The sequence below is a fragment of the Platalea leucorodia genome, assembly GCF_965183815.1.
Source record: "Platalea leucorodia genome assembly, chromosome: 22".
NCBI classification, from domain to species: domain Eukaryota; kingdom Metazoa; phylum Chordata; class Aves; order Pelecaniformes; family Threskiornithidae; genus Platalea; species Platalea leucorodia.
In genome coordinates this window covers 446,996-517,894 of record NC_138844.1, presented here as the reverse complement: position 1 = coordinate 517,894, position 70,899 = coordinate 446,996, and the positions used below count along the sequence as shown (strand labels likewise).

Sequence of the window (70,899 nt, the reverse complement as noted above, 5' to 3'; positions counted from 1 at the left end):
TAATGCTTACTCCTGCTACTGCATAAGTAAATGAGAGTATATGAATCCTGAAGTAATAGAGTTAGAAGGCTCAGATTGCATTTGCAACTGCCTGTGAAGCTCTAAGATCTAGACAGGGTCACAATGTGCCACTGAAACCTGTAAGGAGATAACTGCAACCAAGGTCAAAGGGGTTCTTGCAAAAGTTTCCTGGGTCGTGTGAATTATGGCGGTGGAGAAGGATACAAACCGACATTAGGAAAAGGAACCTTGCTGGCGATCAAGCCAGGTAGGTAGTAAATGGTGAAACATTTGTGAGAAAACTTGGACTGAAAGGCAGTGGCCCTAACTCCATGGCACAGTGAACAGGAATTTTAGGTGATGTTACAGATGGAAAAACACAGATTGTTCCTAGTATTGCCCCGAAAGCTGTAATACACAATTGTAACCAGTGGATGAATGAACATTTTTTAAATTTGATTTCTCTTTTTCTGATCCTGATAATTTTCTAGTAGATTTCTTTGGTATTTTGATGGTGAGTTAAATCAGTGTGCTTCATCATTGCTCCCTTAAGTTATTCCCTGCTCTGGAATGTCTGTTGACCTGGTTGTTGGTATGCGTTGGAAAATCTGTCTACATTTTTGTAGAGGTTGACACTAGTGTGCCAATCAGGTGAAACTCGCATTTGGAACTGGGACCCAACTTCTTGTTACCCCAAGTAAGTTTGAACTTTCTGTTCCATATTAACACCAGGATTGACAAATCATTTGTTCATTGGGTAGATGGACTGGGGACTTTCATGGAAGCATGTTCCAGCTTCTTTTTGGCTTCTCTTGACAAAAAACAGTTGGAATAGAGATGCTGTCTTGGAATCCAAGGAGTGCTTGGCTATGGTGTGGCAGTGACTCACTGCAGGAACGAACGGCTAGAAAAGATGGTAATGTTCCCACAGGTTTAATAGTCACGGCATGGTGCAGTCACACATAGAGTGCTGCAAGCAGTTCACAGATGGCTGAATGCTACATAAAATGTTTAGGACTTTTACAGAGTTTGTGGTTGTTAAAGTTTTCAGACTTGATTTTTGCATCTTTAATATCTGGAGGTTATTCTGAGTAATGGCTTAGAGACTGGATTTTCTAATTCTTAGTCTAAGAGAATATATCATGATTTTTCGGTTTTAAAATCCAAAAGTAAAGTGCCCTTCCTTATTTGTAAAAACTGATGTTACAGTGTGAGCAGTCAGGAACTAGAAAAATTGTATTTGGAAGGGGAATGAAACTTTTTGTGATGCATGGTAACTCTCTTTCCTTTCCTCAGTTATATTTTAAAATGCTTTAGAAACCTGAAAAGATGGAATGAAATTTCAAATATCTTTGTGCGTCATCCTCTGGTAGACAGATTTCCCACATATTTTGGATGAGGAGCCATTGGAATATGCAGCTGGTAGGCAGGAATTTATTGCAAAGGCTTCTCATTGAGTGAGAAATTGAAAGATACAGTAAATCTGTGTTTGGAAGAGGGACTAGATTTAAAGTCAACCCAGGTGAGTAAGATTTGGAGGACAGGCTATGAAGGTGGGAGCAGTGCCCATGGTTTAGTGTTTCTGAATAGGTCTACCTTTATGGAGAATGAACATGAACTCTAGATGAAGAGCAGACGGAGGAGCAAAGGCTGAAAGAAAATGAACCCAGGATTATTTCTCAACAGGGTGCTTGTGAAAATGGAGCAGGGAGACTGGGAATAGTGGGAAATGAGATAACATTATCAATGTCTTAGGTTAATGATGTTGGCATATCATTAACACTAACTTTTGAGTCCTGTCAGACAGTAATAGTGTTTTGCCTTAGATTGAGGGGAAAAAAAAAATCAGAGATACCTCTGGGTTCATGTTTAAGTCTTAGTTTCACACTGCATTGTGAAGAAATTTCCCAGGTGACTTAGACTATAGTATTTGCAATGATTCAGACTGGGGTGCGTGGGATACTAGGGCTAGGAGAGTAATTTTTGGAAATGGCACAAGGCTCTGATCCCAAATAAGTTATCTAATAAATGTACCCATTAAATAGACTGATCAGGAAAGGACATCATTTGGGTGTGAAATAGATATTTACATCTGAGGCAATTCCACAAATGTAGGATCAAAAGTTCTTCTGACTTTTTGATATCAACATAAAAATGATCTTCCACCTGTTTTTAGAAAGGGATATTAGGTTGATTCTTTTGAATGTTGTTTTTTTTTTTTTTTCTTACTCGTTAAACAAATGCAATTTTTTTGGCTGGTGCTACATGAATAGTTAATCTCTAATTCAGAAAGTTTCTTTTTTTTGAGTTGAAATTATTTGAATTGAGGGTTGGACTAGATGACCTTCGAAGGTCCCTTCCAACCCAAACCATTCTATGATTCTATGATTTTTTTTCTAGAAACTAAATCTCTGGCATATAAAATTGAAAACTTTTTCTAGCAATTAAAACCCATTCTAATTCTGGAAGGAAAAGCATGCAAATGTATTTTGCAAAAATCACAGAGATTCTCAGGAGGTTCATGAGCAGCCACTTCAAGTCTTTTTGTTTCCAGATAATTGTTGCATAGATGGGTTAAGCCATCTCATTCACCTGTGAGCTTTAAAGACTGGATTAGATAAGCAGAATTGCTCCTTCTGAACCCAAAAATCTTTCCTTAACATTATTGAAAGGAGTAGCAGAGGAGATCATAGTAAATCTCTCCCACAATTTAGGTGATGCATGAATAAATCTATACATGAACTCAAATAGGGTATTGCTTCCTAATATGAAATTTAAGAAAACTTCATTTCAACTTTTCCTTAATGTGAACACATTCTATAAGCCCAGGATTTATTCTGTTTTGGTACTAGAGAACTATTTAGTCCATTGAATATTTGATTTCTCCTCACATACTGGGTATCTTCCTCTATTAATTAAGCTTTAGTTTTGGTTCAGCTAGAAATCTTCCGCTTTAAAGGTTTGTGAGAAAGATCTTGGATGGTTTTAGTAGTTTGACTTCCTCAAGTGTAATTACAGAGGCAATGATAAACATATTTTTTGGGATGGAGACCACAATTATGCCTGAATCTTGTCAGTGAAACAGCATATTCACATCTGCAAATACTGAACCTCTGCACAGAGTCTTTGTACTTTGGATGACTTGGCTGATGCTGGACTAGGACCTGGCTTCTTTTATCTGAGTGCCTCCAGACATGAGCACTGGAAGTGAAGAGAAGGGTTCAGGTACTAAATGTGGACACCTAATCTTGCTGTAGACATCCTAGCATCCATGCAGGGCTGGCAGATTTCACAAAGGACCTCTGGTAGACCTTTTGGAACCTCCATTGGAGAACAGCCAGCAAACATCACTAAAGTGCTTGTTAAATCACTGGAGTTGCTCCTCTGGGGTCAAGATTAGCCCGTATGAGTGTGTGAGGGGGTATATATTTCCTCTGAATTGGGCGATAGCTCCAGGTTGACTCTAGCTGTGGAATATCATGTCTCAGGCTGAGGAATGGTAAGAGGATCAAAGACCTCCATCACACCAATTCCAGTCTGACCAGAGATTCAGAGAGTTTGCTTTGGAGGGAATGGAGAATAAGATAAACCTCTGTATAATACAAGCTGTGTGTTAAACCAGTACAGGATTTCTACTGCAGCTTGTTCAGAAAAAAAGGCATGGGTCTCAGTCTGATGTCGGAACAGGCTTCTGTTGCTCTCTCCCTGAAATCAGCCTCTGGAGTTGGCTTTCTCTGGTCAGGAATAGCATTCCAACAGCTCCTGTTCTTCCACCTGGAAGATATCCTTCATTAAAGATGAAATTAGGCAGGGTGGACAGCTCAAGAGTATCATGATTTACTTCTCAATCTCACCTTCAAATACAGGTCATAAATATCAGTACAGTATCTCCAACACATCCGCCAACTCATTAAGACAGAATAACAGGAAACATAGGTCACAGCGCTGTGGTTATAATAGCTGATATTTACCAAGACTGCTATCTGCAAACTTTCATAACAGTGTGCAAATATGCAAAGGAACTTATCGGAAAAAGACTCTAGTACCAGAACAAAGCCAGCAGCCTCTCTGAGCAAGAATGAGAAATGAGTGTTTTGCAAAACAGGTGCTGCTGAAGCTGCCTGCAAAAAACAGACCTTATTTTTTTATCTGCTCAAGATAAAAGCATTGCACAGATTGAAAGGGAGAAAAACACCCTAATTTGGAGAGAAGTGGATATGTAGCTCTTCAGAAAGCATAGTACTCATTAGGAGAGAGAAGCAGAACAGCTTGATCAATTCTTCCTCTTCCCTTTCATATCCATGTACTCCCTGACAATGATGTATCCTCGTTCATCTGTATTTTATACAGGGATCTACCACCAAGCTTCTTATCTGCTCCTGTCTTCCTCTACCTAACAAATGATCACTGGAATGTATTTCCAAAACAATAACTGGAAGTATGGGAGGTGGGGAGTGGGGCTGAGGGAGTCAGAACATACATTAGACCATATTCTGTGTAGTTGTGAAGGAGACAGTCTCATCAGGTTTTTCAAAGCCAGGGCAAAGCTGGGATAGGTGAACTGCAATTCAGGAGAAGGGCCACAGAATGAATCATTAGGCTTTGTGGATTAGTTTTTTTCTGAGATCATACTAATAAAGAAGTATGGCTATTTCTCTAAGGTGCTGACAACTGGCAATTGAACAGATGAAAAGCATTTATCTCAGTGACAGAACTAGGGTCTGCACTTGCATAAGGTTTTGAGATAGTTTCTAAAAGCCAAGATTTAGTCCAAACTTCTCCCATGGGAAGAAACTAAAACTTCTTCATCTGGGAGTTAAGCTGTCTTTAGTATTTCTACAACATTTATCAGTGTGGTGTGTGAACAGGGATGAAGCAAATATTAATCTAAACTCTCAGCCGTACAGGATAACACTTTGTCAGTTTATAAATGTGAACTGAAGCTCCAGTTCAAACCTATCATCGTGAAGTGCAATGGAAAATGCAGCCAGAGGGTTGCTGAGAGCCCCAAATCTGCATCTTGGCCACAGTATGTCTTTAATGATATTTCATCTGTTCATCATTAGAGTACTGCAATGCCCATACATTTTACTACTACGCATGAACAAAGATATAGGAAAGCACCTTCTTAAAGAATCAGACTTCAAGAGCCAGACAAGATGAAATGTGTGCTTAGAGTACAAGTTCACAAAGCTAAATGCACAAAAAAGATTTTAACCACAGGTAGTGTTTTGATATGTGTGGAAAATCCTAGTCTGACTTGCTAGCAGAATTTGAAGCAAGAAAACAGAAATAAACCCCAGGTGTCTTATATCTGCAGCCTTTAGTTCCCCAAACCCCTCTTCTGCAAGGTAAAATTTAGTAAAAAAATCTTGCACTGTACTGTCAGGTGGTGGAACATAATGAAACATTTGTTTGTTTCATCTTTCTTTCCCTAAACACAACCATGTGTTCCTACTCTGCAGTGGCTTTCCTAGCTTTCTCCTATAGGAACACAAGTAACTAGACTGGTGGTAAATGTGGACTTGGTAGTTTATCCACTGTCCCTCAGGACAGGTGGAGGAGGTGGGATTTTGAATGTCAGTGGTGGATTTGACTACACATTTGCAGAAAAGGCAGAACGCCCCTGGGCTGCTCAGTTCTCTCCACACAACTTCTCACAGGAATCATGGAAAAACCTCCATACCTGAGTGTCTGTATGTTAGGACTGAAGAAACTATGACTGTGTACTCTCATCTAATGTCTCATCTCTTCTCCATTTTCAGATGTTACTCTACCATCTCCTTCAGTCTACAGGCTGATCTCTAAAGATGATGAGGATTTGGAAATGTGCCTCATCACAGATTACTCCCCTGGAAATCTTAAGCCGGGTGATAATCATACAAGTGCTGTTGTGGAGGTGGCAACATCCAAGGACAAACAGGAAGCAAGCTACCTATCAACTTACTGGGCCAAGAAAGATGAAATGCGGTGTCATGCAGATCACGATGGCTTTGGAGAACTGAAGGGCGACGATCCTGAAAGTGGTAATGGCATTGTTGGATGTGTGTACATGGCTAGAGGTACTTTGGTGTCTGTGCTATTAGTATGAGCAGGACTTGTTCACATCTCCCAACCCTGCAAGCAGTGCTGAATTATGCTCCCAAACTCCAGAGGAATGTTGCCTTCTTGCCTCTGTTTTCTTTTGCCTTCCTCCTTGGTGGAAACAAGACTAAGGATCAGTAGACTAGCACAGTCACAGCAGAGAGATCTTAAAATCACACTGTGGGAGATATAAAGCCTGAAATTCCTTTGTCTGATGGGACACTAAAGTTTAATTAGATCATATTTTATGCTTGCCCTGAAAACAGCAGAAATGAGCGTTTATGGGAGGGTTTACTGGCCAGAAACTCTAATCCAGCCCTTCTAAGTAGAGATATCTTTGTAAACTTCTGAAGAAGTGCATTTCTGTTATTAATTAAATTTATTGTTACTGTCTGCAGGTGCCAGCACTGTCTGTGTTACAGGAGTGTCTCCACACTTCAGGACAGGTATGTACACAGCATTTTAGGAGTAAAGCTTGGCCTGATTAAAGGAAATGTCTTCCGAGTTGTTGCTAATGTTCCCTGTTGGCAGAATTCCTGTTGGAGCAAAAAGCTCAGACTAGAAATTTCTAAAAGGGCCCCACAGGCTTTAAACATCAAGGCTGTAAGTCATTGGGTTAATGTCGTCTTCCAGATCTGAGCTGGTAATTTTATGTGACCAGTGTAGCCAGTGCCTACATGCTCTTGCTAGACTAGCCAAAAAGCTACTCCCCATCACATAATGATTTAAGGTACTGATATGAGTCAGCCTTACTGGATGTCTGTCTGCATTTCAGACTTCAAAAGAGTTGTTTTTACTTTTGGGTGCAGAAACACCTAATGAACCAAAAGATAAGCAGGTGGTTTCTGCAGTGTGTGCTCAGAAGCAAGGTTGCACTAAAGACACGGCACATCTAAGCAAGCTTTGCTTCAGCTCTTGGCTGTGGCAGTATACTAGCCAGTGCTGGAGCCCAAGCAATTGTTGTTCCTGCTAGTTCAAAGGAGCTGAGCCTGCCCCTGCACTTGTCCTGTTTGCAGAATAGCTGTACTTTTGCAAACATGCAGCCTTGCTGAAAGGAAACCAGTTAGCCAAATGTTTCCAAAACACTACTTCAGAAAAATACTCAACAGTAAACTTGGCTGATTCGATCAGCCATTTCAGGGGTTTTCAAAGATAAACATAAAATTACTTTCTGATGACAGCTCCCTGCCTCCCTGATATAGATCAATGTATTTTCAAATGAAAATGGCTTTGTAACTTTAGATTAATACAAACTCCAAACAGACTTCATGTTCTTTGAATAAAATTTAACTTGTTTTCCCCCTGCCCATCTTAAAAAAAATTAGGTAAAGGAAGGAGGGACACCTCCAGCATCCTGGGTTCATAATACACTGTATTTAAAAACAGCTAGATGGTTGGCAGACTTGCATATTGGATAATTAAGTGGTTAAGGAATGAAAACCCGGCCCTCAAAACACCAACTGGAAGCAAGTATAGTCTCTCGGTGAGACAGTCCTGCTCACTGTCTCGTTAGCTATCCTGCTAGCTGACTCAACCACACAAAGTGGAACAGCTTCATTAAGAAGTGCTTTTAAGTCTGTCTGGAAGCGAGGAATGTCTCAGTGCTCTTGTGACTTTCATTCTCTGTTACTTTTATAGATGAAAACCTGAACATGCTGTCTTTATCACAGCTGGGCCTGAAAATAATTTTAATGAAAGGAATAATTTTTAATGTGCTGATGACGATGCTTATGTGGAAAAAAAAGTGAGTACTCATGGAGGGTGCTAATGTCTCTGACAGAAAACATCTGGATCAGTTCATTAGCTATGAATGTTCCTTCTCTCTGTAATAACTGTTTATGCAGTCTATCTGTACACCTTTTGCCTACCAACAGTAAAATTCCTCCACTCCTTTGGCCATATCATTGTTTTCATCCACCCCTCAAATCGATTTACTTTTCCTTATCCACATGCAAATTTAACTTTTTTCTTCTTTCAAGACATCTCTCCCTTCTATTTCTACAGCCATCCCTTCCCTTGTCTGCATTCATCCATCAGATCCATCCCCTGACCAATCTCCAGCTGGGAAAGTTTGATGTTTATTGACTTTAGGACCTCAAACGTAATATAATAGTTTCGGCCCAGTGTCTTTCTCCTCTTTCTATTGCCTAGACACTTCAGGTTTACAGTTGTATAGTTGCGACTGTATCTCAAATAATGATTTAACACACCTTTATTTTTGTTACAGCAATGAAAGTAACCAGATGGTGCAGCCCTGAAGCACCAAAAAAAATCTGCTGAGGAATCTTTACCAGAGCGTCATGTGCAGGAGGGAAGACAGGCATTCCTGTTGCAAGGGATATCACTTCCTGTTTCTGTATATCACGCCAGCCACTATCGTCTCTATTGCTTTATTTGCATTGTTATAAAGCTACTCAAAAATAAGCTTAAAATTTTCAGCATTCTGCTCCCCCAGGTTCCTGATTCATTTAGCACGACAATGCCTCTTTTTGCATGAAGCATAGTTTGCTACTATAAATTGCCAAAGTTCACTATTACTTGCATTAAAATGACACACAATTTCTGCTTGGGGCAGTGTTGTTTGTTGAAAACAGCAAGCTAAATATCACTTGAACGTGACTTTTTCAGATTTTGGTAGCTTTCTGGTATGCATGTCTCAGAGTGCACCCCCACAGACACCATTTCAGTTGCAAATGAAACACTTTGAAAAGCAAAGGGAGACTTATTCAGGGTGCTATGCACCCTGTCCTGCTATCTTTTGCTAGATCAGAGCAAGGTATCTTTTTTTTTTCCCATAAAAGATATGCTGTCAGGTCTCCCAGAAGTCCTGAATTCAGTGAAATTCTCACTTCATTATCACAGAACAAAAGAATGCTTTTTAGTATTTTTTTAAAGTCTATCTGGCCTTAATATTTTCTGAATTCAAACCAGCTTAAGATTTGGCTTTGTGTTTAGTAAAAATACAAACTACTTTTGTTCTTTTTGTTTAGTCTAACAACCTTAGATTTCCCGATTTCTTTTTATGATCATTGCATAAAACCACACTGAAATATTTACCTGTCCATGTGTGCATTCCTTGAAAACAGTGCATACATGTGAAATTCGCACACTGCTAATTCTTGAATTGTACTTGCAACCACACTGATGTCTTGGCATTTCTTTAGGCCTTTGGCTGCTATTAAACAATTCTTATAAAAAATAAGAAACATGTTTGTCTTTCGTATCTGTAGTTTGAGGAACTTGTTTTACTCTTCAGATGAGCTTTAGGAATGAGGCTGGCCTTTGGGGTGACAAGGGAATCGGTGTCTGGACTCTCCTCTTCAGCCTGGTTTGGTCACCAGGCGCTGTTTGCAATAACTGGCTAGATCCACCGTGGGGGGGAATAGCTACAAAGTCCCTTTCCAGGACACCCTTACTGTGTCTGGGTGAGAACGGTGTGGCTGGCTCAGAGGGAGGGGAACAGAGGAGAGCACCTCTCCTCCAAAAGTAGACTCTCTGCTATGTGAAGACAACAGTAAAATACGGCTTGCCCACAGTGAGAGGACTAGTAAGTGGTCCAGGTTCTTGAAGGCAGATGTCTACTGCTATGGGGAACACAGGAGCCCAAAGTGTCCTGCCTCTAAAGGTCCCCCACTCCAAAGTGTCACTGGAGAACATGGTACCTGCTTTGTATTAATGGCACCAACTGACCGGGCTGTGTGTCCAGGTTCAGTCTGTCACTGTCAAGACTGGAAAGGAAATTTTCTCCTTTTGTGACATTGATGTCTCCGCCTTTTTCTGAAGCACCAGAGGGACGGAGAAATGAGAAAGGTACTCTGAAAGAAACACACCTTCCCTGCAAAGCTTGAACCTTGCTTGCACCTCACACCAGTGCCCAAACCGAGTGGCAGGGAAAGCCTCGCCAGACTGGTGGGGGTGATTCCTGCTCACGGGATATTTCTCACCCTGCTGCTGGATTCACAGCCATTGCAAGGAACTCTGTTTTTGGAAAGGTTCATGCTTCAAATGCTTTTAGCCAAAAGCCCTGGTGCTTCATGTGGGAGGGTCCCCGTGTGAAGACCATGCCAGCATCCCTGACAGCGGATCTGACTCCACAGTGCTGAGCAGCAGCACAACAAAGTCTCCCTGGTCTCCTGCCATGCTGCTGCCACCTGACCATTTAGCAGGTGGCCTGTCACAGGGTGACAGAGAGTTACCGATGCCTCCTGCCAAGGAACAACTTCAAACTTTCTGGATCTATTACCCTGATTATTTTATAGTACAGATGTTTAGGGACTCATTCTCTTGTCTCTCCCTTGACACAACAGTCACCCTCATTTCTCTCCAGGTGCAGAAAGCCCACAGCTCTTTAAATGCTAGATTCCAGGCAGCTCTTGAAGTTTACATTTCGATCATGATGAGGTCTGCCACATCACAGGGAAACAGCTTGATGAAGTTGCCTAAATCATATTTGAATTACAAAGTAAGCCATTGCATTTCACAGATTTCCAACAGATTAACCTCATTCCAGAAATGTTCAGGGACCTGGAAGAAAAGTTTCCATGCTCATTTACCTTTAGCACCACTTTTTAAAACTAACATCCGTCTTAAATTTTTTGCATTGCACTTCAAGCCCACTCCTGGCTGCATGGTCAAGGAGGAAGGACAGTGTGCTCCCTCTGTTTCAGCATCTCAGTCTTTTCCAGGTTAAACCACCCCAGTGATAATATTTGCTGAGTGAGGGGATGAGTGTACAGATAAAGTTAAACATTTTGACTAAAGTGACTCTTAGCATGTGATCTGCAAAACACTGAATTTGTAGGTCTAGTTCAAAGATACTTTCAGATATTAGGTTTTCAATCTCCCACCACCACAATGTGCCCCCCTCCCCCCCCCACCACTTTGCGCTTTCTTGTTTATTTCAAGAAAGAAAAACCGCAGTGCAAAGCAAAGGCAGGAAATAACACAGTAGGACAGGACGTGGAAGGGTCTTATGGCCCAGGTGGGGCAGCAAGAGGATGCACCACCAGTTCCATGACGCCACAATCAAGATCTGGGTCATGTTTTGATGCTCTTCTACGCCCTACCGCAGAAACCACTTCCTCTGGAAAGTGGAGCGCAAAACATGTGGTGGGGGGATCTGGGCTGGTATGGCACATGGCAGAGAGGAGGAGAAGTGTGTGGAAAAGAACAGCAGACGTTAGACCACAAGCCAAAGTTGAATGAGGTTAAGGCACCCTCCCTTCCTGCCCCTTCACCGCAGCCTGCTCTTGGGTCTGGGGGGAGTTGTTTTGGGTACAATAGGAAAGATTGAGCTATATATAGTGTAGGCAGGGGAAAGGAGGGGAGAAAATACTTTATAAAGTGTGGTGGGTGGCGGGGAGAGATCTTAGAAGCGTGTAAGATTTCTGAATTTGCCGATAGGTCTTTGCAACCTGTTATAGAGGCAGTGCATCCATGCAGAAAAATCCTTTCACTTCTCCTGACCCAAAAGAGAAGGGAGGAAGATGGGGCAGGTCAGAGAGTCCTCTCATGTTGGCAGGGAAGGCTATGTTGCCATGGGCCATCTCTAGCACCCTCTACCCTATGCCAGCTCCTGCTCCCTAATACCTCCCTATGGGTGGGAGATGAATTTGCATCTTCTCTAGGGGTTTTGCTGGAGAAAATACCCTGTCCACATTTGTCATCTCTCATTAAACTTGGCCCCATACACAAAACAGACTTTCTTCTTGCCCTCTTCTACAGTGTGAATGGAGACCTGAGCATGGTCTTTATAAGGAGCAGAGCTTGAAGATATCTACAGACTTGTTGAAGCTTATTCAGATGTGAGAGTAGCTCCAATAGGACCTGAATCCTGGTGCTGACTTTATGGCAACTAGAGGCATTGCAAGGTGGTAAAAATCAGGAAAGAAAAGAAACCCCAGAGAAACCCCCCAATTTTTCCTTTTCCCCAGGCTCCCATGCAGTTCTTAGAAGTGGCCACAGGAGGGTCGCAGCCTGGAGCTCTCTCTCAAGCCAAACCGTGGGGAGACCGAGTCACACAGACCCACAGGGAGGCACTCGCAGCTTGCAAACAGCAGCAGCCGCAGCGGCAAAGGGGAGACCCTGGGCTGTTCCTCCTCCTGTGAACGTGCTGGCTCTGTCTGCCACCGGCCTGGCTCAGAGAGAGCCCTTCTCATGGGAAGGAAGAGCTTGGTGGCTCATTTATAATGCCCGCATGCTGTCGAGTCCCCTGCCTGCTCCCCAGCAGTACAAAGCCGGTACCATTGTAAACAAACCCAGCTTAATGCCTGGGGCTGGAGAGAGGTGGTGGTGTGAGGGCTGGCATGAATTCTCTGTTCCTACCACAGACCCAGCCAGCATCCTTTGAGACAGTAAAGATCCTGCTCCCTCGTACCTCACTCTGCAGAGCCTATGTTAGGCAAGAGACTTAAGAGCCCCAGGTTTAACACTTTTATGGGTTTAATGGCTGCAGCACAGCTGGAAATGCTGAAAGGAAAAAGGTAATAAACAGGAGCCATAATCCAATGCTGAGAGGTTGAAGCTATCAGACCCCGTATTTTATCTCCTGAGTGCCAGCAGACAAGCATTTATTTGTCACATAGCCTCAACGCACATTTTACCTATCCAGTGTTACAGCTGCAGAGGAAACCAGATAAGCATGAAGCAGGATCAGTACAAGGATGGAGCCTCATGCGTGAAGGTCACCCAGGTAAATTCTGCAGCCAAAGGTGTGGAGGGGCTAGCTGGGGTTAATATCTCATCCTGTGCCCATAATCTGATCACCACAGGGCTCCAATTTTCCGTGAGGACACAGAAGCATTTGACCTCAATGCAGGAGCTCGCTTGGGCTTGAGGAGGCAATGGCCAAGGGCCAAAGCCATTGAGTTTAAGCATTTCACGATGCTTTAGAGGGGAAGGATTTTCAATGAGGTTAAGTCTGAGGGGTGGGCTTCTTCATGGACCCAGAACAGCTCAAGAGCAGCTCTGTCTGAGGCACTGACACAGCTTGGCAGCCCCTTCCAACACCCTTGGGTTTATCAGCACATCAGACTAAAGAAAACAGCCGCCTGAACATGAGCCAGCAGTGTGCTCAGGTGGCCAAGAGGGCCAATGGCATCCTGGCTTGTATGAGGAATAGTGTGGCCAGCAGGACCAGGGAGGTGATAGTGCCCCTGTACTCGGCACTGGTGAGGCCGCACCTCGAGTATTGTGTTCAGTTTTTGGGCCCCTCACAACAAGAATGTCATCGAGGTGCTGGAACGTGGCCAGAGAAGGGCAACGAAGTTGGTGAAGGGTCTAGAGCACAAGTCTTAGGAGGAGCGGCTCAGGGAGCTGGGGTTATCCAGTTTGGAGACCTTATTGCTCTCTACAACTACCTGAAATCAGGTTGTAGCGAGGTTGGGGTCGGTCTCTTCTCCCAAGTAACAAGTGATAGGACAAGAGGAAACGGCCTCAAGCTGCGCCAGGGGAAGTTTAGGTTGGATATTAGGAAAAACTTCTTCACCAAAAGGGTAGTCAGGCATTGGAACAGGCCGCCCAGGGAAGTGGTTGAGTCTCCATCCCTGGAGGTATTTAAAAGAAGGGTCGACGTGGTGCTCGAGGACATGGTTTAATGGTGGACTTGGCACTGTTAGGTTAATGGTTGGACTCGATGATCTTAAGGGTCCTTTCCAACCTTAACGATTCTATGATTCTATGAAAAGCTAACACTGTGGTAGGATGGTTGTATCACTACCAGGCATTAGTCAGCCTCTAAGTCCAGCTGGGACATCCAGCTGTGCCCCACATGCCTTTGAGAGATATGGGAGGGCCTGGGGGAAGGTGGGTACACCTGGGGATGTGCTGGAGGACACCCTCCGCTTCCTTCTGTTCATGACTGCTAACCATAGCCTAATCCAAATTTTCCACAGCTTTGAAGCCTGGGGCACATTGGCAATATACTGTCCATAAGATAAAGAGGCAGGAAACAGGGAGATGAAAAGGGTGGATGACACTTGAGTTTCCATGACGACTTGTTTCCTGCTTCCCTCTGAAACTGGGACACAGAAAAAAAGCCTGCTGGGTAGAAAGGGAGGGAGGGAGGTAAAAACAGGGAGTCGTGCCTGTGAGGGTACTTGGGTGTCAAAAGAACCTCTGTATTTGTCACCAATAGGGAAAAGACTGCAGTATTATAAATGGTTTTATTGACGGGAAAGATTACAGTAACTGTAACAAGGCAGCAGACCCCTCCATAGGACAGTCTGTGGGGAAAAATCTTGAGCCCTGCGTCCCTTTCCTCCACCAAGGAAGTAGGTCTGCTGGGGAACAGCTCTTCCCAATGCCAGGCTTTGGCATCAGAGGTCCAGACCAATTCAAGACCTGGAAAGAAAAAAAGGCAACATGAGCGATGTTTCTGCAAAGGGAGACGAAATACCCCACAAGCTCCAATGAACTTGTGGCCCTTTGCAACAGTAACAGGGCATGTCCTCCACTTTCCAGCACCAAACTTTCCCTGTCCCAAACTCCCTTCTCTCATCTGCTGAGAAACAAGAGGCATGGACACCAGCCACACCATGGCCTCCACACAGGACAACCCTCACAAACAGAGCCCAGGAGTTTCAGCTCCCAAAGCCCCACTTGCAAAGAGGAATGGGGTATTTCTCTCATAAGAGACATGTGGGTAGGTTTCTGTAACACCACTAGTTAAACTGCCTTTTAAAGTATAAAAGCCAAAAAATACACACACGAAACCAGAAAGTCGTAAATCCTAACCCTGTACCAACTTAAGGGGACAACAGCTTAACTGTACTTGGCCAAGATGAAGCTGGGAGCTAGGATTCCTGGATTCACTATTTGTCTAGTTCTCTCCCAACTCTAGAAAAGTACTGAAATTGTGTGAGCTGTGGTTGCCCCTTTTGTGACCCCATGAGTCAGTACCTCACAGTCTCTTCTAGAGCTCAGCCGACAAAATTGATGACGACAAGATGGAGGATGGTGTTGGCAAAGAGGAAATCGGCAAATGCCCGCTCTGGTGAAATGCCCTGGAACTCGCCTTTGTTCTGGGGGTTGATCTGGATCCGGAGGCAAACTGCATGGCAGAGAAAGAATGACAGATTAGGGGTCACAAAAGGAAGTCATGGTGGGAAGCACAATCTTCCTGGGCCAGCCCATCCCAGTCTGGGTCACCATTCCTCCAGGGTACCACAAGAAGAGGCAAGTCTGTCTTTATTATAAGATGAGCAGAACACTGGCAGGGGATTTGCACAGGGCTTTTATGCAATCAGCTCTCCCATAGCCCTATGATATCAGGGGTGGCCAAGTGAGTCCTGAGGGGAACAGGCTTATAACAGGATGGAACTTGTATAGAAATGGGGATATTTCTACATTCTCCATTGGGTGTGTTGGGGAGGGCTGCACACAAAATCTTAAAGGTCTTTTCCAATCTAAATGATTCTATGATACTAAGGTGGTTTTGGGGGGTATTATGGGAGAGCAACACCCTGAAGCAGTCATTGCTAGAGTCTGGGTTTTACCATGGGACTGTTGCTAAAGAAGGACACCAATACAAGACGTGAAAAGGGAGGGCTCCTTGGCTGCCACGGAGAAGCAAGGACATCCCAGGGCTGATAAGGAGCCGGGCTCGGTGGTGCAAACTGGCAGGACCCCGCAGGCTCACAGTCGCATCACGGAGCACCCTGCTGCGGGGCAGGCTGGGCCCGGAGCCTGCAGGCTTCTGGGAGCAGAACTGGGTATTATGGGGGAAAGGGGGGGGTGTTGGAAGCCGCCAGAGGGACTCCCTGGCTGCCGGGGCAGGTTGGAGGGCTACTGTGGGTGACTCCCTTGGGCTGCTGGGGAACGCCTGCGGCTGCTAAGGGAATCCTCTGGTTACTACAAGAGATCTGGGCGTTTCTAAGGCAACTCTCTGACGGCTGGGGGGGCTCTGGGCGGCGCTGGGGGCTCCGCGGCCACTGGGGGAGGCTCGGGCGGTGAAGGGGATTCCAGGGAGAACGCGCGGCGCCGGGGCGGGCGTGACGGGGCACTGACCGCCGAGGATGAAGCTGCCGACGGCGGAGATGAAGCCGCTGAGGAAGGAGTTGAAGGGGAAGGTGCCGACGCCGAGGCAGTAGCCGAACTGGAAGGCCCCGGTGAGCAGCACGTAGAGAAGGTAGGCGTCCAGCACCTTGAGGCGGCTCGGCGTGCCGCTGCCATACTCCGCCAGGAAGCGCCGCACCACCGAGCCCACCGAGCCCGCGGCCCCCGCGCCGGAGCCCGCCGCGCCCGACATGGTCCCTCCGGCCAGGCTGAGGTGGCCGGAAGCAGCCCGCAAGCACTTCCGGGGGGGCGGCTGGGCAGCGCAGGCGCACGCCGAAGGCGCCGCCGGGTCAGCGACTGCTGCGCAGGCGCCGTTCTCTTGCCCGCGAAAGGGCGGACAGGGAGGCGCCGCCGCCGCGGTACGCATGCGCCTGCGCACGTGTCGCGGAGGGCGAGCTGTGGCCCGGGGTCTCAGCTAGCGCATGCGCTGAAGGCTTTATTGAGTGCGCATCCCCGAATCTTTCCAAGAGCCAATGAGAGCCCAGCGACGGCTGTTGCTAGGCATATTAGAGAGCGGCTCCTTCCAAGAGCCAATGAGAGCCCAGAGACGGCTGTTGCTAGGCAGATTAGAGAGCGGCTCCTTCCAAGAGCCAATGAGAGCCCAGCGACGGCTGTTGCTAGGCTGATTAGAGAGCGGCTCCTTCCAAGAGCCAATGAGAGCCCAGAGACGGCTGTTGCTAGGCGGATTAGAGGGCGGCTCCTTCCAAGAGCCAATGAGAGCCCCGCAGCGGCTGTTGCTAGGCTGATTAGAGAGCGGCTCCTTCCAAGAGCCAATGAGAGCCCCGCAGCGGCTGTTGCTAGGCAGATTAGAGAGCGGCTCCTTCCAAGAGCCAATGAGAGCCCCGCGACGGCTGTTGCTAGGCAGATTAGAGAGCGGCTCCCTGAGGCCATGCCGCCGCGCCTGGAAGCCCGTAGCTGGCAGCAGCGGATCCCGTCGGGAGATGCTCTGGCCTGAGGTCGCCTGCGCTGAGTGGGTCCGTGAGGAAAAGCAGCCGCACGAATGGGTTTGCCTTTGTCCGAGGCAGGAATAACGCAGACTCTCTTCCCCAGCATACTTTTTTATGTGCACTACAGGGACTTTATGCCCCTCTACAGTATGTAAAAGTTTTGGCTGGGTGGGGCCAGCTCGATTGGCAGATCCCCTAGTGTTGACTAACAAGGTGCCTTTGCTAAGTGTGGATGCCAATGTTTGAATGTCCCAGCACCCGCTGCTCTCAGTGTAGTCTTTTAAGAGTCCATTGTATTGTTCAATTTTCCTGGAGGCTAGTGAATGATAGGGGATTTGAAATACCCACTCAGCTCCTTGGGGCAGGTGTCTATGAGGCTCTTTCTGAAATGAGTCCCATTGTCTGACTCGATTCTTTCTGGGGTGCCCTGTCGCCATAGGACTTGCTTTTCAAGGCCCAGCAGTGCTCCAGGCAGTGGCATGGGACATGGGATATGTTTCCAGCCATCTGGCGGCTGCTTCCACCATTGTAAGCACATGGCGCTTGCCTTGGCAGGTTTGTGGGACTGTGATATAAGCAGTCTGCCAGGCCTCCCCATATTTATATTTCAGCCAGCGTGCTCTTAAGGGTCTTTACCAACCTTAATGATTCCATGATTCTATGATTCTATGATTTTATGACTCATAGCTTGATGGTATTAGGGTACACCGTGCACAGGTGTCTGCTAGAGCCTTGTACTCCTGTGGGTCTGATGTGCCAGGCCATCGAATCCACACAGCTCAGTAAACCCGGTTGTCCCTTTCCTCCACCTGGCTGGAGGCAGGGCCCCTCTAGTCCTGGTCATAGTATTTGTTACTCACTTATTGTAAATGTGAATCAAAAGTTCCATTATTAAGATCAGAAGTAAAATCAGCCCTTCTACTCTGTCTGGAGAACTGCTCACTGGAAACTGGAGCAGCCATTTTCCTGGAAGAACCACCTTTTGTAATTGTTTTTCCTTGCAACTCACGTATCTTTTCCTCTAGGGTCAAGGTAGATTTTCCATCCCACTTACTCATGTCCTCTCCATGGTCACACAGGTAGAACTGCAGGGTGGCCCATGGTGTGTATCCACTATATCTTCTTTCTTGAACAGAGGGACGCTTAGTCCTAATGGCTGAGATACTGGTGGGGTGTAGAGCTGTACAGGTGGAGAGCAGAACATACCTTCTTTGAGTTGCTGGAACTCCTGAGACAGTTTTTCAGACAGTTTTTCCACAGCTGAAATGCAGGTTTGTAGGGAGGAAGAGAGACTTTCTTTCTATTGTCAGAGTTGTCCACCGTTGGTTCCTCTCCATCTTTCTAGGTCATTACTGCCAATGAGTTTGCATGAGACAATGGTGCGGTCTGTACAAACTTCCGCCACATGGGCCATGTGCACTTGACTTCATCTGAATCTTTGGATAAGTGCTCATTGTTCAGGGCATCATAAGTCACCTCCAGAATGGCTAATTCCCTCAGGTACTGGGTACCTCTCTCCATGGTGGTCATGGTGACATATAACATCTTCCTTGAAGGGATACCTTTCCGTCACACCTGACAGGAGTTGCCTCCAGAGGCTGAGGGCTTGTGCCCATTTTCCAATCTCTTTGTCCATGCCCCCTTCCCTAGAAAGGGATCACAGCTGCTTGGCTTCCCTATCTTCTAATTCCAGGCTACTGGCTCTGGTATCCCAGCATCAGAGGTGACGATGTTCTTGCCTGGATGACAACTGAAATCTTTTTGCATATCTCGCAACTCATTCAGTGATAGGGATCAGGTGCTTGCCATCTCATTTATGGGTTCTGCCTTTTCCTTCTCCTGTTCTTGTGATGGCCCTGGTTCATCTTCATCCCTTACTAAATGGGCTGATTTTCTTGTGTATTTCTTCTTGTGTATAGGGGCGACTGATGCTGGCATGGGTTGGTTCTCTGGTTCAGCTGTGGTGCCTGCTGCCGAGGTTTGAGTAGCTGCAGTGCCGGTAGTGATGGTATTCTTAAATAGTTGTTTATCCCTAAACAAGACCTGAACCACATTCGGGAGACACAGCAATAGGAACATGCTGGTTTGAACATCCCAAAGATATTCAAAATTCTCAAGAGCTGTTGTAACTAGCCTGAAGGAGAAAGGGAAGGTGAAGGAGTGGGGGAAGGTGTCCCCCCTGTCTCCCTCATAGATTGGTTCCCCAAGGAGAAGAGGTAAAAAGTGTAATTATTAATAGTTTCTGAGAGATGGCTCCCAAACTACGGGGATGATGGCAGTGCTGAGTACAATCTCACGACCAATAATTTTATCATACCATAAGCCAGTGTTACACAGCACAGCAAAGTGATAACTAATCCACCTCCCAGAGATGATAAGCAGCACTACAGGGAGTGCATACGGCAAGTAAGGTGTTACATTACACAACTCTGAGAACAAGTACAACTCTGAGAGCAAATAAATCAACGTTGCAACCAGCAACTATTAAACTAATATAATGAATGCTTATCACAAATTTGTTTTAGCACTGTCTGGTCAGATCTGTTGTTATCTTGAACCCTTCATGCCCCACGTTGGGCACCAAAAAGGACTGTTGTGGTTTAACCTGGCAGACAGATAAACACCACACAGCCATTTGCTGACTCCATCCCCCTGTAGTGGGATGGGGGAGAGAATCAGAAAAAAAAAAAAGTGAATTTCTTGGGTTGAGATAAAGACAGTTTAATAGGACAGAAAAGTAAGGGATAATAATAATAATAATAATAATAATATACAAAATAAGCAATGCAGAATGCAGTTGCTCACCACCTGCCAACCGATGCCCAGCCAGTTCCCAAGCAGTGATCGCTGCCCCCTGGCCAACTCCCCCCAGTTTGTATCCTGAGTATGATGTCATCCAGTATGGAGTAGCCCTTTGACCAGTCTGGGTCAGCTGTCCTGCCTGTGACCCCTCCCAGCTTCTCACTGTGAGGGCATGAGAAGCTGAAAAGTCCTTGACTAGTGCAAGCACTATTTAGCAACAACTAAAACATCAGCGTGTTATCAACGTTGTTCTCTTACTAAATCCAAAACACAGCATTATCTAGGAAAAAAAAAATAACTGTATCCCAGCCGAAACCAGGACAGTCACTTGAACTACGTCATAGCATCAATCCTGTAGCCTGAATCTTTGGAGACCTTATCCCTTCTAACTCATGTGCTTGGTCCCTGTGAATGTCTTCTTATCTGACCTTGTGGTAGGGATAGAAATACCCCCAAGAAACAGCACTTGTGTTTATGTGGTAGGGAATGCACCCATCTGGGGGCTGGACAGGGGGAATGTGTACACATTCCCTTCTTTGGTTTCAACTTGTGCAGACTCTTTCCCCTTTGAAGTCCATGTCTGTAAGTGGTGGGGCTGAGCTGGGGTGTTTACAGGTGTCCTGTTCTCTGATTGTGCCTCCAGTGCCTCCTGAAGGAGCCTTGTCCTGTAGAAGAGACCTACATTTCTGAGCTCAGTTTCTGTGGCTAGGAGATGGGATTAACAGCATGATTTTTCTAGGACACAGTCTAGGGGGTTACCTGTCTTCCTTCTACAGCCTCTGGTATCCTCATGTGTTAAAGTCTCACTGGTCATGGAGGAAACTGGGACCTGAGCATTCCCACAGTTTCTCTGCAGTGCCCATAAGGGGACTGGGACCTTTTTCCCTTGGTCAGTTGCCCATTTTTGTGGCATCTCTGCCACATGAGTAATCATTTGCCTGTGTCCTCTCTCTTGTCCAGCACAGAAGGAAAGGTCTGTGTGGGAATGGGTTCCACAGCCATGTCCCTTGCTTCTTCCCCCAGATGCTAGCAACTGCTGCTCTTGTGGAGGTCCTCTGCAATATTCACATCTACAGAGAACCATCAGAACCTGTAGGGTCTCCTCTTCGCCTTACCAAACCCAGACAGCTCTGTAACACCATGTCCTTGGTGAAAATGGTGGCTGCAGTCCTGGGGTAGTTGAACAATTTTGGTGGTGCTCAGGATTGCTGAGCCCCGTGGGAGCTTGCCATGCTGATGTGCGATGAAAAACCAGCTGGAAGTCATCTCCTTTCATCAGAGAATGCCTGTATTTGATGTTCCATGGCCTTGAAGAACAACGTTTTGGAGGGGAGATAAAAATTGCTACCCCAGAACTAGGGCGCACATAAAATACTGTTGAGCAACAGAATGGAGAGATGAATTATAAAGTGGTGGACCTCCAGGTTCAAAAGGTGATGATCCATAACGCAAAGTCCAGCTGGCAGATGGTTATTAGTGGAATCCTTCAGGGATCAATACTATCTTTGTTAACAACCTGGATGATAGGACAGAGTTCACTCTCAGCTAGGTTGTGGACAATACCAAGTTGGAAGGAGCAATCGATACACTGGAGGGCAAGTCTACTATTGAGATTGACCTTGACAGGCTGAGAAATGTATCAAAAGAAACACCACCAAGTTCAATGAAGTTTAGAGCAAAGTCCTGATCCTGATGTGGGATAACCTCATGAAACAGAAGAGACTTGGGGCTGATTGGTTGGAAAGCAGCTTTGCAGAAAGAGACCTGCAGTTCCTGTGAAAAAGTGAACATGAGTCAGTAAAGGAAGCATATTCTGGGCTGTCTTAAAAAAAGCATAGTTAGCAGGTCAAGGAAGGTGATTCTTCCCCTCTGCTCAGCACTTGCAAAACCCCTTCTGCAGTACTGAGTCTAGTTTAGGACTCCCCAGAACATGGTAGGCTTTGGTATACTGGTGCAAGTCCAGGAAGGGTGGAGGCTGGAGCACAAGACATGATGCTGAGACAACTGGGTTTCTTCTGTCTCAAGAAGAGAAGGCTCCGGTGGGATCTTAATGTGACATTCAGCTGCCTTTTGGTGGGGTATATAAAAGGCAGAGATAGATTCTGCTTCCAGCACACAGAGATAGAAAAGATTTTTCACAGTGTAGTTACACACTGGAACAGGGACCCTGAAAAATTCTTGAATATCTTGTAGATTTTCAGAACTGAATTGACAAGGAAGTTTGGGCCTGCTTTGAGTAGGAGTTGAACTAGAGATCTCCAGAGGTCTCTTCCAAACTATATTACTCTGTGATTTATGATCATCTAATGATTATTTTAAAAATACCCTACAGGACCCTGTAGTTGGGTACTCCCATTTTTTACACTTCTAACACCATTGCAACACCCACAGAGATTCTCTGCCCCTTTTTCTGCAGCAGCGCTTCCTTTTGCTCCCCTTAAACATCTCCTTGGTCTTTGCCACTGTCCTGCATTGTTCTTCTCTGTCTAGAACCTATATTTATCCTGCACACTTGAGATTTAGTATCTAATCTACTTTTAATTCCTCATGACTGAGTCAACCAATTTAGCAGCTGAAAAAAACCCCAAACCACACAACTGATTCTGTTGTTCACAAGGCCTTTGAGAAGAAAGCAATGGCCATTACTCCACCTAAAAACCTGGAATAAATGCTCAAGGATTATTTGTTGCATGAGATTTCTTTTTGGACTGACGAGTGAAAGTTCTTAGGCTTTTGCTAACCCAATGCTATCCAAAATCCATCTCTTCTGCTCCAGCCATGCTAACTTGAAAACATCTGAAGCTTTTTACTTCTGCTGATCCTTTCCCCAATGCAGAAGTGAAATAGCTAACACCTCATAGGCAGAGGTTTGCAGACTTCTCTAGTTAGGAGATGTCTGCAGCATGACTTGATAGCCTCACCGAGTCAGCATGACCCAACTGTTGAAGGAATGAATTGTTTGTGAAAGGATGGGCTGTCTAGACACTCCTTATCTGAAGTAATCCACTCTCTGTTGTGAGTTACCATGTCCTGCATATCTGACAGGGCTTGGTGAAGAATGAGTCATATAACCTAAAGGTGTATAAACTCTGTAACTGTCCCATTTGGGCAGAGTTCACAGCAGCAGAGTCTGTCACTGCTGCTCTCTGCTCTCCCCTATAGCTGTAGCAATAACCTGTTTCTGTCCTGACCTGATCTCAATCGCATCCTGGTTATTCTGTGACACCAAGCAAAGTGGAAGTTGCAGATCTTGTAGAGACACTGTTCAGTGTTGTGCTAAAATCTGGTGGAAGTTTGGACTGTAGAGGCAGCACGTGAAAGTGCCATGGTTTACAGTCAAATGTATAATTGCTTCCATCTCTCTGCTGGAAGGTAGGATCAGCTGTAGGGTCATTCTGTATTTTTCTTAAGTGCGTTTTCTCTTGGACTTATGCTAGCCTTAGACCTCTCTGTCCTCCTGCTAATATTGATGTGTTTCCTTTACTGCATTTTTGTCACTGTAACTTTTCTTGTCCTCCATGCTGTGAGCATGAGGAAATATGCACAACTCATAAAGGTCTCCATTTGCAGGCAACAACAACAGACGCTTGACTGTAGTGGTAGTCTGTCTCATTTTAGAATTCTGCTGTGGGGTGGCAGTCACCTCACCATGGGTGTAGTTGTGTGTACGTCACATGAGTATTACCCCCTTGCCTTGATCACAAGGTGAATAGCTGAGTGTAATGAGACATGGTCGGCAGGACAATGTAAATAAGAACTGTGTGTGATGAGCCTTCGCAGAGGCCGCCAATCAACAAGTGACAGGAGAACAGTACCTAAAACTGCTAAAAACGTATACCATGATATCTCTGGGGACTGGCTGGATTGACAACTTGTGCTGACATTTGCCTATAAACCCCATGGTAATAGAGATATCGGGGGAGCACTGGTATGCAGACACTGTAGACACAGAGGACGTGAGGTGGAAAGGTTACATGTTGGTGCCAAGCTGTTACTAGGCCCCCAAATGCAAGAGGTAAAAGCAGTTGTCACGAAAGCACGGCCCTTCCAGAGTTCATGGTATGCCTTAGGCTGATGGATGCTGGGCATCTGTGATATGACTGCTGCACTCTCAGGGAGCCACAGCACCAGCAGTAGATGTAACTGCAAGAAGTGGCAAATACCTATAAAGTTTGAGTTACCTATTGAAGTTCCCCAGATGGTGTCTGCATAGAAGAAACAGAAAAGCAATTTACAGTGAGTACAATGTGAAGAAAGATGCTTTCATAAGCGTTAAGATTACTAGGACAGGATGGCCATTGATTAGCTTGCACCATACTGCTTTTTATCATCATTTTTGTGTATCGAGTGTATACACCTGTGAAAACTTAAGCTATTTGCCCACAAATGATGTATAATGCAAGTGAAAGCATAATTGCATCTATATATTGCATGTCTTTGCCAGATGATGGTAAGGCAAAGGGGCAGAATAGAGTGGGATTAGCACAACCTTACCTCGCTCGAGAGTTGAGTAACAGAGTGTAATTAGTCATGATGGACAGGACAGTACAAACAAGCTGAGTGTGATGAGCCCTGGTATAGACCATGGATTAACAAGTGCCAGAATAATACCTGAACCTGCTGGAAAGACATATCGCAATCTCATCTGGGATGGTTCCCACTCTTACAGCAGAACTCCCTCATTACCAAACATCCTATGCTGTTGATTTATTACTAGCTCCAGGAACATCATCAAAGTAGAGAAAAACTTGTTACAAACAGATGGGCTATAGCTTGGCGTCCCACTCTTTCCTCCTGTGCTGCATGGTTAATGGTAATTTTGTTTATTTCTTCCTGGTGCGTGGTGAAGGATTTCCACCCGACCTGTGAATTGCTTCCCTCAGGAAGAGGGAAAGTATTAACAGTTAAAGTAGAGTTTTGATTCCTGCAGAACTGAGATTTGCAGTAATGTCTGTTGTCCTTTTCTCCTCTCCACAGCTACAAAATGGGCTGATTGGGATGAGTGAGTCCTAATTTAAGTAAGGATCTGCGATACTCCTTCCCACTGACTTAGAAACTGACTTGGCTTACAGATTCTTACAAGGGTGTGTTTCCTCCGCTACCTGTAGATCTCTGCTTTAGCAATCCATGTTACTCACTTTACTCCTAATAGTGAACTGAGAAAGAAAGATGGTGCCAAAGAAAGATGGTGGTTTAATACTCTACTCCCTGTCTGATGTTCGTGCTTTGAACTTAGCTCCTGGTAGTAACCACAGTAGCTGGGGAGCTAGCTACTGCTTAGTTCATGTACTAAGTGAAGTGGAGTGGGCTCCCTTCAGTTGTCCTGCACATGGGATGGGATAACTCCATCCATAGGTGTAGACTGGAGGCTGACTGGCTGTGGAGCAACTCTGCAGACAGACCTGTGTGCTCTGGTGGATGACATGCTGAACACATCAGCAGTGTGCCTCTGTGACAGCGAAGGTTCACTGCGTACTGGGCTACGTTCGCAAGAGTGTAGCCAGCCATTCTGGTTAGGTGCTAATGTCTTGTTGCTTGGCACTTGTGAGACTGCATCTGGAGAACTAGATACAGTATAGCTCCCCCCAGCCCAGTAAAAAAAAAAGATGTTATCAAAATGGAGTGAGTCCAGTGGAGGACAAGCAAGTTGATTGGAGAACTGGGGCACAGGGCACATGAAGAGAAGCAGACGGAGAAGACAAAGTTGAGAGGAGGGATCTAGCTGTACTGTCCACTGTCTGAAGGGGATTTATAGAGAAGTCAGAGCCAGACCTCTCAGAAGTGCACAATGAAAGGACAAGAGGTGTGGGTCATGGCTTAAACAAGTAAATATCCACTGGAGACAAGGAAATAACTCTTCACAATGAATATGGTGAAGCACGAGGCAGTGCCCAGGGAAGTTGTGGGATCCCCATGCTTGGAGATATCCACGCTTACCTAGAGAAGGATTGAGCAACCTTGTCCAGCTTTGAAGTTAGCCTTGCTTTTAGCAAGGGATTGGACCTCCAGAGGTCCTTTCAAATCTCGTTTTCTCTATGGTTTGATTATATTCTTGCTGTTCTTCAAACTTTCACAAATGTTTTCCCAGGACGTGTTTAGCAGATTTCAATACCTAATTGCTCCCTGAGGTTTGACTCAGTGAGGAAGTACAAGAATCTGATATACTAGCACTATTATAAAAAGGACCTGAAAAGAGAGGAAATTTATTTGCCCAAAATCAAATGTCAAACTAAATGAAGGAGAAGCATAAGAATCAGAATCCTTTTTGAAGCATCCTGGATTGCTGTGGATATACTGGTAACTATTTGGGCCATTTCTTAGAGTTTGGGTGTGATTTTTTGGAGACAGAAAGATTAAAGGGACAATGGCTTGGAAACCTGAACTTTTCGTCTTCAAACTGAAGTAAAAGCTTTTAGCTGTAACTGAGGGAGTTTCTTGTTTTAAGGGACCACTCTCAGCTTCCAGATAATATCTGTCCATCTGTGGTATTAAAAAATATGTTCTATATTTGTTATGTTTTGTGAGAGGGGAGTTGTTTTGTTTGGTGTTTTTTGAGAAACACACATGAGGTGATGCTAATAAACCCCTGTGTTTTGCTGGGAAAAGGGCACTAAAGGGGAAAGATTTGATGGGAATAGTGTGATAAGAAGGGTTATAGCATCCTAGCTCCTATCTACCCTTTTGTTGAGCATTTTGTAAGGAGCATTTGAAGAAGGAGAATTGAGTGGCATGTTTGGTATGGGCTATGAGCTATCTAAGATGTGCTTGCTTTCCCTGGAAACTCATTGTGTTGGTGTTTATTTCAATCATTCAGAAATATCTGAAATGAGTCTAAAACCAGATTCAAAGATCCAGACGCAATAGACAAAACCTGGGACCTCTGAGTGCAAGATGAGACGTATGTCTCTTTTTAGGGCAAGGAGGGCTGGTGTCTGGGAGAAAAAGGAGGGAGAATGCAGTTGAAAACCCATAGATGGGACCTTGCAAGCCTTCAGGAAAAGAATGTGATTGAAGGGCATCAGCCAGAATTTTCAAGTTCCACTTCACTTCCAAAAGGTAATGGCAATGACAGTGGTGACTATTGTCATAGTACAGTACAGTAGTGCAGTAGACACAGTGCACTGGACAATGTACCTGTCTGAGTTTAGGGTAGGTGAAGGGGAGCTTGGGGACAGGTGCTCTGAAGAAGAATGACCATCGGCATAAGAGTTGACCCACTGGAGCTGTAGAGCTGAGGGTAAATGAAAAGTAACCGGAAAATTTTCGCATACTTTTCCCCCTGCCCCCTCTTATACTCTTGCTTAGCGTAGCATCCTTCCATTTCTCTGCACATTTTTCCTTCTCTCAGTGGCAACCAGCCACCCTTCTCTTTGTAGCACTGCTATCTTTTTGTCTGGCCTTTTCTTTGTAAAGTCTCTCTCTCTCTCTGTCTTTTTATCTCCTTTTAACTGCAGTACGTTTCTCTTTTTCAATACTTATGTACCCATCAACTAGTGTAATCTACTTCAGGGTCAGTCTACAGTATGATTGCATTCCTCTGCAGTACTGCTTTTGAATTCATTGCAACTAGTAGGTCTTTGGGCACTTAGTCAAAGTACTCACTGTGTGCATTTGGGTTTTTTTCTGTATTTGATGGAGGGTGAATGTTGTCAGACAGTTCAGAGATTCATTTGTCCTAGGGTCTATAACAGTTTCTGCATGTGCACCTCTCTCAACTATGCTAAGGGGGAACTGTATGAATCATGTTACTGGAGTGAGGACTCAATGTTACAAATGGAGCTTGAGGCTCCATTGACGTGAACAAGATTGTCATTATGTGGTTACTGTGGCTGCTCCAGTCTTTTACAAGGGGTTCCTTACTGGTATTGCTCATTAATGTTAGCAAAGCCACACTGACTTGTGCTCTGTTGTTTTCCAGTAGTTCTCAAAATGGGCCTTTTTTTTTCTTTTTCTGCTAGCAATGAAGCCTCAATGAACCAGACAACAGTAGTGGAATTTGTCCTCTTGGGGCTGACCAACAGCCGCCATTTGGAGATCATCCTCTTTCTGTTTCTTGTGATTGCCTACTTCTTGATCCTGCTTGGAAACATTACTGTCATCAGCATCACTCTTGTGAATCATTTCCTTCAGACCCCAATGTACTACTTCCTCAGAAATTTTGCCCTTTTGGAAATCACTTTCACCTCCACATTCATTCCCAGCACCCTCTACAGCCTTCTGACAGAGAGGAAGATGATTTCCCTGCCTGGTTGTTTCCTTCAGATGCTGCTTTTCTTTTACTTGGGTACCTGCACATTTTTCCATGTGGCAACAATGTCCTTGGATCGGTATGTTGCCATTTGCCACCCTTTGCATTACACAACAATTATGAACAACAGATTTTGCCTCCAGCTGGTCCTGGCTTGCTGGGCAGTGAGTTTTCTCTTGATGTTTCCTCCCACCATTATGATTGTCCAGTTGCCATTCTGTGGTCCCAATGTCATGAACCACTTTTACTGCGATACTTCCCTGTTGTTGCAACTGTCCTGCACAGACACAGGGTTCATCGAAGGACTGATGCTTACCGTACTAATTATCATCATACCTGGTACCTTAACAGTAACTGCTGTTTCTTACGGCTGCATTATTATCAGCATCTTGCATATACCATCTTCCACAGGTAGGAAGAAGGCATTTTCCACTTGCTCGGCTCACCTCATGGTGGTGATGATATTTTATAGCACATGTGTCTACAGGTATATCCGCCCAGCACAGCAAGGTGGGCAGGAGTCTGACAAAGTTCGTTCTTTCTTATTCGCTGTGGTGACTCAGATGCTTAACCCGTACATCTACTCACTCAGGAACAATCAAGTCAAACAAGCCCTAAAGGAGAGCCTGTTGAAGGCATTTTCTAGCTCCCTAAGGCAGGTGTGAATGCTGGCATAGCCCATCCAAGTGACTGAATTGTTTCCGAGATGCAACATCAGCATTGTGTAACTGTGACTTAAAGATGCTGATTACAGATGGCTTATGCTTTCTACACGTTATGTAGTTCCTTCTTCTGTTAGCAACCAAAATATGCCAACACAGAAAGGATCTCCTAGTCCTCCAGCACCTAGACTCAGCTTTGCCTGTGTATTTTTCCCCCTTGCTGTGGTGGGTTAGCCTTGTCTAACAACCAAATTCCCACCCAGCTGCTCATGCACCCCTTCCACCCCATAGTGGGACAGAGCAGAGGCAGAAAACAGACACAAGAAATCTTGTGGGTTGAGATGAAGACGGAGAGATGGCTTACCAGTTGCAGTTGGGAGCAAAACAGATTGGATTTGGGGAAAATTAATTTAATTTATTGCCAATTAAAATAGTTTTAGTTTGTGAGAAACAAAGTCAAATACTAAACCAACGCCTTTACTTGCTGCTTTCTCATGCTCAATTTTATTCATTCATTCCAATCCTCTACCACTGCCCCAAGCAGCGCAGGGTGAGTGGGGAGGGTTATGGTCAATCCATAAGCTTTTCCCTCTGCTGCTCTTTTCCTCTTTTGTTTTTCCTCTGCTCCAGCGTGGCTTCTCCACAGGCTGTAGTGGATATCTGCTCCACCATGGAGTGTTTCCTCCTCCTTCTCTGATTGTGCTGTTCCCTCAGTTGTTTCTCACTCTTTTTGTTTCCTCCTCCTCTCTAGCTGGCAATTGCTGCCCTTTCTTAAAGATGTTTTCCCAGAGGTGGCACCAGCTTCACTCATGGGCTCAGCTTTGGCCTGTGGTGAGTCTATTTTGGAGCTGGCTGGAAGTGGCTGTATCTGGCACAGAGCAGCCCCTTCTCTCTTCTCACAGAGGCCACACCTGCAGGCCCCTTGTTACCAAAATCTTGCCATGTACACCTGTGGTGGGTTAACCTTGTCTGGCTGCCAGACAGCCACCAAGCAGCTCTCTCATTGCCCCTCCTCAACAGGACAGGGGGAGAAAATAAGATGAAAATGGATTGAGATAAAGATAGGGAGATCACTTGCCAATTACAATCACAGGTAATGGCTGAACAGGGACCTCCTTGTGGAGCTCAAGAGGAAAAAGAAATTGTACAATCTCTGGAAGCAAGGTCAGACTTTGCAGGAAGACTACAGAGCTATGATTTATATACGCAGGGAGAAGACACAAAAGGCCAAAGCTCAACTAGAGTTGAAACTGGCCAGTGTTGTATCTGACAACAAGAAGGGCTTTTTTAAGTACATCAATAGCAAAAGGAGGTCTAAAGAAAACATTGGACTGATACTTGTTGAAGACGGTCACCTGACTAATAGGGACAAAGGTAAAGCAGAGGCATAGAATCATAGAATCATTTAGGTTGGAAACTACCTTACAGGTAGTTGTAGAGAGTGAGAAGGTTTCTCCGGACTAAACAACCCCAGTTCTGTCAGCCACTCCTTGTAAGACTTGTGCTCTAGATCCTTCACCAGCTTCATTGCCCTTCTTTGGACACAATCCAGCATCTCAGTGTCCTTCTTGTAGTGAGGAACCCAAAACTGAACACAGTACTCAAGGTGCGGCCTCACCAGTGCCGAATGCAGGGGGATGATCACTTCCTTAGTCCTGCTGGCCACACTATTTCTGACACAAGCCAAGATGCTATTGGCCTTCTTGGCTGCCTGGGCACACTGCTGGCTCATATTCAGCCGGCTGTTGACCAACACTTCCAGGTCCTCCTTTTCCTCCAGGCAGTTTTCCAGCTGCTCTTCCCCAAGCACATAGCATTGCATGAGATTGTTGTGACCCAAGTGCAGGACCCAGCACTTTGCCTTGTTGAATCTCTGTTTGTCTGTTCCCAGAGCTCTTTGAGGAAACTTGCAAGGTCATGAAGTGTTGAGATCCTCATATTTTTAGAAAAAGAGCATAACCTCAAACATTGAAAGTTCACATAAACAACGTGATCAAAACTGCTATGTTAAGCTTGCTCAGTTTCACCCCCTGGGAAGAGACCCTGCAAAGGAAGTGCCCTCCCCTCTCTCTTTTGTTAATGACTAATTTCATTACTTGTTTCTTGTCTAGGGTCTAATGAAGAAACAAACTGTATGTGGCCAGTTTGGTTTATTGCATTCTTCTTAAGAGATTTTTCCAACTACCAACAACTGCAGCCAAACAGCCCTAGATGTTTCATGCAAATTGCCTGATGATCCTTTACTTCTGATATGTTTTTCCCTCCAGTAAGGTTGGTTGGTTAATAGATTAAGAAAAGAAACTGAATTGTGGACAAGGGCTTTGTTTCGGGATAACACAGAAAACAAGGAACAGCACTTGGGCCATGCAAGTGTGGGGTCCAATGTCTGTTGCTAACCCACCACTAGGAAGGAGTTTCAGGGATGATCACAGCAGTGTGTAATCACTGTGCTGTAACACATGTACAAGTTGGCATAGTGTGTGGGTTGTATCATTTTTTAATGTTTTTGTGTTTTTCTACCTTTCTGGTTCATTAAATACAGAAGGTAGATTGATGTTTGCCCCAACAAGAGACCAATCCCTTTGGACTGGCAACATACAACTTTCTGCTTTAAAGCCTGTTTATTGTCTTTGCATTTCCTAATCAATGGACTTGGTCATGCTTAGTTACTCTGGTATCTCTTATTTTTATTTGAATATAACTTCTTATTGCAGATGACAAGTGTCAGAACTTGTGTCTACTTTTCAGTTACAATAACAACTTTATTTGTATTTGGATCACCAGCACTTTTGGACTTTATGTATTTGGATCACCAATACATTTATTTTCAACCAACTTCATTATTACAGTCCTGTCATAACATGAGGTGATGAACAGGAGCCAGACTGCTAGTAAATACTTTCTTTAAAAACTACAATTTGCAGATCATGCTACAGAAAAGCAAAGCAAAAAATCCAAAGCAATAACTAAACTAAAACACATGGCTTGAGTCAGTGCTTGTGAGGTCATTGGAGCCTGAGTAGCTGACAGGGCAGGAGGAAGCACACGCCTGGTGTCTGTGCTTGTGGTGGCACAGACTGCACAGGTGGCGGAGGTATCTCCTGCTGGTGTTTCTGCTCCCTTCTATCATCTCTCCAGTCCTTCAAGGGGGTTGGTGTTGGAGAACTTGAAAAGGAAACAGACAGTCTCCTCATCAGAGCAATTAATGAAAAGAAGAGGGAGCCCTGGGAGAAAGAGGGATGAAAAGGCTTTCGCGTGGTAATTTAAGGCTGAACATATAAAAAACATTTTCATTTCTGAACTTTTCACTTTCCTGTGTAAGGTTCAACTCTGGGTCAAATGCTTCTTTAAGCAGCTGTTTTCCCTCTCTTCCATCCAGCAACATCTGGATATTCTGAGCTTGTTCTTAATGCTGTAGATGAAATGGTTGAAAAGGAGACAAAACCCTGTGTTGTAAACAGACTGCTTTGCTGAGATGCTCTTTGGCTGTGGGTGGATTTGGGTCACACAAAGAGGCAGGTATCACAAGAAATGGAGATCACAGTGACCTGGGAGGTGCAGGTGCAGAGGCATTTTGCCTTTCCTGAAGCCGAATATGTTACAGTAATGTTGATGTTAATGTAAGACACAAAAGTGATGGTGAGTGCATCCAGGAGAAAAAAACACAGCTGTCAAGAAACTCAGGTAGCTCAGGAGCTCTGTGTCCCTGAAGGGAAGTCTGAGTAATAGCGAGTTATCACCATTGGTTAATGGCTAGAAAAAGTTAGTGGCATCTGGGCTGCAGAAGGACATCTGGAAAAGTACAGTCCCTGGGCCAAAAATAAGGAGGAAGTGCCCTGGCCAAGACAAGATAAGCAGAGCACATACTTGTTGTGTTTGTTGTGCTTACATAGTGTAGTGGCCTACACATGGCCACATACCTGTTGCTCTCAAGAAATACGTGTTATTTTGGAGAGCCAGCGTTGGTTCCTGTTAAATTCCCTCAAGCAATAAGAGTCTGCTTTCCACTCATCTCTCCAAGTGTGAGACATTTTAGCTCTCGGTGAGCAATTCAATCAGTTATTTGTCTTAATTTCTTTTCACGCCTTTCCTTATTGCAGCAATATTTGAGGTGCCGTCCTTAGTGGTCATTAGGCAAAAGTCAAATATTAACTCCTGTATTTCTTATTTTGTATATTAATTGCCATAAAATTTGTACCAGAGAAGGAACGTGATCAGTTCAGAGGTAGTCAGTAAAGCTGACATTTTATTTTTATAGATATGTCTTTTTAATTTGGACCTACAAGATGCAGAGTTTTAACTGAAACCAAATCTTCTCTTAATTCTGCAAGTTATGATGACTTACATATATTGAGTGAACAGAGCCATTCCTTGTATCTTTATGACTTGGCTTGTTTCTGTCTTTGAATGCTTCTTTATATATAGTTATTTATCTTTTCTCTTGTCCTTCATTCCTTGTAAGGACTGATCTTCTCTCCTGGAGTTTTAAACAGATATGGCCAGCCTTGCTATAACCCAGTAGAATTAACTGTCGCATGCCTTGAGAACAGTTTCTAGATATTGCAAAATGCCTGATTTCTAAACTGTTGACCTGTGTAGCCAGCTAGCCCCTGGTGAGGATGTCTCTTCGTCCCAGCAATGGTGTATAGTATATGAAAATCAACTGTGCTGCCTGCTCTTTTTGGCACTTGAAAGGGGGAGCAAGGGGTATTGCTACTGTAAGTCTCAGTGTGGAGACAAGGCGGTGTTGGGTCACCTCCAGCACATTTCTGTCCGTCCCTCTCTTCTCAGATTGCATTGGAATAGTATTTTCAGTTCTGTGGTACTGAACATCATCTAGCACTCCATGTGCAAATGCGCAGTCTTTTGTGTCCTTTGGCTTTTAAAAGAACATACCGTTGTTTATCCATGGACATTGAAAGCAGCTGGCATAATGAGCTTCTCACTGAAAGAAGAGTTACTGAAGACTGGATTGGGAGTTTTGTGTGTTAATAACCCTAAGCTTTACCACTTGATCATTTCTTGGCAAAAGAAGTCTTCTAGGACTCTTACATGAATATATTTTTTAACAGCAGAGTCATTTATACTACCAAACAGTTGTGTTTTAATCAAACAGATGTAATTTTTTACTGTGTCTTTGGCATGTACAAAGTATCCTGTGTGGAACACGCACAATATCCAAGTTTAGACATTTTTTCATTCACTGGAAGGAGTTTCCCATAAGAATGGAACACGGGGAGAAAAATGATGCACACAGGAATGCTGCTTCTTGAAAACTTCCTTAAAGAGCCTGTCTGAGATGAGCTGCAGTTTATGTAGAAAGTCGGGAATATGGCGATCTTGAGAATGCCCTTATTGTCCACTCAATTTACAGTTCATTCTGAAAGCCCTTGTACCACTTAGGATGTGGGAGGCAGTGTCCCTCAGAGCATCCCTGACCTACTGGCTCCTCAAAGTGTAGATGAAAGGATTAAGCAAGTGAGTGAAAACAGCCGTCTGCAGGGTGACTGCCTTCTTGAGGCTGAAGGGAAACTCTTTGTTGCTATGTACATGAGGATGGCACTGCCATAGATTATGGACCCCACGGTGATGTGGAAGGCACAAGTGGAGAAGGCCTTTTTCCAGCCTGAAGATGAGGGGATATGGAGAATAGTGATGAGGATATACAGATATGAGAGAATAGTAAATAGCAGAGAGTATAGGAGTAGACAACGCAAGCTTCACCGGCTCCAGGAGATGGGTGTCTGCAGAAGAGAGCTTGATCAATGGCTCACTGTTACAACAAAAGTGATCAATAACATTTGGCCCACAGAAGGGGAGCCAGGAGATAATGGTCATGGGAGAGAGGACAGAAAAGCAGCCCCCAGCCCAAGAAGCCATCCCTAGTTGGAAGGACCTCTGGCTGCTCATGATGGTGGAATATCTGAGTGGGATGCAGATGGCCACATAGCGATCAAGTGACGTGACAGCCAAGAGAATGACTTCGGTAGTGCCAAAAAAGAAGTAGAAATAGCATTGTGAGGTGCATCCAGGCACAGAGACAGTCTTTTCCAAAGAGATGAAATCTTTCATCTTTTTTGGAACAATGGCTGTTGCCTCCATGTTATCGAGAAAAGAGAGATTGCAAAGGAAGAACTACATGGGGCTGTGGAGTCGATGATCAGCCAGTGTGACTGAGATGATGGTCACGTTCCCAGAGACTGTCAGTACATAGATTATGAGAAACTTGATGAAGAAGAGGACATCCTGTTCGCAGACCACGGGAAAACCCAGAAGTATGAATTCAGTCACCACAGAGCTCTGAGCTTGGCAGACATCTGTGACTTCAGCTGGGCAAGAGGGTCTTAATAATGAAACAGAAAAATGTATTTCAATGCAAATGTTTTCTTAGTCCTGGTAGGTATCATTAGTTGGACTCTGGGAGGGGGAACTTCTGACACAGAACGTCTCTTTCCTTCTAAATATAGATTTTTATTGACAGGAAGATTTCTGCTATCTATCTCATTAATTTGGGGTAGCAGCTTGTACCCGGAATCTAAAAACTGTCATAACTTAGTTTGGAAGGAACTTTTGGAGGTCTTGTCCCGCCCTTTGCTTCAATTAGGCTAACTTCAAAATTGGGTCATATTACTTAGGGTCTTGCCTACTAAATTTGTGACCATGTCAGAGGATGGAGATCCCACAACCTCTCTGGGTTCCTGGTCCAGTCTTAACAATGCTCAGAGGAATTTCTTTTTCTCCTATCTAGTTAGAATTTCCCCTGCTGCAATTTTATCAGATTGCCTCTTCATCTTCCAAGGTGCACCTCTGAGAAAAGCGTGGCTCCATCTTCTCTATAACCTCCCTTAAAGAGTTGAAGACTGATGCTAGATACCAGGAACTGTGCTGTGTGTGTGTCCCCGCCCCTCACTGTCTCTCTCCTCATACGCTCAGTCTTCCACCACCCTAACTCTCTCATGGTCTCTTCTGATAGTCCTTCCATTTCTTCTACATTAATCTTGTACTGGGAGAGTGAGGGCAAACCAAATATTATTTTCCCATTTCTGGCCCCACTGCTGCCAATTAGAGGGGAACAACAATTTCCATTTACCTGCTGGATGCACTCTTGCTAATGCAGCCTGGTGGGTTGCCAGCCTTCATCAACGCAAGGGCACAGTGCTGACTCTTGATCAACTTACTGTCCGGTAGAACCCCCACATCATTTTCTGGACAGCCATTCCTTAGTCAGCCAGTCTACTGTTGCTCATCCATTTTTTCAGTACCTAAACTACCCAAATTCAGTTTGCATACACAAGTCTCCCCCCAAATGCTTTACCATCTCTATTGCTGTGTATGCAGTGCCCGACAAATGCTGCTTGAAGGGACACTGGAGCAGGCAAGTAAAATACCAAGAAAGAACAGAGTTCCAGGAGTGCAAATAATAGAGGCTTATGATCTTTATGGTAACCCTAATGGTTATCATCTGAATTAAGTCATTATCATTGTGCTGCCACCATCTTTCCTGTAACTGTTTAGGTAGACTCATGTTTGTGATAAGAAGTGTACACGATGATAGAGAAAAAACTGCCAGAATCAACCGTATGTGAAAAATGTACTGTTTTGAGAAACAGCTCTCTGTGTTGATAGAGAGAAACATCACATGAGAAGACGTTCTTCACATCTAATGTAGCTTCCTCTGCCTCTCTTTACGGTAAATGCAGGCTACGCAAATTGTGAGCCTACAACTTAGTGTCCTAGAAGTGGCTTATATAATCTATTTTTGTTGACCAGGCAAAGATGAATTACGCCCTGGTCTCTACTGCCTATATCTGAATATTTTAAGGAGATTTGGGAGTGATGAATGTATGTTAGGTACCTCCATGTAGTCAGATGAGTCCAACCTGTAAGCTTGTACGTTTGAGAAGAGAGAGGAGCCAGGAAAGAAAAAATTACCCAAAGGAAAAAAGTTCCATAAACAAATCTTGTACATTAGCAGGCGACTGCTGTTACAGCTGTCTGCCCAATCTAGTGACTTTGAAATAACAACGCTGGAGTGATGGATATGTCTAATGGTTTCCCTGTGATCTAGAAGAGAGGAATCAAAGCAAAGGACTTACTGGCTGGGTGAATGAATAGGTGGAATGCCTTTTTACAAGGTCCAATAATGTTTCTCTCTCTAACTTTGCCAGAAGTCAACAGGAACCAGTGCAGGCCTTACACTTCTATGCAGTAGAAGACATCTACAGATCATGTCCTCCTTTAAGTCTAAAGGGTAACTATATTGTTGGTGGCTGAACCTGGCTCTCATTGAGCACCTTGCCACACAAGTCATGCAGAAGGAGGCTTGTGCTTTTGGGACAATGAAGGGCCTGCCCCAAAAGAATTGTAGTCATATTACATACCATAGAATAACTAATGGAGGAATCATTGTGGCATTCATGTGAGATGAGGGGTAGCATGAACCTTGCTCTTCTGCACCTCAGGAAAATTTACACTAGATTATACTGATCTCCTCACCCCTCCCATCTCTCTGAATGTTTACCGGTTTGCACCAAGTGGGAAAGTTCTTGCAGGAAAGTTTGAGAACAATAGGAAGGTCCAAATGTTTATTTGAAGGGAATGGCAATCAGCTGTAAGACATTGTTTTCGACTAGACAGGAAAGGATTTGCACCCCTTTACAGCAGTTCGGTAAACGTTTGGCATCTAGCTCTCTGAAGGTGGGCCTGGTAGCTCTGTTTTACTGTTTTTGAGGTCTTAGTGTTGTTCTCAGGTAGGGGGAATTCTTAAAACTTCAAATGTATTTGTGGAACAGCAACATTTGCTTTGCTTTGCTTCTTGTAAGACAGGAAAAAAATCTACCAGCTCATTATTGTTACTATTTATCTATGACTAGTTAGAGATTTAGACAAATAAAAGTTTAAAGCAGTTGGACATACACTCCGGTGTAACTGCAATTGGATGCAAAACTTGTCCACTTGTAAATGTGGGAGTTTGCTTTCTCAAAAGTAAATGATTCGTGGTAAACTGTCAATCTCCTACAATACTAGTATACTATACTAGTGTACTGCTAATGATCAATAGTAACTTTGGAGTTAGGATCTCACTGGGCTTGGCACTGCATATATATAGAACAAACCCATTTTTAAGTGATTGCCAGCAAACATTCACAGTCTAAATATATGGCAACAGACAAACTTTTTCCTTGAATAGAGAAGTACAAAGAGTTGTTGTTTGGTTTCAGTATGCCAACAAGTTAGTGATCCAGACTAACAAAGGATAAAGAGGGATTTTTTTTGAAAAAAATGAGAGTTGCAGATTTCTAATATGCTTTTGTAGATCAGGAACCAAACTCCTTTATGAATTCTTTTAAGAAGAAACTTTTGTTTCCAGCCTAAAAAGCTTTGCACAAAAGTACTTATTTTGCCCTCATTCCATATGAAAAAAATCTGGCTTTGATGTTATAGACCTAGGCTGAAGGCACTAACCAGATCAGTGTGCAACTCATTTGAATTAGCATCCTGTAGCCGCCATCTCACCTGGAGCTTCTGGGGAGCTAACGCCTAACCTTTCTTTTAGAGGAGGCCTCATGACAGTAGTACAAATGGATCTAATGCCACAGCCCCCCTGTCATCATGCCCCAAGGGAAGTAGGTAAGGCGTGTATGAATACAGCAGTCACTCCAACGTTGCTGTTGGTTGGCATCCAAAGGAAGAAATGAGCCCAGAGGCCCTGAGTTATGTGTATGTCAGCTGCCCTGAAGAACGAGTTACATTGTCAGTTGTGCCTAATCAGCCTCCACGGAACTGTCTGTGTGATCCAGGAAAGTGATTTGGCTTGTTTGCAGAAATTTGTAAATTAGATGTAAGCTAATTTACAATCAATGTGTACAATCACTCAGCACCTCCTGAGAATGGTGCAACTTCCTAATGCAGGTGTCTACCTTATCTGGCCTGAGTTGCCGCTTGGAGGTGCTCCATTGCTTGTGAACTGCAAACAGGTTTCTGATCTCCTACAAGTCTGCCTGTTAGATGGTAATAACAGATGGTGTCACTGACATGATCTGCTCCTGTGATTTGCCGTGAAGAAACCAAATCTTGTGAAGAATCAGGCAACTTCTTTCACTGAACAGACTTAATGGGCAACGCTAAGATTATTACCTCGTCTGGCATTGTCTTTTCTGATCTTCTGTGGGACTGGTTTAACAGGGAGAAGAAGAACAATTAAAATACAGATGGTGAAGATTGTAAAGGCATTTTACAAAGGACAGGACAGAGAAGGAAATAGTTCTTAGATATTTGAAAGAGCTATGGTTGCCTGAAATGATTTAAGTTTCACAGTGTGACTGCATTTGACAAAAGATTGATCTGGGGAGCAGGCTCCAGGTTGCTTATTGTTCACTCAGTCAATGTAATGAAGTGAGTCATCATTATCAGTAAAGTTTGTTGCAAGAAGGCTTCTCCTCCCTCCTGTTCCCATAATATGATTTTTTTTTTTTTTTGCATTTTCATTCTTTATCATCTTTAACGCAAAACCACCTATTTATCTTCTGAATAGCTTATTAGTGCTTGGTTCATGGGGGCTGAGTTTTGCACTTCTAATTGGCCCATCAATTGTTGTCTTCCAGTTACCCTTTTGTAACCAAAACGTTAACCATTTCTTCTGGGACAGTGCACCTTTGGTAAAACTTTCCTTCACAGAAACAACCTGTTCTAGTTCTTGTTAACTTCTCAATAGCTGTTTTTCTTCTCCTGGGCGCTCCGTTATCACAGTCCTGTCTTATGCCAATATAATTTCCACTATATTGCACATTTCATCTGCTTCAGGGAAGCAGAAAGCCTTTTCCACTTGTGCATCTCACCTTATTGTGGTCTTCATCTCTTCTGGGAGCTGTGTTTTCATGTATGTTAAACCTGTACACATGGGTGGGCTCGACATCAGCAAAGGGGTAGCTGTTCCCAACACAGTGGTATTTCCTCTGCTCAACCCATTCATCTTCAGTCTGAGGAACAGGCAGGTTCAAGAAGCCTTGCAAAAATATTTCTCCATGTGCAGTTCTTACAGAGCAATTGCGAGTCTGATGAGAAGTGAAAAGTAAAGAAACTTTGCAGGGAATCACCTTAAATGTTGAAGACGTGTAAATATTCCAAGTATGCATTTGTGCAGTGAATGTCAGAAACTTTGCTATTGTCTCTGATCGGTTGTCCCTCACTCACTTTTTGCCTACATGACAAAAGCTGGTGGAAGATGAGTCTCCAGTACACTTTAGCAACGTGGCAGGTGGTTCTGAAAAGAGAACCAGGCATCCGATACACACCATACTGGAAATACAGAAGTGATTTAGGAGGGCAAGAGTAAGAAGAGAAAGACCATATTGGTGTATGAAGATGGAGTGCAGCAAACTGAACTTGCCACAGGAATGTACACTGGGTGAGGTTACAAAAGAAGGACGTTTTTATTGGATCTAGAGAGTGGTCAGTGCTGTGGATTTGCAAACTTTAGCTTACAAGCTCTGCTTATTTTGTTTCTGTGCTGGTGGGATTTTTCTTTCAGTTTAGGGGCATGAAGGTCATGCTGGCTTTCTTACAACCAGCTCTTTCTAGATGAATTTTCTGTCCTAGCCTTGCTGTTTTGCTTGACCTCTGTAGTGGACCCTGTTAATTGCAGGTATTGTTTATAGAGCCTTCATTTTTGAGTCTGAATTGAAAAGACTATTTTATTTTAAGAATAAAGAGAAAATGCTGTTTTATAAGAAAATCAAGCATTTTGTTATTTGGTTATTTTTACTCAGGAGAGTAACCCTTTGGCCCTTGCCCAAAAGACAGGTCCCTTTTCTGGTTTCTTAAAATGGCCGTGTAAAAATACATTTGTCATTTTAGGCCTGTCATAATCATGTAAGTCCAAAAGCAAATTAAAATAGTGGATCATTTCAACATATCACCTGTTTCTTCCCTGATGCTAATTATGAAAACTACAAAAGTTTCAATTATTGTGGGATCATCATTTCTCTTTAGAGCTGCCAGGCTTAGGAAAAGTTAGGGAAGTGCGTTAATTGAATGGTCTGGAACTAGTAAAGCCTGAAAAGTTTCTGCAGGTATTCTTCAAAACTATTTTTCTTGCACGGAAGTGAAGCATTTAGTGTGTCTAGTGAAAGAAGAAAAAAAAAAATCACTTGAAGCTGTTTTGGTGACAGATGCAGGCCAGGATTTTAGCAAACGCTTGAAAGCATGAGCTCAGTCATTAGCTAGCGTCTCCGTGAACATGTTTTTAGGTTATAGAGTAAGCTGCAAATCAGTCTAAGACTGTGTCTTATGTGTGCAAACTAAGCATTAAAATGCTGTTCTTACTCTCTGTAGGGAGCAGTTCACATCTCCACATCAGTACAGTTAAAAACCACAAAACCAGACGTTCCCTTTTTCCCTTTTACTCTTGCTAGTTAAAGCTTGGGTGTGGTCAGAAATAGTTATTTATTTATTTATTTATTGGACCATTTATTTATTTATTTCCTAGAGAGAAACTAGAAATATTAGTAGATTTATAAAGTGCGTCTCTGTTCTAGACTTCAGCATAGTACCTGCAACGGGATTTCATTTAACTGATTACTACTTTAAAGAGAGCATCTCCAAGGTGAACAGAATATCTAAGAAGGGCACGTGGCTCAGGAAGAAGTACTTTGAAGTGTGGAACTGGTGGTCAAACTCGATGGTGGAAATTATGACGGTGTTCTCCAGGAGAGTGAGCAGATAAATCAGCAGCAGCAGCAGAGTGAAGATTTGCATCTTTCAGGTGGAAAGGCCACCAGAAAGAATTCCCTGTGCCAAGTCTGCTTGAGAGGATCGGTCTGAGTGCCTGGCCTGTTGAGAGGACTGTCACTTCAATCTGAAGTTACACAAGCATCTCTGGGGAGGTGACAGATGTGAAAATGTTGCCAAAAGATGGCAGCTGCTAAGGAAGAAGTATGTGGGTGTCTGGAGGTGCTGACTGCAAAGGTATGTGGAAGATGAGAGGGTCTGCTTCATTAGGGTTATCTGATCAAGGACCTTTTCAATGCAAAGATGATAATAAGTAAAGGGGGAAGCAATAAAGAAGAGCACAGAGGGACACAAACCTGGGAGGCAAGGGATAATGGAGACAATGGCAAAGACCAGAAGTCTTCAATCACAAGTTGACGGGCCATTAAGAAACTCGAGACACAGCTTCGGAGAGGTCCCCCCTGTAACTTTGTAACTGCTGAGAAGGGGGCGAGAGGAACTGAGGCTTTGGGATATTCGAGGGGTGAAGTTAGAAAGGAATATCTGGGGGAAGAGGACTGGGGAGGAACAAACTGGAGTGGACAGTTACGGATGTGAATCAGGGCCAGTCAGTGCTTGTCTGTCTGAGCCCTGCTCCTCGTCACCGCAGTCTGTCCTGTCTTCTTATTAATCCCTTCCTTAACTCTCTCTCTGCATAGTGTCACTCTATCCGTGTGTATGCGTTCTACACAGACTAAGTGCCAGGTAATGGGGGGACTGGCATGAGTGGATTTGGTTCCAGCTACCAAACAGGAAAGACGAAATATATAGATACACATGTCTATGTGCATATATTTATACAGACCTACATAAACACACGTATATGTAATGTAGGAGGTGTTTTGTTAATTGATTTTAACTTTTATTTTAAAGAAACCAGGAGGTTTGAGATCCTTATAATAGTTTTACTGTTTCAGTTCTCAGTTACTTTTTCAGTTGAAAAGGTGATATCTTTTACACTAGAAGACTGTATGGAAGATGGAAGAAGTTATGATCAACAGTGATATATACTGGTAATGTTCCCTCTACCAGTTACATTTCTCCAGGAGCCATTACCCTAATTTATGTCCTCTAAAAGATGGATGTCTAGTCAAAATTAATCTAGGCTCCTACTTGGAAGCCAGAGTACCACCAAGAAGTGATTAACCCCATCTGGACATAGGCAACCTGAACTACCCCTTACCACAGGCGTTTCTCCATCTGTTGTCCGTAGCAGAAGATAGGATAGCCCTAGATGGCAATAGTTCTCCAAAAATGCTGTTGTTTAAACAGAGATGAAATGCATATCACCCTTTGTATGTACAAAGCCTTCATAGGTCTGCCCTGACCGTAGCTTTATGTAAGAATTCACTCTCTTTCCAAGGAATTATTTCATGCTAAAAAATAGACTGTGCGGACAATATTTTAAATCTCTGCTTTATTAAACTTTATATCACTTGTTTTTTGTTACTGTGGTCTTTTTCATCCTCACAGGTTGTTTGCAAGCAGTTCTAAATGGAAGAACGAGCATATGAGTCACATCTTAGACCTATTCATTGCTCATGCATTTAGTTTTACTACAAAAAAAAAAAAGTACAAATGTTGAGGCTGTCCTTTCATTCGTACTTATTGAAATAAGCATTAAGTTGACTTGGGAGTAGAAATCATGATCTTCCCTTGCTAAGTACATTTTAAAAATCATTCAAGTTTCTGCCCCTCCCTGCTTTAGGATAGGAATACCTTACTAATGCATTTTTGTTGACACATTGTGTCTCTATTTGCCCTTATTTCTATCATGCAATCTAACTACACGTACGAGCAAACAGTCTAAACTTCTTGGACAACAGATTTTTCTGAAATATTTTCTTTTTCTTGTCCTAAAACAATTCAAGAGTATAATACTCATGTGTGTCGGTCCCTTTAGGGCCTGGATTACCTTCAGCAGCCACCAATGGTTCTCTGAATAATGAAAAGTGAAAAATGGAAAGAATATATTCACATCTGTGAACAAGCCATCAATGTTAAAATCATCATCCCAAATAACAAATATATTCTGAGGAGGGAAGGGAGATAAATATCTGTCAGCAATGAATACGCTCAGCATATAATTAAACTTCTCTGTGTGCTATTGTTGAGCAAACAAAGTGGGTCCAGACTGAGGGAAGATACTCCAGGTAGCTCTGCTGAGGGTTAACTAGAAATTCATTATTAATTGTTGAGGGTTGACTAGAAATTCATTATTAGGAAACAGGATATACTTGATAGATGGACAGTTGGTTTATAGGAGTGTAGCCTGATAGATGCTGCTCATATATTAAAAGTTTAAATATAACCAGGGTGTCCTTTGAGATGTCAGTAATAATTGATTTTGGATTCTTTGATGCAAACCAACCAAGGACACTATGGAAACAGCGGACAACACACCTGTCCTTTTTATGAACTATTCTCGTTATAATACTAAAAATCACACCCCCCCCCCCCCCCCAATGTGGGACCCTCCCCTGATTAAGGAGACCCCTACTCTCTGAGCATGCTCTGTAAAGCTGTACTTATCTTGTTAATATGTATTATCATGTACCAATCAGGTAGCAAAAAGATTGTGTAATGGATTACGTGTGCTACATTCGTACTGTATAAAAAGGGCTGTCGGTAGAAATCTCGCACGCTTCGATTTGTGGGCAACCACTGAACGCCCAGGCTTGCATAAACCTGAAATAAGTAATCAATGTCTCTCCTGAGTGTGCGATTATTGGCCTACTGCACACTGGGCAAAGAATCCGCTTTTTGGACAACAGCTCCGCTGCACATTCACAGGCATTTAATAAAGCCCATTACTGTGCAAAGACTATCATCTGGGAAGGAGCAATTAACTCAGCTCATCCAACATGAAATCTGTAGGGGAAAAATGGATCGCTTAAAAGGCATAACGGATCTGCAGAACTTTAAAAAGTAGCCTAATTGATAAATCAGCATGGAAAACCACGGAGTATCTTAACCAGTGGCAAAAATCAAACTCTTGGAAAGAGTCGTGAAAAGGGCTCCAGATTCTCAGACAGACCTGATGGATCAGCTGTTGCAGAGTATGTCAGCTCTACGGATTCAAGGAATATAAGGTTCTATATTTCATTTCCCTGCGTTTCTTTTCATTTTGGGTGGTAATGATGATTAAAATTTGTGAGCAAGTCTACACAGCCTCAGGGTAAGATGGCTTTGGGGTAAGATGGCTTTGGTAACGATTGCTGATAAGTTAGCAGAGTGAGCGCAAAAGACTTGTGGGAACAGAATACCCAAACCCGTCTGTTCTGAGAACTCTTTCTGAAATATACTGCCATACCATAATGGCAGCTTTGTTCCTCAATTAACTCAACAAACTTGAGGCTCTTATTATCACAAATGAAGCTCTCTGTCCCACATGCCTCTCTCTCTCACCTTACCCCTCGCAAAGGAAGTCCTTTGGCAAGGAAGGAGCACATCCACTTGATCTGAATGGCAGGGCATGGGTGACGGGCTCTGTCAATGTTCTGAAATTTGTTTGACACCAAAGTTGAAAGCTTCCACTGGGAGTCAGAAAATTACATTCCTTAACTGCTAAGAGAAAGAAAATAATGAAGATATTTTCACTGGGGAAAAGTGGAGGTTGATGGGTGATTACAAACAGGCAACACAGCTGAGGAGCAGACAGGATGGGCCAGGACTGTATTTTGTGTACCTAACTGCACAGACATGCAGAAACAAAGGAAGATATCTGCATATACACATAGGCAAAAGAGGGGACCGTTAATGATTTGATAAAGATTGACTTAGCCTTTGGGTGCTTCTTAAGCAAACCACCCATGTTCACAACAAAAAGCAGCAGCTTGTTTTGATTCAGCATAGCACTAGGGATTTTTGTTACAGCAGAATGATCCTGGTTCAAACTGAAATTAGAGCTTTCACGCAGAAGTTCTTCTCATTTTGGTTTTGCTTTAGCTCAGCCACAGCAGCTTCCATCTGAAGTTCCAAACATTTCCATCTGCAAGAACAGAACTCCAAAGAGTTTTGGCTCCTGCAAGTTTTTCCTTCCCACCCCCAACCCCGCTCCCATTAATTTTGTTGTCAAAGAGTTCCACACACCATGAATCAGGTTTTTCTCAGATATTTGTCTCACTGCCCTTGGCTCACATGCTTGAAACCGTTTTTTCCTGTCACAAACACCCAGGGATTTAGAGCAGCCCCTTTTTCTGCCTCACGCAGGAGAAAGCCCCCAGCTCTGACCACAGTCAGCCCACAGCAGAGAGACAGCCCTCAAAAACACCAACAGAGACTCAACATTTACCTCAGACCTAGACAAAGGGTTGGATGATGAACGCCCTACTCCTACCAGCTGCATTTATATTAAGGATGCTGCTTTTTCTCTCTTCTTGATATGCAAGATGCATAAAGGCAATCACAGCCTAACAGACATTTTTTACAAGTATTGTTATTAGTACCAGGAAAAATGACCAGCTGATATTTGGATTGCCAACAGAACACATAAGCACCCTGGGGGGACGACTCAGCCTTTTTCTTCCTCCCTGTTGCTCCCACTAATGGTTTAGTTTGGGTCAGGTCTCAGACTGAAATAGATCTGTTCTCAGCAATTTTCCCACCCATAGGAACATGGCAGTAAAACATGTGCGAGACAGCAGCACAGTGAAAAATGCAGCATCCCCTTCCCACCTCAAGGACCTTTAACAGCACTGCCTTATCTGTATGCAAACGACATATGTGCCCTTCTGGTACTTGGTACTACTGAAAGTACGACAGGCTAGACAGGGAGTTGGCATTTGACAAGACCCATCACCAGTTCTGTCTTCAGCTTTCTCTTCCTGCGAGCCAACTCAGAGGGACATTGTTGTTACTTTGGGTATCAGTTTTTCTCAGTGCATCTCAGAAGACCCTGCTCTCCTGGAATGTGACCCCTGTCCCATTTCTCTGGGCCCTTCGGTCATTTGGTTTTTCAACAAGAATGCGAGGTGAAATTTGGTTTGTCCCATCTGAAGGGGAAGCAAAAAGGCCCATGGATGAATTCCCCGTGGTACTGGGATTGACAGCCTCCTGGGAATCACCTGCATGCATCGTGGTGGATAATTGAGAAAGGTTCTGCCCTGAAAGTCTTAAAAGGAGGATCACAGTGAGCATGAATGATAATATCAGCACATCTTATTTGCAACTGAATATACCTGAGGCCAGAAGAAAGTGTTACGCATCACTTTGCTGGACACCTGAGAAACATGCTGTTCACCACTGTCCATAAGCCTTCCGTCAATGAATCAGACCTTGCTCATACTAAAAAGCCAGAGCTCCCGAGATATCTCCTTGCAGCCAGAGCTCCTTGCAGGTTCTGACTCCGGGCAGTCACACAAGCACATACCTTTCCTTAGCTGAATAGGCTGGTTTTCAAAGAAAGACCTTAAACACTCAGAAGACACAAATTTGCAAATAGATGTGGTTGTTTTGCAAATGCTAAGCAAACAAGAACAGTAAAGCTTAATGACTGTAAAAAAAACCAAACCAAACCAAACCAAACCAAACCAAACCAAACCAAACCAAACCCCCTCCCTCCCCCCCGCCCCGAACAACAGAACAAAACAAAACAAAAAGAACAGATGAGGTGAAGAAGTTTTAGCAACTGATCTGTGAACTTCTACTTGGGGGAGGGCAAAGTCTTTCCCAAGTATCCTTTTCCTTTTCTACCTCCTTGTTCTCATGTCCAGCTCATTTTTCATGACTAGCCCCACCACAGCTAGCACAATCCCCAAACCTGCAATTCAGAGCACACACGTGGAGCAGTAGTCTGTACAAGCAGCACTGCCAGATTGCTGAAGCTGCTGGTTTTCAAGATGCACATGCCTGATTACCCCCAGTAGCTTTCTGGGTGGTCTTTCTTGGTCTCTTATGGAGGAAGACTGTAGTTCTTGGTATACAGTTCCCACATGCAAGAATGTTCTCTTTCCCTCAAAGGAATAAGGCAAAGACATTTTCTTCCACTACCTTTTAGTGAAGACTCACGTTTCTGAAAGGCATTCTTCCCTCTCCCCTGCTGCCACCTTTCTAAAAGTGTTCTGAAAGCCAGACACCTCCAGAGCTGTGCCTGGTACATAATATATTCCCTCCACATCATCCCTACGGTTTTGAGGAGAAATAGGCGTGTTTTGTAGCCAGTGGTGCACAGCTAGCGTGCACTCTCAGTGCAGGCCACAGCTTTCCTGATAGCTTTTCTCGAGGCTTGCTTGACCTCTCTGTTCCTCAGGCTTACAGTGGGTTGACCGGGGGTGTGAGGATGGTGTAGAAAAAGGAGAAGATTTGGTTCAGGTTTCTCAGTGGAGGCGTCCCAGGCAGCAAATAGGCAGAAGTGTCCCGTAGGAAATGCTGACCACAGTGATGTATGAGAAGTCTTTCGCTTCTCACACATGGTGGAGGAGGCCTTCTGCCTCCCCATGCTCGACAGGATCCTCAGGATGGCAGCTGTAATGCAGACATAGGATGCCAGAGTGAACAAAAATGGCAAGACTACATCTGGGATGGACATTACAGTAGCCTGGTGTCACTACAGGAGAGCTCCAGCAAAGAGATCAAGTCACAGAAGTGGTCGATTGGCCTGGGGCCACAAAACTTCAACTGGCTTGAGAAGTATGTGATGATTGTGGAACTAGTCATTCCCTCAAGCCGAGGGCCAGCTGCCAGCCGCAAAAACACCTTCCAGTTCATCATGCTTGTGTAGAGCATGGGGTGACATATGGCCAGGTACTGACTGTAGGACATGGTGGCCAGCAGGTAACACTCAGAGACTGCAAGAGATCGAAAGGAATAGAGCTGAGCCATACAGTCCTGAGCAGAGATGGTCCTGTCCCCAGTCAGGAAGTTGGCCAGCAGCCTGGGCACGTTGATGGAAGTATAGCAGATCTCCAAGCTGGACAAATTCAACGGAAGGAAATACATTGGGCTGCGGAGATGCTGGTGTGTCGCCACCAGCACAACCGTGAAGATGTTCCCAAGCACAGCCTCTGCACAAACAACGAGAGAGAGGAGGAAGAGAGGCACCTGGAATCAATCAAGTGCTTTCCTGAATCCCAGCAGGAGAAAGTTTCTCGGTGACATCTGTTTTTCCCATTCCCCTTTCTCCATGCAGCACAAATACACTTAGCTTTGTGTATGGTGAGACAGAAGCTAACGTTGCTTGCTGAACTGCTGCATGCACGTATCTAGCTAATTATTCCATCATAGGATGGATACTAGAGTAACATCACTGATAGGACAGCTGCACAACAAGGGCGAAGTGGTCAATTGGCTCTGGGCCAGTCTCAGAGCTGACTCTTCAGGAAAACAGAACTGACTTAACAGGGACAATAAACAACAACCTGCCTGGAGAAACTGAGGAAGTACAGAAAGCCACGGGTCGTTGAAATTAGAGGGGATAAAAGGACAGTTCCAAGGTCGTGGGGTGAGATTAGCAGGAAAATCATCAGTGAAGACCCCACCATCTAATGAACTGCTGTGGAGGTGTAGCGATCCTGACCGAAGACCATTGCATGTCGAGGAGTTAGTGGTCCACATAGCAGTTAACCAGAGGAGGCTCAGGCCTGCGTCGTGCTGGACTGGGCTGTGCTGTGCCGTGCCATGCCATGCCCATGCGGCGCCCATGCCGTGCCATCCTGCATGCAGAATGTGGCTGTCAGGCTGGGCTGTGCCGCACAAATGTCCCGGCTGCAGGACAATCTCAGCAGCTCTTTGGAACGGAAGAGCCTGCAGGCACGGTGTGCTTGGTGCTGGCGATTACGGCACCTGCTGTCCTGGCCTACGTCTAAAAGTGCAGCAAAGAAGTTCTCATGTGAACATGTGAGCGTCCTTTCTGTTTGACAGTAGAAATGATGAATACAGTTGTTTTCCTTTAAGAAAATCCTCCACTAGCTCGAGCGACCCTTCCACGCACGGGATCCACGTGCGGTGTGCTGCACCCTGGTTGGAGACCCAGCTGATGCTTTATGGCTTGGCGTTCCCAGCATCTGAAGGGACATGACATTTTCTATATTATCCTCTCTTTCTTTATAGAGTCAGCTTGAATAAATAGCATTTTAAATGATAGTTGACAGGGTTCAGGTGCTTTTCTTACTGGGATTGTAGCGAACTAGCACCTCCTAGGGCAGAATGGGAAGCAAAGGTCTTCTCCAGGCCACCTGAACATGTTGGGTGGGATGATCTTGAAACCCCCGTGCCCTGAGCATGGACTCTAAGGGCCGGTACACAGGTCTTGTGGACCTCAGCAGGTTGGTAGCTCTCAGGGATCTGAGAGTGCTTGTCCTAAGGCGCCTGAAAGTACCTGCGTAACTATAACACTATACTGCTAATAGTGACCATGGCTGTGTGGCTGAGTTTTTGATAAGTATCCACTGTCAACTGTCAGAGTTAATCGTATCACAGCTATCTTGTAGTCACATACTGGCACATTTAAACATAAATGCACCTGCTATTGCTGTGTTTATCATAACCACATGCCACAGTCTGTGTAAGGTATTACAGATCTCTACACGTATGCTTCTTAGAGTCACCGTTTCTTTCCTCACTGGCTAACACAGCTTTACACTTTCCTCCCCAGTAACCGAGGAAGACACACAACTGATGTCATACCGTATCAGATGCCCTTTCTCCTGTCAGTAGAAGAATTGGTACTGCGGGTATTGAGCACCTCTGAGCTTTCCGCTGTGGTTTTGGGGCTCTCTGCTCAGTGTTGCCAGACTGAGTGAACAGAGGGTGAAGGGGGGAAGGAGCATCATCTAGTGCATGCTTGTGGTAAATACCCATTACGAGCCTGAGTGCGTGCTCAGGGAAAGTCCATGCTCAAGGAACAGAGCCCTCTGCCCAGACTACATCCTAGGGTTTTCCCAGCATTGCGGATAAGCACAATGATGTCCCTGCTGATTTTGTCCCCATGGCTTTCGAGTCTTTACAGGGAGATGGAGATGGTGAAGGAAAGCACCTAGGTGGCCCATAGAAATCCTGGGATGAATAGGCTGCTCAAAAAGGGTGATGCACCGAAACTCTTAATACACCTTTCTCCCAGGCTGGGATGGACTGTGTCTGGAGATGCTGATGACAAGTGCAATTAGGAGAGTTTCCCCCACTGAACACTGTGAATGAAGAGCGCGAGGACCTTTCCTGTGATGGTGCTTGGGAACGAAGGCTCAGGTTTGGGTGTCACCTGTTCTGCCCCAGACCGCTTCCTTCTGAAAACCCTGGTCTCACAGGAAGGCCAACAGAAATTTCAGCTCTTTCACTCTTCCTTCCATAGACGGGGTTCTGGGCCTGAAGCACCTGAATGCCATTTCCTAGTGTTATGGAAATAATCAGTGTCCTGGAGGGTGTCTCCCTAGGGATTTCAGGGAGGGAGCACTGCATAAAGTGTATCCCTGTGGTGGATGAAAGCTCTGAGCTGGTGCAGACTGTTTCAGCACCTCAGGCAATGGCTGTCCCTCCCCAGACCTCCAAAGCATTTCAGCCTGCTGTGAGAAAAAGAGAAACTGAGGTCGGGCAACAAGCACAGGCTTTTCCAAAGTGATGCAGCAGATCCCGGTGAGGCTCCAGGAAGGACATTCAGTTCACATCCTGCAGAAGACTATAATGGGACTGACTCCTTCAGAATTAGGCAGCTGTGGGTGACTGAGGTTGCCTTTTCAGCCTCTGCCAATGGTCAACGGGGAGAAAGAAGCAGAGTCTGGTATTCCCTCCAGGCCATGGAGACCAGCAAAGTGCGATCAGATGAGTCACCCTTGGGAGTCTTTTGGAGGGAAGAAGCCAAAACCTGTCCCTGGATCAACAATGCATTTGTTGGTGGCTGAAGTAAGCTGAGCTACCAGGATTTCCTCCCAGTCATGATTCACCTCTCCAAAACGTGAGGTCCCAATGCCCTTCTTTCCTCCTTCCATACCCCAAGGGGTGTGGGAGGGCACCTTCCTCTCAGCCCCATCCCATTTGCATCTCTGGGGAAGGTGACTCCTCTGTCTCCCCACTGAGCTCCAGGGCAGGAGTGAGTTGCCAGTGCATACAGACATTTGCACCGCATCTGCTCCAGACAGCAGAGGTGAGGCTTAAAGGGAGAACAGCATTTCACAGTCACATGCTCCAATGGAGTTAAAAAGTTAAAGCTAAAACCAAGTTGGACATGAATCACCTGACAACTTTTCTCTTACAGCTAGGATAAGTTAGACATCAGTCATCTATCTGCTGGGCAAAGGGTTGCTACAGCTGCTCCCACTAAGATCAAGCGGAAATAAGTTCAAGCCAAAAGTAGCCTAGAAAAAGCCTGGCAAGTCCTCAGCTCTTGTCTTGCTAACCTCAAACAGGCCGGTGCTCTTCCAAGACCAATGGCAGCAGCCCAAAGACCAAAAGTGACACCCTTTCGTGTCCCTCCTGGTGACTCGTAGATGGCCCCTGGAAGGAAGGATCATAGACGCAACTGAAATAAAGGCTGCATCACACCTTTTGGCTTACAGAAGATTCATTGTTTATTGGAAAATGAATCACAAACTTTGCCAACATGGAATGAGACTCACGAAGTCAGCGCCCTGGGGCAGGAGGGAGTATCACTGTTTTGCTAATCAAAAGCTCCTGCAGTTCCACCTCCAACATGCTGATAGTTTTCAAATCAAGCTTGCCCCACATGAGTTCTCCCGGACCTTATGATGGGCTGTGTCTGATGTAGGTGAGAGTTTTACTTCCAAAAGGATTGTTTTACATGGCAATGCAGGTATGGGAGTTCCTGACACAGCCTGGACTTTTGGGGTAAAGCGAAGAGCTCAGGAGGTGGGGTGCAGCAGGAGTCCTTCATTGGGAGCCACTGCTATTGTGCCTGCGGTTGACACCTCTAAACACTCAACTTTTCTAGTGTGCACAGCACTCTCTTGTCAAGACAGAAACCACAGAATCATGGAACCATTTAGGTTGGAAAAGACCCTTAAGATCATTGAGTCAAACCATTAACCTACCACTGCCAAGTGCACCACTAAACCATGTCCCTAAGCGCCATCTTTGTGGAGGCCAGTAGCCCATTTTGCCAAAGTCAAATTCAGGAAGGGCAACCACTGGGGAATGTGATGCTTCCTTCCCACTCCCACCTCCACCCAAACCAAACATGCCGGAGGCTCTGAACTGGATGTTTTTTCTTGAGGAGTTCAGCATGATACAGCTTCAGCCCAACAAGTATAAGACATAAGCAGTGAGAATTCATCTCACCCCAGCTGGTCGCAACAGTGGTATCCCAGCACGGCGGGTGACTTCAGGCTACACTTTCTGGCCCGTTTTAGCTCTGCAGGTGCTGCCGGTCTGTAGCACAAGGCACGTGTTGAGCTCAGAGCCTGAAGACACTTGGGTTCACGCTGCTCGCAAGGAGGGTGTTGGCTGCCTCCAGGCACTTGTCCAGCTGGGACACTGCAATCAGGGAGAGACAGGGGCACTAGGGGAGTCAGGCAGGAGGGAGAGTCCACAGATGGAAAGGAGAAAGGGGACACAGGACTCCTTCAGCTGCCCCCAGGAAATTGTGCTCCTGAGAAGGGGTGAGGTAGGTCCCACTGGAGAGAGAAGGGAGGAGGCTGTGCTGTGGGGATCAGCAGGAAAAGGACCTTCAAGACTCACCAGCTTGGCTGCACAGCCAGGTCACAGCCTTGGCCTCCAGCAACTCACAGAGGTCTTGGTAACACTTGTCGTTTCTGTGCAGCCAGGTCACAGCCAGCACTGTGGCCCAGATGCTTGGCTCCATGACCTGTAGGAGAACAATGTCTCAAACCAGCAGGCAGTGCTGAGCATCCTCCCTGCCCCATCACTGCTTCCCACCCCTTCCTTTGTGGCTTCTGCTTTCTGATCCCTTCATTCCTCTCTGGCTGCCAGTGTTGCCGTGAGCCAAGGGGTTCCCACTGCCCCAGGATGACACGCCGCCACCATAGGAGGTTCTCCCCTTACCTCACCAGGCAGCTTTCCCTTGAGTTCAGCCTCATCGATTTCCAGCACAGAGGCCAGTCCTGAGCTGAGGGCCCAGGAGCCGTCTAGATTCTGCAGTGCCACCAGCTTCTGGCACCCAGTAAAGGCTTTGGTGAACCAAGGCTCAAAAACTGGAGAGCGCAAAACAAATGCCATGGGATCCACATGCTTGAGAGAAGAAATAAATGGTCGTGGTGGTTCACGTGCTGTGGGAGAAGGTGTGAACAGGAGGGTTGGGAGAATCACAGGAAGGTGACCCCTCTCTACTCCTCTGTGCAATGCCCCAGAACATTATCTCTGCTCTTCTTGAGGCAGCTACCTGCAGTCTAAGCTCCTTCCTGCATGTCCCCAAAGCACTCCCATCCGCAGCCCTTTCTGGACACCCCTAACTCATCCCCAGCTTGGACCATTGCCTCTTCTCCTGGCATTCCTGCCCAGCCACGTCCCAAGACCTCTCTTGATAGCCCCCCAACACATCTTATCCAAAGGTGTATTTATGACCCAGCACCATCCCTGTCCCCTCCCTGGGTGCCCCTGAGCTGGGTCTCATATTTGCTGAAGGACTTGCAGGTTTAAGGGTAACTAAGGGAAGGGTTAAAGGCAAAATTCATTGGTTTCCATGCCATGGGCAAGACATGGCAGCATAACCCTCCTGTAAGACATTAGATTACCCCCTACCTTTTGAGCAAGCCCCCCGCTGGGGCAGGGCAGCAATGCCACGGGTGAGTCGACGGAGGGCAAGCCATGACTCGCACGCTGCTGTCAGCCAGCCAGGTGGTTCCCAGATGGTCTTAGGAAAGCAGGAAGAGACTCTACCGGAGCCACAAAGCTCAACAATCTGGCAGGGGATGAGTGACTGGCGGGGTGGCAACAGTGCCAGGGGCCCTTTGAGGGCAAACAGGGAAAAGGACTGAATTAAGCACATGGGAAAGAAGTACCTGGTGGTGATGGGGCCTACCCCATGAGACTGGGGGTGCTCTGTGGCTGGGGTTCCAGCTCCAGTGGAGTGAGAACATCCCACGGAGCTGCCCCACCAGCTCTTCCTCTCAGGTGTCTTTCCTTACCTCGGTACCAGGTGACCCTCTGTGATGTGCGAACCCCCACATAGCTAGTAAAGGGGCAGATGATCCCTGAAGCGAGGCTCATCTCAACTGCGCGGTGCCTTGGTTCTTCCCCTGACCCACTCACAGCCTCTAGCAACAACCTCTTCAGCAAGTGTCTCGCGGCCAGACGATGCACAGCCAGCCTGGGGACAGAGCAGGGTGAGGCCTGAACACCTGGCTCATCCCCATGCTGGGGAAAGGTGGACAGAGAGAGAGAGAGAGAGCCTGGACACCTGAGTTCTCTCCCTTCAGGGGTGAGGGTGGACAGAGGGAAAATCTGGCTGCCTGGGTCCTCGTCTGTCTGGAGGGAAGTGATGCCCAGGTTCCTGGGTCCTACCACGGTGGGGTCAAAGCAGGGAAGGAGGGCATGCTTGGGCACCTGCGTTCTCTGCCAGTTTGGGATTGTGTGTGGAAGGTGAGAATGCATAAGCTAACTGGGCCCCCTCTCAGCTGGAGTCCGTGTTAGAAATGAGGGGGATGCATGCATCTTCCCTTAGGACAAGCTCTCACCGGCCATCTCCCTGCGGGCACAGCGGGAATTCAATTGTGTGACTGACATCCTGGCCATCCAGGCTGTACTGCAAGGTCATGACCCCCTTGGCCACCGTCGTATCCTGGGAACACATGGGAAAGCTACTGGAGGTTACTGGGGGCACAAGATGGTTACTGGGGGATATTGGGAAGTTACTGAAAGATTACTGGTCGTTACTGGGAGGTAAGTGGGGGTGACTCTAGTCCCAGCTCTCACCTGTGCCTGTCCATGGATCTGGGCATAGACGAGGCTGTGTTCATCCCGAAAGATGGACTGAGGGGTGTCCCCCAGCACCTCAACCTCCAGGCCACGGGGCAGGGTCCAGCTCAGAGAGACTCCCTCAGCTGCTGGCTTGAGGGCCTCCTTCAGGCACTTCAACACCTGGGGACAGAGGGCAGGACACCACGGTTTGCAGCTCCACCAGGGTTCAGCCCACGGCCCCCAGTGTCGGGGTCTCGACTACTGTGTCCAGGTGCTGGGGTACTTGGAAGCCAGTGTGTCTGTGGAATAGAGGGGAACCTGCCAGGGCTCCTGGGTTCCTACCACAACTGTCACACTGTTGTCAGAGGAGACGCAGGTAGCTTCACCCCCTGTCTCCCTGGCCAGGGCCGTAGCCAGCGTAACACTGTCCCGAGAGAAGCAGAAGGAGAAACACCTATGGGGGAAGTAGAGAAAGGTGTCAGAAATGAGAGCCAGAGGTGGGTACAAGGATGTTGGGGTAGAGCTGGAGAGCACAGGCTGGAGTTAAAGCTGGGGGAAACAAAGCTGGGCTGCAGAACAAGGGGGCAGGAGGAAGAGCAGGGAGTGAGGGACTGGGGTTGGAGGTGGGGTTAGACAGGGAGCTGGCAGAGGAGTGCTGGGACTTGGGGCAGAGCTGGGGTCAGTCTAGTGGGGCTGGGGCACAGCTTGGGGGCACATCAGGGTGTACAAGCCCTGTGCCTCAGTCTCCCTGCTCACTCTGTGAAGGGTGCTGTGGTTGTGGGAGTAGTAAGCAAAGACTCCCACATGGAGACTTGGCACAGGAGAGCTGTGCAAGGTGGGAAGGGTCTTTGGGACACTGGAGGGGCCCAAGGATTGGGACAGGCACTGGTGAGCAGGGGTCGTCAGCAGGGATGGAAAGGGCTGGACAACCAAAGGGTGAATGGAGGACTGGGGGCAGAGCGTCCCAATTACCGGTGGCTGTTGCGGTGACGGCTGACCTCAGCTGCAATGACTTCCTCGTCCGGGGGTAGCCTGGCCATGAAGATGAAAAGCTGGGAGACAGGGGACATGAGTGGCGGGGCCCTGCACAGGCACCCCAAAACCGGGAGAGCAGGCCCCTGAAATGGAGAGAGGGGCCCAGGAGAGCGAGCCCTTGTAGAGAGACTACCCGAGGGAGAGAGATCCACTCAGGGTCAGGAACCCCCAAAGACATAGACTCACTTCTCCCTTCCCCCACACCCCACGGTATTCTTCTTGTTCCCTTGTGACCATCATGTACTTTGGGTGGCTCCTTCCACCCACACTCCTGTGTCCTCTCTCTCCTCCTGAGACACCTGTCCCTCCACCCCTCCATGCCCCTGCACCCAGACCTGGCGCGTATGCCCGTGGGGGCGAGGGGTATTGTAGATTGAGCGGAGGGTTCCCAGCAGATTGGTGTCATCCAAACTGGAGCCGGTGGAGGGGATGCGCCGCATGGCCTCGCTCAGGTTGTCCTGAGTATATTCAACACTTTGCCTGCAGGGAGCACAGCATGTTGGAGAGCACATTGCTCTGTGCTTAGTGCTCCCTGAGAGCCTGCCCCATAGCACTTCCCACAGCTGTGCCCTGTGCAAGTCCTTGCCCCATAGTAGTTCTTGAAGAGACCTGGCTTCATAGCTCCTGCAAGACATTGCTAAACAGAACCCCAAGAGGTGCTGTCCCATAATGCCACAAAGATCCCACCCGCAGAATCCAGCTCTGCCCTACAGTAACCAGTCGAGCCCTCCAGCACTCAGCCTTGCCCCCTACGAACCAGCCAATTTCAGAGCATGCACACCTGCCCTCCAGCATCTAAGCCTGCCCCGTAGCGCCCATTCCAGCCCCACAGCACCCAGCCATGCCCCACAGTATCCAGCCCTACCCACCAGCACCTAATCCAGCCCCATAGCACCCAGCCTGCCCCATGTTTGCTCACGGGTAGATGCCCACAGAGGTTTCTCCGTAGCAGTAGATGTTGAAGTAGCAGCCCAGGGGCAGGCTTTTGAGAAGGAAGGGCAGGGAGTCCTGTGGAAAGACACAGCACGCAAGTCTTGGGAGGCACTTGGAGGGGGTACAGATGCCTTTGCCCATAGTCTGGTCCTCCTACAGCCCCTGGACTCCCCTGGATGACCCAAGCCAGTGCCCTGAACTCCGCTGGGCACCTGAGATATTTCAGGACCATTTCAGGCCCCACCAATCCCCCTTCACGTCTCTGTCCCTCTGTAAATGCCTGCCCTGGCCCTCTCCCCATCAGCCTGCTCCTCCACTGCATCCTGGTCCCTGCTCTGCGGGGGTACCTGTGCATGCTCAAGGAAAGTGGTGTCCAGGAGGAAGATGAACTCTCCAGACTGGTGCTGCCCAGGCACTGCCGCAGGGATGCTGGGTGCCAGCGTCACCAACACCATGCGGTCACCAAGCAGGGAGCCTGGAGGAGGTATGGGGTGGGATTAAGGCTCTCGTTGTGCTTTCAGCTTCTACCATCCCAGGGCCCCTGATGCCCCACACTGGTACCTCAAAACCCCACAGTACTCTCCACCAGGTGCACAGCCCAGTGTCCCATGTATTCCAACCCAGCCTCCAATACAGCTACCCAGTGAGCCCTGGCATAGAACTTCCCGTGTGCATGCTGCTATGTCTGATACCTCACCACAGTGTCCCCAGCAGCCCACCCTGGAGCCCCAGGACCCAAACTATCCCATCTGAATGCCTCCCACTCCCATCCCAGTGTCCAATGATACCTCACCCCACAGAATCCCCAGAGTGCCCCCACAGCCAATGCCTCCTGCAACCCAGAGGTGCCCCCATGTTCCGTCCCCAGCTGCACGTACCTGGAGGGGCCCCAGGGTCCCCCTTCTCCACCACAGCACTGACTTCAGTGGGGTCTCCAAAATACACCAGCAGCTCCAAATCATCATGACTTGGGGGGCTGCCATCCAGTGAGACCTGGAGAAGGGGTGCCTGGTCGTACACAGGAGGAGGGGACCAGACCCAGCATTTGGCCAGGAGCACAGGCGCTGATCCCAGTACATTCCCTTTTTCTCAGTGATGACACCCCTCCCCCCTCAACTCCCCCCAGGATCCTGGCACTCAGGAGGGCGTACCTGTGCAGTGCTGCGGTCCTGGGCAGTGTAGATCAAAGGGGTGAGGGCAAAGTTGGCCTGGACATTGGCCACTCCACGGGGTGACTGCAGGCTAGCGGTGAGGAGCAGGCTGTAGTGCAGCCTGCTAGTGAGACAATTCCAGGCTGCAAGGAGAAACACAGCACTGGGGAGGGCAAAGGCTCTCCTTGCGGGGGTGGGGCAGGATTTGGCATCCATATATAGGACATATGGAGAGAATTGGGGGTTGTCAATAAGGTGTATGGAGCGGTCCATGAGTCTGTTTATGGGAAATGTGTGTGGGAAGTGTGGATCCCCTCATGGGGCACAAGGGAGAATATGTGGATCTGTCCAGGGGCTGCATGGGGGAAAAATGTGTCCCTGTGGGTGCCAAGGGAAGTTGCATCGTGCCTGTTCGTAAAGTACATGGGGAGTCTGTGACCCTTCTGTGGGGTGTGTGACTGGGAGGGCAGGTTCCTTGTGGGGTCACTCACCATAGTGTTTTGTGTAGGGATGCAGCGTGGGTGGCAGCACAAACTGGGCTGCTCCATCTGGCGTCCGTGGCAGCTCTTGGACATAGCGCAAGGTCACGACCACCTCCCTGCCGGGGGACAGGGTGCCCAGGAAGCAGGCAAACACCTCGCCTGCATACCTAGACTCATTCTGAAGGTATTCCAGATTCTCCCAGCCTCCTATAGCCTCATGAGACTGCTGGACCTGGGTGGGAAAGGGAGGGACAGAAAGCTGATCACCATGCAGGCCATGGGCTGCTCACCCCATGCTCCTGTGGTGGTTTGCCCATTTGTCCCTGGATGCTGGTACCTCATCCCGCAGCATGGCCTGGACCTTGGCATCCTCACTGCGGACCTGGAAGGAGTAGATGGCCATGTGGGGGCCCAGGGGGAAGGCAAAGAGGACTTCTTTGGAGATCTGGCTCTTGTTCTGGTAGATGAGTTCAGAGGCCACGTCAGCCACGTAATCCTGGATAGCAACATCCACCACAGCACTACAGAGAGGCACTGAGCCCAGGGACTCGTAGAGCCACTTCCCCAGGAAAAAGGATCCTGCTGCTGTTGGGAGAGATGCAACCTGTCCATCAGCACACATGAACGACACAAGGAGGTGGCTGGGGCTACTTCAAGTACGTGGTTGTTCCCACCCTGGAAACCAAGACTAGGTGACCGTTACTGAGGGTCTAGTGTGAGCCTACCATAGAACAGCATCTGTCCCTCACTGCCCCAGCTTCCCTTTTTCCCCATACCTCTGGTCCCCATCCGGTTCCTGTAGAGCTCTTGACCATTCCCATCCTTGTTTCACTCTGGGAAGATCCAGTCCAGATATTTCCCCCTGTGGCTGCCTATCCTTCTGCTTTCTTTGTCCCCCTTTGGGAGCATCCCCCGTCCCCCAAATGTCCCTCCGCTGTCTGTCCCCAGCTCACCGTCATGGGCGTAGGATTTTTCTAGAAGTCCAAAGCTCTGACGCCACATTTCTGGAGACCTGCAGACAAGAAGAGTCTCCTGTAAGAGGAGAGATCCACAGAAACCACCAGGCAGCCCCTATTTGGTGAAGATTCCTTGCCATTTCCCCAGTCCTACACACATAGCTGGAAGTCCCAGCGCACCAGGTTCAGCCAGAGCAAACCCAGGGCTTCAGAAATACCTGTTCATGAGCACTGGGACGTCACCGGGAGTATCTCTGCATTGCGGAGGTCTGCACCCCACCCCCACCAGGGGAGAATCTTAAAGAGAACTGAGGGATAGCAAGGGGAAGATGGAGGGAAGAAGGTGTGAAAGCAAGAGTGGATGGATGGGTGGATGGATGGATGGATGGATGGACGGATGGGACTGTATTGGGATGAACAATACATGGCTATCCACCCATGGGCGGATGGATAGATTGGCAGACGAGGTCCATTTTGGGACAGATGGATGCATAGGTGGGGAGGCGGAGAGACATTAGAATTTTTGTTGAAAGGGGTGGATGAACAGGTGGAGGGGTCCATTTTAGAAGAGATGAGCAGGTACCCGTCACAAAGAGTCTTGTGTGAATGTAGCTGCACGAGAGAAGCCACCTGCAAGGGCCGGTTGAAAGTCCAGATAATAAGGGGAAACATGATGGAGAGAGAAATGAGGTGAGGGTCAGGTATTCCATGATTGCAGAGCAAATCCCAGAAAGGCCCTGGGGGGAGGGTGTAGTTCACGTGATATCTGTCTGTCTTGTGGCCAAGTGGCAGGTGCAAGGGAGGGCCCTCCACTCCAAACCCATCCACATAGATCTCTCTGGTTCAGACACATTTGCCTCAATTTCCCCAGGTCCCGCTCTGAGGTGACAGGGTGGGGAGCACCATAAAAATCCCCACCCCCCCCATCAGGGGTGGACAGACAGAGCAAATAGGGTGTAAGTCCTCAGGGGAGTAGGGGTGAGGGATGGGCAGAGGGATGGATTGAATAGGGGCAAGCTCTGCCCAGGGAACAGGGACAATGAACAGAGCGTAAGGACGGAATAACAAAGCAAAGCACAAACAAGCAGACACTCACCAGAATCAAGGCCAGAGTCAGCAGGGATGGACTGAGAGTCAGATCGACGGAGAGATAGAAGGGGAGGGGGAGAGAGAGTAAGGGGCAGACGGACGAGATACAGGGACAGAAGGGGGAGGGATGGAGAGACAGAGCAAGAGGTGTTCGGGCAGACGGGAAGATGCAGGGCTACGTAAGCAGAGGGACGGCTGCGACGGAGAAGGAGGCGGAGGGGCAGGCGGACGGACAGACTGACGGGAAGGCAGGGCCAGGGGGGCGGAGACACCCCCCACCCCCCACTGGGGTGGCTGCAAACCTCCTCCCGAGCACCCCGGCGCCTGGCTCCCCGGGGGCTGTGGGGACAGCGGGGATCCTGGATGCCGGGTGGCTGGGAGGCTGTGGGATGGGAAGGGGCGAGGGGACACCCCCGGTGGAGGGGATCTGCCCGGGGTCCCTGGCCCCCCCTCCTGGAACCCGGCCCTGGAAGCCGAAGCGGCGAGTGGGCGGGAGCGTCTGCGAACTGCGCTGCGGGACACGGCCCCGCGCGAGCTGCTGCAGCCACGGGAGCGTCTGCGCACCCTGCCCCGCCGCGCCCGGCCGGGGCGGGCGTCCGGGGCGGGGAGCAGCGTCCCTCGCCGCCGCAGGATGCTCCGGGCACAGCCAAGGAAGGGGCTGCAAACCCCTCAGCAGGGCTGCTCCTGGCCAAAGAGGGTCTGCCAAATCTCCCCCCGCCGCCCAGCCCTTCCGCTCTGTCCTCGCATCTGATGCAATGGGCAGCAGCTGCCAAGGGCCCCCTGCAACCAGGACAGCGCCTTCTGTGTGCCTGAGGAGGTGGCACTCGTCCCTCCGGGAACCTGTCCCCCTGCCAGGCCTGCAGCACTGGCTGCAGAGTTGGAGGCTGGGCTTGGGTCCATACACTGATTAGTGCCAGACTGTTAATTGGGTAGTGGATTGCAAAGAAGCAAACCCAACATACTGGCCAGCTGAGGAATGGGGAGAGTTGGCAGACAAGCTCAAACTTACATACCTACTTTTGGCATGGGTGTTTCCCCTCATCTGCTGGGTTGGGACGCTCCGTCTCCACCTTCCTCGCCTGAGCCAGCCCCATGCTCGTGCCTCCCTGGCAGCCAGCCCCTGGTTCAGACAGCCCATCTCATCGGTAGTCTCCAGATGCTCAAGGGGCCAAATTGCGTCTGACTTCAGCTGTGCTGCTGCCAGAGCACACCCTGGCTGTCTCTCACTGAACTCTCACTTGGCCACCAAACCTGGGCAGCTTCCTTCAATCTGCCTCTCAGGATTGCTGTGATTCTCAGACAAGACCACGCCAAGGACAGTGTGACAGCCTCGATCAGCACAGACAGTTCTAGCTGCCTCTGTTCAAATTCTGCCACAGTGCATCCAGTCTCATTACACCCATAGAGATCAAGTTCTTTGAGGAAGCGGGTGAACCGACATTCACGTGCTGCTGGAAGGTGTGGCCCATGACTACCTTCAAGAACTGGTCAACACCCCATGTTGTCTCCAATAGTCTTGATGCTTCTGAGGAGGCAAATTAGTCCTAGGTGTAGATGCTACCTGCTGCATTTGAGTAGCTAGGGAACATTTTCCTGCCTCTCCAGTCTTCCCTTCCTCACCACAGGCGATGAGTAAGTGGCACGCTTGGTCAAAAAGTGCCACAAATACTGAACTGCTGACCCCTTGACCTAGCTTCACCTTCCCAAAACTTCTGTCCAGCTGGGATGCATACCTGAAGGCTCTCACTGACTCTTGATGGAGGCCACTTGGTGGCTGTGAATGGTTTTGGGGTGCTGGAGCTCCAGTATCTCTCTTCTGAGCATCTCTGGAGGATGTCATCCCCCTCAAGTCTGGGCCTCTTTTGAAGGGCAAAGAAATAATACCTGGTCTTAGTGTGGCATAGAGGTAGTCTGCTCCGATGCTCACATATTTTCTGTCCAGACAGGACAGCAGAGTCTGCTGCATGCAGAATAGGAAGCAGCCAGGTGAGCAATCTGACTGGTGACAGTGGTACAAGGAGTTGCCACAGGGCTGGAGGGCAGCTGTGTGCTGCTGCCGAGGGGATTATTGTAGCTACTGCCCCACCTCTCACACATATACATGCTCTGAAGTTCTCCAGGGTTCACCCTATGCTTTCATTTGTGAATTCATCCCTGGTAGACAGCACTGCTCAGAAAGGAGGGAACTGAGCTGTGGAGAGACTGTGGCCCTGGGTACAAATCCATGGAAGCAGTTGGGGTACTACATTTCCACTGGTTTCTTGAGCCTGCCTGGGTCCAGCAGATTTGAATGTGGAGGGCCCTGTCAGGGAGCAGCAAAGGCCAGCTGCTCCACAAGGGAAGGTGAGTTGGGAGCCAAATGCAGCAGTAAGGTGGGCAGGAGCAGTGATCTCACCAACAAGAATCCAGGATGGTGAGGAGTAAGTCAGAGTCAGGACTGGGTCCAGAGACAGTGGTCATCCAGCAAGTCAGGTTACTGGGGGACAGGCCCTTGCTTCTTGCTTTCTTTGCCACGACTCTTATCAGCAAAGGAGCTGAGCTTGGACTCAGCCATCTAAACTGCTGAACTTAGCCAGCTGAACTGGAGCAGGCTCATTTTCTTTAAGAAGTCCAACTTTCCACATTCTTTCAAAAAGGTTCTTTTTATAATTTTATTCTGTCCATGACCATTCTTAGTTTTTCTGTGTTCAGTAACAATGCACAGAACTATACCTGATGTAAGGGCACGCATGGAGTTTAATAATTAACTAAAGTTTAAACATGATTGATCTGAGTTTTAAGGCTCTGGTCTGTTTCAGTCTGTTCTAAGAGGTAAAATTCTGTTGGCAATGTCTAAAATACATATATATATATATATATTCAAAATGTAGACATCTATGTTGGGTTGACCTTGGCTGGTGGCCAGGTGCCCACCAAGCCGCTCTATCACTCCCCCTCCTCAGTGGGACAGGGGGAGAAAATAAGATGGAAAACTCATGGGTCGAGATAAAGGCAGTTTAATAAAGAAAGAGGAAAGGTTACATGCAGAAGCAGAGGAAGGAAAAAAAAAAAAAAAGATTTATTCTCTACTTCCCATCAGCAGACGATGTCCAGCCCCTTCCTGGGAAGCAGGACCTCAGTACACATAGCGGTTGCTTCAGAAGACAAATGCCTTAAAAATAATGAACAAAAAACTGCCAACCCCTAAAAAAAACAAAGGAAAAAAAGGAGAGGATAAAAGAGACAGAGAGAAAGAAGAGAAATTGATAGTTTTAATAACTATCAGTGCATTAAAATAAAAAGTACATTTCTTCTCATGATTTCCTTCAGTATCTGTTATATTTCCTAGGCATGGTATTTGTCATGTTGGGTGATGAAATGGTCACTCAAAGAATTCCTCTCTTTTCCTTTCTTCTTTTGACTGAAGGTTTCTGAATCATAGCTTGTTTCTGTTGGCTGGAATATCACTTTCTGACCCTGCAGGTTTCAAAAGATATTGCCAAGTGAGATAAGCCGTACCTTTCAACATTTTCCTGAATATTTTTCTGGATATTTCAGGTTTTTATCAAGTTCAGTATACACAAATGCTCATCAACGTGTCCAGTTCTTAGAAAATGCATATTACGGCTTTCCACTGGTTGTATTGGTCTGGTATAGTCTAGGTCATCAAAACATCCTGCCGCAGTTTGTGCGATGCTTTCCAAACTCAAGGAAACGATTTTGTTAAAAAATTTGCATAAGACAAAATTAAAAATATACAATAATGTCTCTCATAAATTATTATCCAGAGAACGTTCAAGAACTGCTCAAAAAGAAAATAAACAATACCACCATACAATGTTAACAATACCATCTTTCTTCTGTAACTACTCGGTGATGATGGATCAATAATTAAGTGTAGTTCTTGATGCTTTATTCCAGGCTGTGGTGCATTTCCTCTTGGCTTGATCCATGGCAAACGGGGGCTGTAGAAATAAAACAGTCATCACAACATTTCTGCTCCTGGAATTTGGGAATATCCCAGAAATGCAATCTTTTCTCTTCCTCCTTTTCTTGGTGATCTACATTGTGACTGTGATTGGCAACATCCTCATTTTTGTTTTGGTGGTGGCTGATTGACGCCTCCACAAACCCATGTACTTCTTCCTGGGCAACTTGTCCTGCTTGGAGACCTCCTACAGCTCTACCATCCTGCCCAGGATGTTGTCCAGCTTTCTGACTGGGGACAAGAGCATGTCTGTTGGCAGCTGCATCACACAATTTTATTTCTTTGGTTCCCTAGCAGTCCCTGAAAGTTTTCGCTTATCGGCGATGTCCTAGGATCGGTATTTAGCAGTATGCAAACCCTTTCGCTACAGAGCTGTCATGAATAGCAGATCCTGTCTGCAGCTTGTAGCTTGGTCTTGGATGCATGGTTTCCTTGTTATGGCCATAAGCTGCTTCCTGATTTCACAACATTCCTTCTGTGGTCCCAAGTTTATTGACCATTTCTTTTGTGATTTCACTCCAGTGATAAAACTCTCCTGCTCTGACACCAGCGTGACTGAAACGTTGGTGTTTATCCTCTCATCAGTGTGTGCAGTACCCCCTTTTTTACTAACCCTGGTGTCCTATATGTGTATCATCACCACTGTCCTGAGAATGACTTCCACCCCTGGGATGCAAAAGGCTTTTTCCACTTGCTTTTCCCACCTCATTGTTATTACAGTCCTTTATGGAAGCTTAATAATTGTTTATGTCCTGCCAAAAACGAAGACTCCAAGAGCACTGAATGAAGTCTTCTCAGTTTTCTACACTGTTGTGCCTCCACTGCTCAACCCCCTCATCTACAGTCTGAGAAACAGAGAGGTGAAGGACGCTCTGAGTAAAGTGGTCAAGAAATGTGAATATTTCCTAAAGGTTAGAAAGCGTTAACCATTTTGTTCCCCTATGACAGAAAATAACTTATGATATTTGAGGGAAGATTCTCCTCATGTCATTTTTAGCCCTCAGAGCCTGTGCTACTTACCCTAGACTTTTCACTATCAAATTAGCTAATCTGACCTACCTTAACTGCCCAAGTGAGGATGAGACATTTTTCTCTGGAAAAGGGTCATCTCTCTTTACCAATGGTATGAGTTGCCTGGGTGACTAGTTCAGCTTTCTGATACTAACTCAAATCAGCTGATTGCAATCCCACTCCTCTGAAGAGCGTCCCATTTCACTTTAAGAGAGTTGTTAAGGGCGGTTGATTCTTAGATGAATAATTTACATTTTAGGAGATGTTTTTCAGATTTTTTAGGCAGCTAAAGGTAGGTCAGAGGAATGGATCTACTGCAGAGGGAGCAATTTAATCTTTGCTTTAGAGTAACTGTACCAGTAGGACTGTAATTGTCGCAGTGCATGTGAACGCTACCCAGTTGGTTGCATAGCTGTAAGTTTGCGTATTTAAAAAAACACTAAATGACACACTCTTAATTACTTATATGTTATAAACTCTTACTTATATGTTATCAACTCTTAGTTACTTCTATGTTTTTAGACATTTCATATTCATATTCATTTGTAATTGTCATCTCAGCTGTTTTCAGCCATTATGTGAACTCACTTCCTAAGTTTTCTCTTCTAGACTCAACACTGATGGCAAATGTAAACACGAGTTCTACAGAGATGCAGGTGAACCGCAACCATGGAGTCAGTTCTTCGTGAATACCTTGGGATGCAAAGATGGCTGAAGGAACAGAACTGTCTTAAACCTTTTCCCTCCCAAAGACACCCATACCTTTTCATGTCAGTAACTACAAATGCTTTTCAGCACTTAGCCTGAGATTTTAACATTCCTCTAACATTTTATGTCTATGGTTTAGATGCCCAAGCCACAGCTTGTCACCCTAGAAGTCTTTAAGAATCTGTGGAGAGAAATTTACACAAACTCGTGATTTCTTTGACCTTTCTTGGAAGTTCGTTGCAGGATGGGCTGACTCGCCCTTTCTAAGATCACTATTTAAAGAAATTTGCTGCAGCAGTTTTCTTTAGATGGTTAAGGAGGATGAATCGCCAGGGCAACTCCCCTCATCTCTTTCATGATGCATTGAAAAATAGGACCGTAGGATTCTATAAAGTTCCTTGGGGAAGTCAGTCTTTCCATGTAACAGGACCTCTGCTGATTCCTCAAAGCTGACATTTGCAAAGGCGTCAAAATTTCCACTTTGCCACAATATGTGCTTGGAATTGGTATTTAAACCCCATAAGGCTTAGGGTAGTGTTCTTCTTGAAGCTTTTTTTTAGCTTTAGATTCATCTGAGCAAACCAGGCGCCTCCAATACAGCCTTCACTGAAGCTAGTAACCCTGAGATTCCCCTTTGAGCTGGTGAGGAGAAAAACATGTTTCATATGGCTCAGCTGACCTCTCTTAGACATTGAAGGAGCTGTCCACAAGCATAACCAAAATCATCGTAAGCAACTACTGCTTTTGCAGATACCCTGGGGTATCCAAGTCAGTTGCCTGAAGCTTACAGGTATAACACAGAATCTAAGGGAAACCTACACCTTTATGAATTGACAGCTGAAGGCCACCTAAGATACCATCCAGCACCTAATGGTGCTAGGCATCAATGTTTAGGAAACTGAGTGTCTCCTTAGCACCTCTTCAGAGGGTTTGTGTCATTCTGTGTGGCTTCCAACTGTGTATCCAAAAGGCTGCCTGGCTTTAGATGTACCTTTGTGTATATCTCACATCCTCTAGAAGACCCAAATTGATACTAGACGCCTGACTGTGTACACTTGAATTGTTCCTGTTTCTTCTTACCTGAACAGCTTGTTAGACTCCTGGAAGCACTAATCAAAGACCATTACGTAAGATGTGAATGTTCATTATGACTTCACAGAATGAAAAACAAAGCCAAATTTATCATCATCATTGGTTATCCACGTGATTGAGGAATGAGTGGCATGTTTAACATAACAAATTCATCAATTCCATAAGTAAGTTACTTGTACTTGTGGCGTGATCAGGTGCTCCGAGTACAGGAACAGTCCAAATCCATCACACTGAGCTTATTTATGAGGAATCTCACTTGCAAGGTCAACAGGACTTGAGTGCTCAGCGCCTTTGTGGTGTATCAGTGCGGGTAGATTCCACAGGACGATTGTGGTGGGGAGTAACTGTTCTGTAGAGCTCTGCACAACAGCCTTCCACCTGCAACTGAAATAGATGGGTCCTTATTAATTATAATACATAAAATGGAATAATTAGGTCCCTTACATGCCATGGTATGCAAAATTTGACTGTCATCCTAAACCTGGAGCTTAGGATCAAATCTAGTGAAGGAAATTCTTTCGCCTCCCTTTGAACACAACACATTCACGTTTCTCAGGTGAAGCTCCTTATCCCATAATCCATTTGTAGTTAAGGGATATAACCAGGCATTTCCAAGGCCCATCCTTGACTACAAACCTGACTTTTTGATAGAATTCAGATTAAAATAGCTGAGATAAATTTGACACTGGACTAAATGAGGAGCAAGGAATCAGTTGCCAACACAAAGGTGCCTAGCAGTATTTGCTGTGCTCGAAGGCATTCTACCTGCCTTCCAGATGCTGCTCCAGAAGTATTTAGTTCTCCAAAAAGTCCCCTGTCATATCCTTCTGCCATGTGGAAATTGCTTTAGATGCTTATCTTTAGGAAACAGAACCCAGCTCTTTGGTTGTCTGGCTCTTCAGACCCGACTGACTGCATTAGTGTCAGAGTCCAGCTTCCCTGACCAGGTTCTTTTAGATATTCCACATGCGAAGAGTTTAATGTTTAGTATAAAATTTACCTATTTGAAGATATTTGGCATTACGTGGGATTTTGATTTAGCGGAGCAGTATGGCAATATACTGAAATCACAGCACAAGCATAATATAGCAGTTGCAATATACAGTTGAATGACAATACACACGTGATACCCATTACCAATCTTTCTATGCTCACCGGTGCTGGCTGGCAGTGGCGGTGGCAACAGCATCAAAGAGCCCCAATTCCTGCTGCCCTGGGAGCTGGAGTAGTCGCAGTGCCTGCCGTTTTGTCGTCGGATCCAGAGACCTTCTCTTCCCCTTGAGGGCGCTGAATAATGTTGAATAGGGCTCAGTAGGCATGGGCCAGGCCCCGGCACATTGCAGTGATTTGTGTCTCCTTACAATTGCCAGGGTGACAGCATACTTTTCCCAAATATTCTACTAATTTTTCAGGATTCTGCACTTGTTCAGGGGTGAAGTTCCAAACTACTGCAGGGGCCCACCATCCTAGGCATTTGCCCATGCTATCCCACACACCCTGCCACTCCTAACTATCCAGCCTTGGGGCAGATCTCTGGGTAATATTCTTAAAGGTCATATTAACCTTAGACAAAACCAAAACAATATGCCCAAGGCGTACCAATAGAAGTATCTTAACTACCCAAGGATGTTCAAGATACAAAAGAGTTGTTGTAATGAAGGAGGAAACATCGTAGAAGAAGGCAGCAAAAGTGCCATTCTGTATTTCCTCCATAAAAAACCTCTCAGAGGAAGAAGTATACTTGCTAATTGTCTCCACAAGGTGGTACCCGAAGTACAGTAATGGCTTCAGTACAAAACCCAAATACCAGATAAAGCTCAAGGCCATTGTTTTAACAACAAATCTCCCAGGCAAAACATCACTAATCAGTGTAGAGCACAGCAAACTGCAAAACCCAACAGCAATCCTTAACATATACAGCAAAAACAAGAGCATGGTGCAGATGAGATAAACTAATATTAAGAACAGATGAATCAACATTGTGACTGGCAGCTGTGAACCGATATAAATTCCTTAATACACTCTGGCTAACCTGTTATTATCTCAAATCCTTTGTGCCTCACATTGGGCGCCAAAAAGGACTGTCGTGGTTTAACCCCAGCCAGCAACTAAGCACCACACAGCTGCTCGCTCACTCCCCCCTCCCCAGTGGGATGGGGGAGAGAACGAGAAGAGCAAAAGTAAGAAAACTCATGGGCTGAGGTAAGAACAGTTTAATAATTGAAATAAAATAAAGCAAAATAGTAGTAGTAGTAGTAACAACAACAACAACAACAAGAAGAATACAAAGCAAGTGATGCATAATGCAATTCCCTGCCACTAGCCGATCGACGCCCAGCCCGTCCCCAAGCAGCGATCCCCCCTTCCTGGCCAACTCCCCCTAGTTTATATGCTGAGAATGACGTCGTATGATATGGAATAGCCCTTTGGCCAGTCTGGGCCAGCTGTCCTGGCTGTGCCCCCTCCCAGCTGTGCCCCCTCCCAGTACCATATCTAACCACATTACAGAGAGGTATAGCGTGGTGCATCTAAAAGGGCATGGTTGCCTGTGTTTAAGCAGCTGAATCCCACAGTCTTGCTGTAGGCATAGGAAAGTCGGTGAGATGATCAGCATCACTTGCTCCCTTCTAGTGGCTGTGTGATGCCCTGCACTTCTCAGTTCAGTATTACACACTTGTACAAGACTTGAAAGAGGAAGCATGGATATTCATCGCTCCGTGGCTACAAAGGTCCCTTGTCCCAAAATATGTCTTAAAGAGACTGGGTACTTTTGTTGATACATGTGAATGTTGAATCCTATCTGAATTTGTTTCTGGAGCAATGTCCCTGTGTTCTCCTTGATATTGAGAACCCCCTCTGAGCTGTGTCAGTGAGGTCTTTTTCACTTGCTTTCTTCACTTCCCTGTGGTCTTTTTGGGCGTGATTCAGCTTATTTTAGGCATTCATAATGTGAGATTGTGAAGCCTCCCTTTATAGTCAAAGGAAAGAAATGATCACTTAAAGGCTGTGATTCATTTGACCATCCTTGAACCCAGATTTAAGTTCAAACAAACATGTAAATACATGAATGTAGGTGTCTATAATGAAGGTATTTCCTTGTGTGCTGGG

The 70,899-nt window shown here is 46.2% G+C and overlaps 3 protein-coding genes, 1 pseudogene and 1 gene segment (V, D, J or C); 3 read left to right on the top strand and 2 right to left on the bottom strand.

The window, feature by feature from the left end:
* The window catches only part of LOC309599890 (T cell receptor alpha chain MC.7.G5-like), a 17,863-nt gene extending 8,625 nt beyond the window's left edge, over window positions 1-9,238 (top strand). Inside the window, exons 2-5 of the C gene segment in view lie at window positions 5,766-6,026; window positions 6,483-6,530; window positions 7,723-7,828; window positions 8,312-9,238.
* Window positions 9,239-14,234: 4,996 nt separating this feature from the next.
* On the bottom strand, window positions 14,235-16,401 carry DAD1 (defender against cell death 1). The gene is made up of 3 exons (XM_082331826.1): window positions 16,090-16,401; window positions 14,983-15,133; window positions 14,235-14,424 (listed from the first exon to the last, which is right to left on the bottom strand). Exons 1-2 carry the CDS (start codon window positions 16,328-16,330, stop codon window positions 15,003-15,005), a joined length of 372 nt encoding a protein of 123 aa, XP_082187952.1. The 5' UTR covers window positions 16,331-16,401; the 3' UTR covers window positions 14,235-14,424; window positions 14,983-15,002.
* Window positions 16,402-27,857: 11,456 nt separating this feature from the next.
* On the top strand, window positions 27,858-39,871 carry LOC309600102 (olfactory receptor 6E1-like; the record flags this gene model as incomplete). Its single annotated transcript, XM_082332166.1, is given in 4 exon segments — window positions 27,858-28,273; window positions 39,331-39,478; window positions 39,480-39,531; window positions 39,534-39,871. Coding segments are annotated over 4 exon segments (954 nt in total).
* Window positions 39,872-52,864: 12,993 nt separating this feature from the next.
* LOC309600042 (von Willebrand factor A domain-containing protein 5A-like) lies at window positions 52,865-59,970 on the bottom strand (the record flags this gene model as incomplete). Its single annotated transcript, XM_082332072.1, has 17 exons — window positions 52,865-52,985; window positions 53,190-53,316; window positions 53,514-53,737; window positions 54,210-54,416; window positions 54,596-54,777; window positions 55,145-55,248; window positions 55,383-55,547; window positions 55,710-55,821; window positions 56,340-56,419; window positions 56,738-56,882; window positions 57,322-57,410; window positions 57,683-57,810; window positions 58,214-58,328; window positions 58,487-58,629; window positions 58,978-59,227; window positions 59,306-59,553; window positions 59,922-59,970. The coding sequence occupies 17 exons, from the start codon at window positions 59,968-59,970 to the stop codon at window positions 52,906-52,908; spliced, it is 2,448 nt and encodes an 815-aa protein (XP_082188198.1). The 3' UTR covers window positions 52,865-52,905.
* Window positions 59,971-64,943: 4,973 nt separating this feature from the next.
* Window positions 64,944-65,906, top strand: LOC309600101 (olfactory receptor 2AP1-like; annotated as a pseudogene). Its single transcript has one exon. The product of its transcript is annotated as an olfactory receptor 2AP1-like (transcript).
* The last annotated feature ends 4,993 nt before the right edge of the window (window positions 65,907-70,899 follow it).

What these genes read in the sequence shown, in the direction of transcription:
- DAD1 (XM_082331826.1), bottom strand. Translation starts at nt 16,330, where the DNA reads ATGTCGGGCGCGGCGGGCTCCGGCGCGGGGGCCGCGGGCTCGGTGGGC. An exon ending in CGGCAGCTTCATCCTCGGCG is followed by an intron (nt 15,134 to 16,089) that starts GTCAGTGCCCCG and finishes TCTGCCATGCAG; the next exon opens with TTTGCCTCCGGATCCAGATC.